At 35.9% G+C, this 72089-nt stretch overlaps 3 protein-coding genes across 3 annotated transcripts; 2 read left to right on the top strand and 1 right to left on the bottom strand.

Moving 5' to 3' along the window:
• Positions 1-18731: 18731 nt before the first annotated feature.
• On the top strand, positions 18732-25734 carry LOC121428228. Its single transcript, XM_041624844.1, has 3 exons — positions 18732-19280; positions 22660-22854; positions 25551-25734. The coding sequence occupies exons 1-3, from the start codon at positions 19184-19186 to the stop codon at positions 25613-25615; spliced, it is 357 nt and encodes a 118-aa protein (XP_041480778.1). The 5' UTR covers positions 18732-19183; the 3' UTR covers positions 25616-25734.
• Positions 25735-36114: 10380 nt separating this feature from the next.
• LOC121427161 (mucin-2-like) lies at positions 36115-56064 on the bottom strand. The gene is made up of 6 exons (XM_041623423.1): positions 55925-56064; positions 47578-47994; positions 43369-44019; positions 42761-43048; positions 40905-41135; positions 36115-36636 (listed from the first exon to the last, which is right to left on the bottom strand). Exons 2-6 carry the CDS (start codon positions 47983-47985, stop codon positions 36550-36552), a joined length of 1665 nt encoding a protein of 554 aa, XP_041479357.1. The 5' UTR covers positions 47986-47994; positions 55925-56064; the 3' UTR covers positions 36115-36549.
• Positions 56065-68090: 12026 nt separating this feature from the next.
• Positions 68091-71605, top strand: LOC121427197. The gene has a single exon (XM_041623472.1). The coding sequence runs from the start codon at positions 68241-68243 to the stop codon at positions 71589-71591; it is 3351 nt and encodes a 1116-aa protein (XP_041479406.1). The 5' UTR covers positions 68091-68240; the 3' UTR covers positions 71592-71605.
• The last annotated feature ends 484 nt before the right edge of the window (positions 71606-72089 follow it).

Genomic DNA, 72089 nt, shown 5'->3' with positions numbered 1-72089 from the left:
GCTCGCATTTGACGTCGCAAGTTAAAAACTAAAATAAAAAAGTAACCACTCTCTTTATTTGTGGTGAGGTGCGCCGCAGTTGATCATCAGTGAGGTTGCTAGAAAATATGCCAGCCATATATTTATAGATATAATATCAAAGAAGGTAGCCTTTGACTCTCACTAGTAAAAAAAAACATGTGATCTTACATGATTCACGAGGAGTTAAGTGTCAAGTTTATTTTCAATTCCACAAAACATCAAATAACATTGTCCATGTCATCAATGAATTAACAGTAAGGATTTATGTACTTTTTATAAACCATGATTTACATACTTATAATTTTGGATATATCTGAAATGTTATAAAATAGACAACTTAACAAATACTGAATCTCGATGTACAACGACGGATGCGGCAATCGCAATCGCAAAAATTCTGTTCGTCACGGTTTATTGCAATTATACCATAGCAAACTTAGTATGACTAATGAGCAAGCACTTGATTTACAATTGATCACAAGTTATCGTTCATTATTTTATTCCAAGCATTCATTCAATTATTTCCGTTATGAAAATATGCATAGTCTAGGTCCCTAATAAACCGATTAATCTTTTACAAAGACAATGCATACTCAGTCAAATTGAAAAAAGTGTGTTTACACTATTACGTTTATACAAAAATCTCTATTAAGCAAATGTCAATAATTAAGAGGATGGTTTGATATCAGAAAGGCTAGCCTCTCACGTCAATTAGTTTTAGAATACAAAGTCAGAAAGTGGAAAAAGGAAGACCAATGGAAATATGATGGGTTAAGAAAAAACAACTTCCCCGTGTCTTACACATATCCTTCACGAGCATGTTTACGCAAGCAATTCAGTCGCAAAGCAGTTACAGTTGGTTAAAGGACAATTCCACCCCAACAAAAACTTGATTTGAATAAAAAGAGAAAAATTCAACAAGCATAACACTGAAAAATTCATCAAAATCGGATGTAAAATATTAAACATTTTAAAATTTCGCTTCATTTCACGAAACAGTTATATGCACATCTCGGTCGGTATGCAAATGAGGGAACTGATGACATCACTCACTCACTATTTATTTTGTATTTTATTATCTGAAATATGAAATATTCTGTTACAAATAAGCGAAAATTTGAAATGTCATAACTTTCTTATTTTAAATCCGATTTTGATGAAATTTTCAGCATTGTGCTTGTCTGATTTTTCTCTAATTGATTCAAATCCACATTTTTCTGAATTGGACTTGACCTTTAAGATCAAAATTTCAAATGACTAGAACAATCACACAGCCACACACATATTCCCGGGGGATATCGCGCATGATCTGAGAACGTTGCGTTATTTGTGTGTAGGCCTATTTCACAAAGACATGTTGCCTGAATGACTCTTCATGACCAAATCTGAATAACGCCACCTCAGCCTTGACATGGACAGGAAGATAGGGAGAACCATCGATATCAAGACACTGGATCGCGTTTTTTTCGAGGCCACCGGGAACATAATTAGTAGTCCTAAATGTCATGCGCGCACAAAATTCCATGATTTATTGTTATGTGTGTGCGAGTGCGTGCTGTTTCTTATGTGCTGAAATTGTGTAATGGAGTTATTTTTATGTAGCTTCTTTTTCCTCTTCTTTGCCATCTTCATCTTCTTCCTCAGATGATGATTATGAGGATGACGATGACGATCACTATAATTATAACTTAATGATGATAATGAGTGGATACCATGCGTGACCATGAGATCTCAAAAAACACCCTAAACACGTATTTTCCATATTCTGAAAATGCACCCCTTAACAAGTAATTGGCATGTAATTAAGAAGGGGATTATGATGATGATGATGTAAGTGATGATGATGATGATGATGATGTAAGTGATGATGATTATGATGATGATGGTGATGATGATGTTGTAAGTGATGATGATGATGATGTAAGTGATGATGATTATGATGATGATGATGTAAGTGATGATGATGATGATGAAGACAAGTCTAATAAATTTGATGATTCTGATTATAACAACGATGACAATAATAAAAAGGTTGTTTTAAAGCTAAGCTTATTAAAACCACCGATCTCGAAAATCTCATCTCCTCTGTTATCAGTGGTAGATGTTAAGTTATAAGTCTGTGAAAATAAACATATAAAGTACAAATATTTCTTGATTGTTCATTCTAATATCCAATTGTAAATCTAATTAATATTATTTATGCTCATAGGTTTACTACGTTGTCTTAAATCTAACGTTTATTCATTGGTAGTTTGTTTCCGCCACACTTTTACTTCATTGTATCAACGGTAGATATGAAGTAATTATGTTTGGTTTGACAATAAACATGATAAATCACATGAAACCGAAATCATGCAGATAAAGATACCTCATATTGAATCTACATCCGATTGAAATATTGATGAGACTATGATTAGAATTGATATTGTCTTACTGAGCATTTTGCTGTCCTAAAGGCTTTTTCACCCTTTTCTTCTATCCAACCTCCTTTCGCTTTCGTGTACATCTATCTTCCTTGTTTCTTCTATGATTATTAATTTCAAAACTGTAAATTGTATAATGATTACACAACTAATTCTAGAAATAGGGCGGGGAGGGAGAGCAGCAACAGACACTTATAACAGTCATACTATAATCAATTATGAATTGTTAATTTCAAGGTGTTTAAAAGTTAATGCAGAAGATATTATAACATTATTATGTTAATGTATAGTTTACATATCTTTTTGATGCATTGTTCAATTCTATTCAATTAAATTCAATTTGTATGTATTATATTTCAGTCCAAATAAACCTAACTGATCAAAAGACGTGACAAACCACAGTTCGGGTATTATTTTATCACTTTCACTCTTCGAACAACCTGTAACTTTCCCTGGATGTTAAAGTCCTCATACGTTACCTGACAAACAGTTTATTAAAATAAAGCAGACCAAATGACAATATGTTAGTGAAGGTTTGCGGAAATCCATCAAAGATATAAAAAGTTATCAAAATTTTGAATTGTTGATTTGTGACTTTATAGGCGAGCAGCTTCTCATGTATCCGGAATTGAAAATATCAATTAAATGTAATTTTGTCAAAAAATTAGAATAGGTTTTATTGTATCAGTATATTATCAGACGAATTATTCCAAATTCGCTCATGAAAGAAGAAAAAATATCAGTCATGACAAACATTTTTCTATTACATAACATATGGGTCAGCTGCTCGTATATGACGGCATAAATCAACATTTTAAAATTCCAATAACCTTCCATGGATTTTCCTCAAGCCTTCACCAAAATTTATCTATTGTGTTTTCTGGTAATTTTACAACAAACTTTTTGTCAGGGTGAACTTCCCCTTTAATGGACAGCAAACCATGATACTTCCGATAACTTCCAAAGTTATAATAACACACTCATTATGAAAATATTTTTTTTTAACGCAAAGGCAGATCTAAAAATAGATACGTTATGGAACGATTTCGTCGGCCCTCTTACGAAATACTGGATCCCGGAAATGCTGAAATACAGATGACGCAATCCAGGGAGATGTCTTGATGTTGAAGAATGGACAAAATGAATTGAAGAGGGAAACTGGTTGAAGAAGAGATTCGTGTGAAGACGTACCATCCATCAGTCTTTACTGAAGTACTGGACAATTACGCTACTTCATTTTGGGAGTGGGTGAAACTCCGTGGACGTTATGGCCAAATGAACGCTGTTTACGTCAGTCTTCACTTCTAGCCGCTTATATTGACTTCTCTTCTTTTCATTGATGGGGGCTGTTCAAGTTTATTACACCAGAGAGAGTCAGGGCCTTTTCACACATAAAATCTTGAATCATCATTGTAATGATGATTGCTATGGTAATCGTGACTTTGATTAGCGTTCGTGATTCTAACCATGTTCTTGTTTGGTTTCACACGTGCTAAATATTCGTCATTAGCCTTCAGTGGAATCAGTGGAATCGTCATTCAAATTAAGATTTTTTTACCGTGTGAATGGGCGGTAAGAGAAAGGGAGAGAGAGAGAGAGGGGGGGGGGGATGGAAGAACACGAAAAATATATCACTCTTCTAGAAATAATGTAAAGAATGTCAAAAAGTCACGTATGTTAAAAATACACCTATGAGCCCTTCACCTATACTTCGTGAGTGCCATAAGTGTAGTTCATGATATAAATCAAGAGAAAATGGTATTTCCCGTAGGGATTAGGTGATGTTGGATCTTAAGAAGGTATGTATGCGTGCAACCTCTTTAGGAGGACTGAGGAGGGGGATGACAAGGGATTCCATCATCTATAATATAAGACTTTTTAAAGTATAAACAGTTCTCCTAACCCCCGAAATTATTAATAAAACAAACCTGGAAATAGGCCTATATGCGCGTTTGCCGCAGCTACTTTCAATCTATCTTTTATTCCATGCGGAGTAATGAATGAAATTCACTACATTCTAAGTATTGATCATTGAACTTGTTTCTGAGCGAAACTATAGAACGACTTACGTTTTTTGAAAATGAACCACTACACAATAGTGACTAAAACGGTTTAGGTTTCGCGTCTATACTTAACACAAACTTACACTGTAAAAACTGCGGTGTTAAAACTGACACCGATTGGTTTAATAGAAGACCACACCCTGAGGTGTTAAAATTACACCCTAGAGATTAAACATAACACCAAAGAGAGTAAATGTAACAACAAAAGGTGTTGTAAAAACACCTATAGGTGTAAAACTAACACCACCAATTTAACACCGGTGTAAAATAACTGGTGCGGTCCTCTATGTACACCGGTTAACACCACAGTTTTTGCTGTGTACCATTGGTTGAAACTCCCTTCATCGAGTTATAAGATATCTGTCTTAATATCATCTTTCATTGATCGATTGATTGATCGTTTTACTTCCAAATCTGATTAATACACAATGATATATAACGTGTCGGATAGGTAGAAGGATTATTCGGCAATATTATACCATTCTTCCTTTCCAACGTGAGTTTGGAGATAAAAAAACTACTTAGATGAAGATGTTGGTGTTTGTTTGAACACATCTTCAAGAGGTTCACCTCGGGATATCCAGGAAATGTGGTAATTTAGAATAGTCAATTAACACTCGATGTGAGTCTACAGGCATGATGTCATCTACTGACTCAATTGCCCTTGATGTTCTGTCTCATGGGAGGGTGATTATTTCAGTCTTCTTCAGGAACGATGCCAAGGTGTTTTCATAAGTGGAGACAAAATGACCTAAAACATTTTCTCAAACGAATTATATGGGTAAAATAGAATTATGCAATCGATATCTCGCTTTTAACGCTCTTCTCACCTCTCTTTTCCCGTTCTTCCTATTTTCCTTCACCCCTCTTTTTGTCATAACTTGCAAATTAATGGAGGTGAGGACCTCCTGCCCCCCTGTAGCACCGCTTTTGTTCTTCCCCGCAAAATTAGTGTCAGATTTATTCCCCCCAAAAAAACATGCTATTTATATTACACTAAAGAAATAGCTAGAACCAGTTTTTTTTCTTATTTCCAGGCCGAATCTGCATATCTTTTTTTTATTTTTAGGTTATCATGGTAAATAGAAATAAAAATTATCACTGTTCATCTCTATCATATCTTTTGAAAAAAAATACGAACGCACACAGGTCATGTCTCAAACAACAAGATACGATTAATGTCGTAAACGTAATGTTTTATTATATATATATATATATTTTTTTTTTACAAACATCAACATTATCATCATTATCTTTCTTAACCCCATGGTAATGATCATGATCATCACTGCAATATATATATAACGTTTACACTTAGAAAAAATCCTGTAAAATTATACATTTGTAATATCCTGAATATTTTTCCACATTTTAACATTGGTACAGATCAATTTGAGCAAATGACGACATAACTGTTGAAAAATATTTCTGCTTGAGCACCACTTACTTCGGAAAAGATAGTGAAAAATGATTTGCGCAGAACTTTAAAATAGTTAACGAATAAAATTAGACCTTAAGCATGAAGAAAACATGGAATTTAGCTAGTAAAATTGAGTTTAAAATATCTTTTACCTTTTTCAATTTGTTTCCTTGCCCAAAACACTTCGAAGAGTGCCACTGCGCCCCACCTCACTCCCCCACACACCGAGGCCATCGTGACGATATTTGCTCTACACTGAGTTGTGATTTACATGAAATGGCTTGGGCTTAATTTTCATTTTGTTAATGATTGTCAAGCTTGGGAAAAGTGTAGAGAAACAAGTATTAAATGAAAAATGAAATGTAAACCCATTTTGAATAATAAAAACTTAGTGAAAACATGCTGGAAATATCCGATATAAACTTTTGTTCAGATTCAGTTATGTCCTCAGATCCAGCTGGCACAAAAAGAGTAAAGGTTGTGCTTTCCAAGTGTTAAAATTTTAATTTTGGGTGGAAAAAATTGTTACAAAATGCTTTAATGTATCCGTTTGATTTCAATTAATGAAAAGTGAAATAGGGAAATGTATGAGAAATGTTCTGCAAGGTAAATTTGATTTAATTCCTAGGGCTTTTTCAAAGTTTTATTTTTTATACGCACTGTGCGGGCGCGTCGTGGTCTAGTGGTTCTGACTCTCGCCTTTCAAACAGAGGGTCGTGGGTTCGAATCCTAACCATGGCATGTTTTCCTTCAGCAAGAAATTTATCCGCACTGTGCTGCACTCGACCCAGGTGAGGTGAATGGGTACCCGGCAGGAGTAATTCCTTGCATGCACTGTGCGTCGGTAATGGTAGCTCGAGCTAAAGCCGGGGTAATGATTAGCAGCGCTTTGTATCCTCAGGCAAAAGGCGCTTTACAAATACAGCTATTATTATAGTAGCGTAGAGAGTCTCTCAAAACATCAATGACTACGAGCAGTTTGAGACAAGTACTTCTATCTGAGATAGAAATACGAGTGCATTGGAGATTGATATTGAATCGGTCTACTGAGCACTTTTCATTAATCTATCATCATAATCATGTCTTCCTTTTCAATTCTTGTTATTGGAAACTGTAATATTGTTTTATTTTTTCTTTTCTCGTTATCTTCGCGTTCGGGAATGTTTTTACTAAATGTCTCATGGCGCTATTCAAAACTAAATTACACAAATGAATACATTTTATAATGCTCTTTCAATACCGTTTTGATAAGTTTGTGGCAAACAAATTAACGAATCTAAATGAAAAGGGAATCAAATATCTCTAAGAATACCATCTATTAATATGTTATGAGTATTGCTAGCGTACTCATTATAAGCGATCGCCTGGGAAAGATAATTGCATAAGTTAACGAGCAGTTAGGATACTTGGGGGCCAATAGACTGGACTACGGATACATAATACATGTAATAGGACAAAATATGACAATAAATGATACTTAAAAAAGGGATTATGAGAGGCAATACTTTGGGAAAACCCTCTAATTTTATAAGACGGTTTAGAATAAGGTCGAAAACATCTTTTTAATTATTTTTTTAAATCTCGAAAATCTCTCAGATCTTTAGTCGAGGGCAAACCAACAGAAAATATAAGAATGATAAGGAAAAAAATGTTTACAATCATGCTTGCATAAACAGAATATGCCAACGAGCGCAGCGGCGATTGAATACGCCTTTAGCCTAATCAGTTGATTTTTTCCCAAATTGTGCAATTTGGTTTGCATTTTAGGAAGATATGCGTTACTAAAGTATGGAAGCTTAAAAGTGCCACCGAGGTGTTGAGATAATTATCTTGGGAAGTCGACATGATGATAGCAAAAGATCAGATGACGAGATCCCGGATCTCGTCATGTCGACATCTTTTAGAAGAGATGATCAGATGACAAGATCTTCTATCTCGACATGTCTACATCCAGTGGAAGAGATGATCAGATGACATGATCATGGATCGAATTAGATCTTGTCATCTGATCATCTCTTCTAAAGGATGTCGACATGAAGAGATCCAGGATCTTGTCATCTGATCATCTCTTCTACAAGATGTCAACATGACGAGATCCGGGATCTTGTCATCTGATTATCTCTTCTACAAGATGTCGACATGACGAGTTCCGGGATCTCGTCATCTGATCTTTTGCTATCATGATGTCGACTTCCCAAGATAATTATCTCAACATCTCGGTGGCACTTTTAAGCTTCCATACTGAAGGGGGCGATAAATACTGCATGTCCACGTAGTTGCCTTGATCATGCAGCTCTGTCTCCGGTTTCTGTGTGGGGGCAAACTCAGGGACTTGTTTGACATGGCGCCGACAATGCCGACAGGCCCGATAGTAGCGTATTTCAGCATCCACTTCGCATTCGCTTTCTGCAACGTTCATGTGCGGATCCAGGGGAAGGGGGCACGTGCCCCCCCTTTGAGAAGCAAAATTAAAATTTGTAAGGTAAAAATGCCTTAAAACAGAGGTGTGCCCCCACTTTTTTTTTTTTGGGGGGGGGGCTCGTCAAAATTTTCCTCCATAAAATTTGCTCCCCCCCCCTCTTTTGGAAAATCCTGGATCCGACCTTGGCAACGTTCAAAATCTATTGAAAATGCCCGTAAAATCACATGTAAAAATGGACAGAATTAGAGATCATTGTCGAAGTTCGTGGACCGGGGGAGCACATCACTTAATCAAGATTCGGACCGGACGGAAAATTCCAAATAAATTACGTCGTTTGTCCAGAGTCCTCTTCTGTCTGGCCGCACAGAAACGTTTTTTAAGGCTAACAGTGCGCCGGCCCCGTTACAACCTGTAATGTGGTAGTGAGGCCAAGTGTAACAATAATACATTACTTAAACATTGAAATAAATGTTTTGACTTCACAATCTGAAAGATGTGACTAGGCTTACTGTTAACGCTCTGTTAGCATGTTAGTAGAGATTATCAGCCTAGAAATCGCATGCAAGGTGATATCTAAAATACCCTATTATAGGCCTATAGACCTACCCAATATGCCCAGAAAGCAGAGACATCTTGCATTAAAAAAATAGTCCTAATAGACTTACATCGAATCTTGGTTTAAACGAAGTGGAAATAATTGAAAATAAAATTGAATGAATTTTGAATGTTTTCTTCCTTGACGTCAATAAATTAATGACGTTACTTTGACGTAAGGTGAAAAAAAACTTCTATGGTATCAGAAAGTCAAACAATATTTTCCAACTTGGTTTATTCTCTTACCATGCTTATACAGACAGCCACTATTTTCTCTGCTCAATGAAAACACAACTCGATCCCTTTCACTCATATGATTATAGGGCTCCATGACATTTGCTTTGGCGACAATTGATGGAAAATCTGAGTATTCAACCTATCATGAAACCTAACCTTAAAAACCAAATAAACTCTAATCCAAATCTTTATATTGTTCGGAACTACAAACTCTACTACAATCCCAACTCTAACCCTATGCCCTCTGAGTCTGAGATATTGAGACAGGAGCAATTATCACAGGAGCAAATGTCCTGTAACCCATGATAGTGATGACTAGAAATAAAATGCAAATAAATCGTAACTGAAGATAGTACAAGAATGCCAGATCTGGGGGTGTTTCACCAATATTTTCGTCCGACAAGTTGTCAGATCTGACAACTTTCCTGGATTCTGATTGGTTGAGAAGCATTGTAACTATAGTAACTGTCGGATAAAACGTCCGACAAGTCCTTTCATGAAACGCTCCCCAGATTTTCTGTCTTCTGTGAATGATTGAGATGGGCGGAAAATTTGGGGTACATACATGCTCCCTGAATTAACAACAACAACAACAACAACAACAAAAACGCCTCCATCCCGCGACATATCCGTAAGGAAAAGACGCTTGTTGTCGCCTACGGCCGTACACTAGTCTTTATCAAAAGATAGACAACGCTTTTTAAAAATGTTTTAACGAGCAACAGTCTCATTGACATCGAACCGTATTTGCAATTCGACGTCGACCATTCACGACAACGTGTTATAACACTTTCACAACACACCAAGAAAAACATCGATTGTTGATAGTCGCAAAAACCTCTCCGTAATCATGGTAATTAGTCTTTATGCGATTTGTTGGTCTACGGCAGGCTGCGGCAAGCGTGCAACTGTTCTTTTTCTAGCATTCTCCGGTTTTCCTTTTAAGGAGGATTATAAAGTAGCAATTGCTTCTGTAGCTTTAAGCATAAGCAATTGCCAGCCAATCAATGGATCATATGCCTTAGAAATTCCGTATGCATAACCCTTTGCTTGTGTTAAAACCCCTTCATTGCGTTAATTTGACATCCCATTTCAACCCACCCTTTCAAAAAAAGAAAAATCCCCGTCTTGTTGGCACGAACGGGTACATCCAACCCCACTCCGCTCCGCTGCGCGATCACAGACTGTCGTCACCAACCGGTCATCTTTACCATGCATGCCAGCCAGCATTTTTCATGATATGATCACTCCAACGTGTACTTAGTTTCCCCATTTCATATTAGATGTCCTAGGTGTCCAATTTGTAATCTCTAAACGCCCATTCCAGGTTTGAAGAGGCCCCAATATTGATTTATAACAGTGGCTAATTTCAGCAAGCCATTATCTGTTTAACATGTTAAAATTAATGCAAACTCCCACCCCAATGCGATCTTTATAAAAGCATAAAAGTAGTGTATTTGTTTATATGTTTGTTTGCATGTTTTAATTTCTTTTGTCGGAGGGGGGGGGGGGGTAAATCATTATCTATGTAGCCGATTTGTATTTTTAAACGTCAGATGTATTAAGAAATCACTCACTTTAGCAATAATTGTATTATCTCTCGCTTCACTGCCATTATATTTCCAAATCAGTGCATAAAACTAACGACTTCAAAATACCAACATTCTTGTTTTTGAGACCATTTTCTAGGTTGAATTCAAATCGTTGATGTTTGAATCGACGTAGATGCATAATTACAATAACAAAATAATACGTGATCTTAGAAAGGGTTCAAATAATATTTGTTTCAAACGAGGTAGATAAGGGAAGGGATGTTACGTAATGAAGAACATACAAAGTTTTTCATGTACATAGTTTTTCATGTACATTATATCTTGTTTGGAGCGCTATGGCCCGGTGGATTAGTCTCCAGACTTTAAAAGAGAGGGTCGTGGGTTCGAATCTTCGCCATGGCGTGAATTTCTTTCAGCAAGAAATTTATCCATAGTGTGCTGCACTCGACCCAGGTAAGGTGAGTGGGTATCCGGTAAGATTCATTTCTAGACCGTGTTAGGGCCTATTAATGTGGTGGCTCAGCTACAGCCGGGGTAATGATTGTTTGAAGGATTGTTTGAAGAATTGGTTGCAAACCAATAAACTTCACCTTAATCGTGAGAAAACGGACTTTTATCATTTTTCGTCACCAATGCATTATCGTACTCTTCAAAACGTCTCTTTGAGCATTGATGAACATTCCTTATCTCCATCAGACTCTATTCGTATTCTTGGTTGTGTTCTAGATAAACATATGACAATGTCAGATCAAGTTACTAGTGTGTCTAAGTCAGTTAACTACCACCTTCGAAATATTAATAGAATCAGAAAGTTTATTGATAATGATATATGACATACCGCTGTTAGGTCGCTCGTTACATCTAGATTGGATTATTGTAATTCTCTTTATAATGGTGTCACCTCTCAGAACCTAGATCGTCTACTGAAATTACAGAACAAAGCAGCTAGGACATTTACTGTCAACCATCATATACACAGACAACCCCCTGATAAGAGAATTACACTGGCTGAAAATAAAAAATCGAATTGAGCATAAGTCTCTGACTATCACATTCAAATGTCTTAATGATTAAGCTCCATCATACCTGTCAAACCTAACAGTTCGCCAATCAATGTACAACACTCGGTCATCATCACAATCCCTCTTCACATCATAGAAGGGCATTCTTACTTCGTAGAACAGAAAGAAAACAGTATAATATAGAGCATAAATGGAAATGAGGGGATCCACTAAAAAGCAAAGCTTGTAAAGTGTGGATCCCCCTTGGAAATGAAGAAATTATAGTTGACTTATTCTTACATGCGTACATGCATGTATTACAGGAAAGAAAAAGAGAACAAAATAAATCATATTGATGCAAACATAATTACTGAAATAATGCAAAGCTTTTCACACAAAGAGGTCTTCGTTGTAAAGGATATGTTGCGCAAGACAGAAGAAAAAAAACAGAGAGAGGGGATGACAAGACATAGAAGACAAGACAAAACAAGAGACAGGACAGGACAAGACAAGATAACTATTTAGCGAGAGTAATCGGAAAAAAGTGTAAAAATCTAGATTCAATAATGGTCCTGGATACCGTTTCATCAACATTTTTGTCTGACAAGTTGTCAGATCTGACATCTTTCCTTGATTCTGATTGGCTGAGAGGCACTGTTACTATAGTAACTGTCGGATAAAATGGGACTTGTCGGATAAAACGTCCGACAAGTCCTTTCATGAAATGCTCTCCTGGGGCCTATTTCATAAAGAGTTGCTATCATAGCAAGTTGCTATGATAGCAACTCTGGTAGAATAGCAGCTTTTACTTGCTATACTAGCAACTTGCTATGCTAGCAACTTTGCATTTCATAAAAAGCACATTCGCTGGAAAGTCAGCTTGACTTTCCAGCGAATTATTTGAAGTCATGTACGAGGCTGATTAGGGGGAAATCCCCTTTCCATTTTTTTTGTTTTCAATTCAAGTCACAAGTTAATGTAGAAAGCACTGGCGGATCGGGGGGGGGGGCACAGCCGGGCTGTGCCACCCCTCACCTTTGAGAAGCAAAATTAGAAGAAAACATTTAAAGAGAATATATATATATATTTTTTGCTTGTTAACTTTTTCGGGAGCGAAATTATTATTTAGCAACTGCAAACAGGGTCTGCAGCATAAGACTAGCCGTTGAAGCAGAATGATGGTTCTATGGTGATGGCTTGCAATTCTGGTAGAGAGTAGAAGAAAATGTTAATTTTTCATCGGATTACATAGCATTGTTTCTCCAGCGGGTATGTTTCATAAAAGAGAATCTATTTATTTTAGCCCTATGGCAGGGAAAAGATAATTTTGAAAAAGATGATGTCTCATTATTGCCCGTCGAAATTTCACCTTCAACAAATTTTCTACCGTACAATTTTAATCCCAGTCCCACACTTGACTATTTGTGTTGGTAATGCAAGGTTGTATCAACAAGGCCACTCACACAACATGCGAGGTTAGTAATACTTACCTCGCACAACGCATGTGATTTCATAGTGGACTTCGACGTTTTCATTCATCACACGAATGTGAGTGAATAAAACACGCCAAACCTCAATATTTCTCCACTATCTTAATCTTGTAATTGTACATTCGTATTTTGAGTTCATTTTAGAAAGGAATTATTTATAAAAGTGTTTTTATTGCTTACCTCCAAATATCAGTCAAATATCAACCGTTCAATCCGTCCTTAGTTATCCTTAATACTGCGGTGGAAATTACGCAAACAACAATCGGAATTCAATTTTTCGTATCGAACATTCTCTATTCAAGTCGTCGGCGCATAATAAAATTGTACCAAAAATCAACAGGTTGCATCTCATGTATATACTTATAGGTAAAGTACGCCATCTTTTGACAAGATGATGAAGAAAGTGGATTGAACGAGCAAGAAAATAATGCTGATCGCCTAGAATGCAGCTAGCAGTGCAAGCTGCAGAACCAAACCGGCTAGTGAATAGTATCACTTTAGGCATGTTAGGCAAAAATTAATATCCACGCTGATCCAGAGGCATCTACGTGAAGATCACGAAAAAATGCTTTTATTTTATTAAAAGAAACAGCAAAGAGAAGTCAACAAACGATCCATATGGTTTGGTAAGTGTCATAGCACAATTAGAATTCTTAGCTATGATGTAAAGTCATAGTTATTTGAGCTAAAAAGGTGTGAAAGATTCGCGTGTACCAGGTGCATATGAATCCTTCACACGCGAGATGATTTGAAACCATGGGTGCAACAAGGCAGGCGCAGGCCACTGCTGGTGCAGTGCTGTTAAAATCACCTGAAGCAAGTAAATTTGTATGCTCTAATTATGCATGAAACATCGAAAATGACCTTAAAAGATTATTCTTGTTCATAATGGAAATTATTTTTAAGCTATCAGTTTCAACGGCGAATAACCATTCAGTAAATGGATTCAACAATGCCAACGTTGGCCAACGGCCACGACTTTTTTTTGAGAAAGTCACAAACCGGGAAAAAAAGCAATTTATCATTTTTTTAGGGCCATAGGGCTTTTTTTCAGGCCTTAAATTAAACACTTCCACATCATAGATCTACCTTCCTCTATTTTCATGATTTTTTTCCCACAAAAAATCCTCTCCTTTTGTCTTTTTCTTTTAAAGTCTGTGTAGACTCTATAACCTCCCTTTTTTTTTACCTGCCCTGGGATAAACTGAAAAATTTGGTGTCTCGGAGGAATTTTTCAGCATTTTATTTTTTTCGGTAGGACAAAAACAAAGCATTTCTATTAGAAAGCATTACCTTAAATATATTCTTTATTAATATTAGCATTATTAATATCAGACATTGCTCTAAATATCCGTTCTCTTGTAAGAGCCCTGTGGGCATGCCTGAGCACAACATATAGTCCAGGATAGGCCCCATAGACAATTGACAAAACCTTGTTTTTTTATATATACAATATTTTTTTATGTTTTTTTGTCAATTCGAGAGTGCTGATTACGAATCTGGATGATGCCACTCGTGTAACCTTGAGCATTTTCCGCAAATTGGCAAAATCCAATATGGCCGCCAAAATATGCAAATTACCCATGAAAATCCTAAAATTGTCCATACATTAACTATGAAATGCATGAAATTGTATGTAGGAGTGAAATACTCCCTGAAAAATAATTTTTGACAAAATATATATTTTCCTGATATTCAAAATGGCCGCCATAGGCCCTTGTATACTCGATAATGTACAATATGAATACGGAAAACTAATTTTCACCAAAATTAGCACTTAACTGCAGAAACTCGCGATGTATGAATGAAGTAATACATGCAAGTTATAAATGCTAACGAGATATATCATTTATTATGTCATATATGGGAACATTTCTGTATTCTGATATCTAAAATAGCCGCCACTGGCCAAAACAGTATTGCGTGCAATGGCAATGGGGGTCAAAAATTCACAAGAGTGATCACTAAAATGCATATTATTAAGATTAAACGAGTGGAATACTGACTAAAGCATGATTGTTAACGAAATGTTATATTAATATGCCATGTATGTGAAGAATGTTTCATTTTGATATTCAAAATGGCTGCCAAAGGTCCTAAAAGTATAATGCACAATGAGAAAGAGGAGCAAAGAAATCACAAGAGAGAGCACTATAATGCATAATCATATGTGATAAATTAATTGGATACTGTCTAAAAACATATTTTCTAACGAAATATATCATTCAGGTTTCAAGTTTGTGTTAAATACTGTATTTTGACTTTCAAAATGGCCGCCATAGACATTAACAGTATTATATACACATGATACATGTACAATGCAAAGTGGGAAACCAATATTCACAAGAGTGAGCACCACAATGCACGTAATACTGTCCGCACATTGGCTATGAAATGCATGAAATCGTGTGGCAGGAATGAAATACTCTCTGAATTTTTTTTTTTGACAAAATATTTATTTTCCTGATATTCCAAATGGCCGCCATAGGCCATTGTATACTCTATTATGTACAATATGAATAGGGAAAACTAATTTTCACAAAAATTAGCACTAAACCGCACAAAATCGCGATGTATGAACAAAGTAATATATTCAAATCATCATTGATAACGAGATATATCATTTATTATGTCATATATGGGGACATTACTGTATTTTGATATCTAAAATAGCCGCCACTGGCCCGGAGTATATGTACAATGGCAATGGCCGGGGCCAAAAAATGACAAGAGTGAGCACTAAACTGCATATTATTAAGATAAACGAGTGGAATACTGACTAAAAACATCATTAATATGCCATTTATGTGATAAATGCTGTATTTTGACATTCAACATGTTCAAAATGGCCGCCATAGGCCCTATATTTATCATGCACAATGCGAATGGAGAAACAAATTTTCACAAGAGTGAGAATCATAAAATGCATATAACTGTGATATACGAGTAAAAATATTGTCTTAAACATGATTTCTAACTAAATACATCACATATTGGTCGTGGAGGTAATAAATGCTGTACTTTGAAATCCAAAATGGCTGCCATAGGTCCTAAAAGTATTGTGTACATTGTAACATGGGACATATAATTTTGACAGTATTTGGCTTTACTTGACTCTAAATATTGCATATAATTGTGAATTGTGATGTAAGGGTTAAATGTTGTCTAAAACCATGGTTTCTAACGAGATATATCATAATGTTGTGTAATCAAGGTGATAAATGCTGCATTTTAAAATTGAAAATGGCCACCATAGGCCCTTATCGTATAATATACAATTTGAGTGGAGAAAATAATGTTCACAAAAAGGGCATATGGCAGCCATTTTGAATGTTGAAATACAGTATTTATCACCTATATTACATAAGATATGATACAAATTTGTTATAAATCATGTTTTCAGACAATATTTCACTCATACATCACCATTTGGCCAAGCAAAGCCAAATTCTGTTGAAATAATTTGTTCCCATTCACATAATACCATAAGGGCCTGTAGCGGCCATTTTGACTTTCCAATAACAGTATTTATCGCCTAACTGGCAGAATAAAATTATGCTTTCAGACAATATTTTACTCATAGATCACTATTACGTGCATTTATGGTGCTCACTCCTGTGAATATTGGTTTCCCACTTTGCATTGTACATAATACTGTTAATGTCTATGGCGGCCATTTTGAAAATCAAAATACAGTATATAACACAAACTTGAAACCTGAATGATATATTTCTTTAGAAAATGTGTTTTTAGACAGTATCCCATTAATTTATCACATATATATGCATTATAGTGCTCTCTCTTGTGATTTCTTTGCTCCTCTTTCTCATTGTGCATAATACTTTTAGGGCCTTTGGCAGCCATTTTGAATATCAAAATGAAACATTCTTCACATACATGGCATATTAATAATATATTTCGTTAAGAATTATGTTTTAGTCAGTATTCCAATATGCATTTTAGTGATCACTCTTGTGAATTTTTTGGCCCCCATTGCCATTGTACGCAATACTGTTTGGGCCAGTGGCGGCTATTTTAGATATCAAAATACAGAAATGTTCCCATATATGACAAAATAAATGATATATCTCGTTAGCAATGGTGATTTGCATATATTACTTCATTCATACATCGCGAGTTTTTGCAGTTAAGTGCTCATTTTTGTGAAAACTAGTTTTCCCTATTCATATTGTACATAATAGAGTATACAAGAGCCTATGGCGGCCATTTTGAAAATCAGGAAAATAAATATTTTGTCAAAAATTTTTTTTTCAGAGAGTATTTCATTCCTGCCACACAATGTCATGCATTTCATAGCCAATGTGTGGACAATTTTAGGATTTTCATGGGTAATTTGCATATTTTGGCGGCCATATCATATTGGATTTTGCCAATTTGCGGAAAATGCTCGAGGTTACACGAGTGGTATCAGTCAGATTCGTAATCAGCACCCTCGAATTGACAAGAAACCATCAAAAAATATTGTATATATAAAAAAGAAGGTTATGCCTCTTCTATCCTGGACTAATACGCTATTCTTAGCAATGAAAAACCCTTTACAGTGTCAACTTGACGCTCCCCCATGACCAGCGTCAAATATTTAACCCTATTTGACGCTCCAGTAACCATACTTGACGCTCCAGTAAAAAGTTGACGCTCTTACTGGAGCGTCAACTTTTTATGAAATGCGCTGCAGCGTCTAATATTAAACTTGACGCTGCAAGTTAAAATTTGACGCTGTTTTCGGACTTGACGCTGACGCTCTACCTTTATGAAATGGGCCCCTGTTCCCAATATTTTAAGGATTTTGACCAATTGATATTTCGGCTAGATTTCTCGGCGAGATGGGCTTGGAATTTTTTTGTCAAGTGCTAAATAAATTTAACCCTGCAAGTTTGTATGGTTTCGAAATTGTAAGGTTTTTGAAAGTGTAAGACTAATTAATGGATGGAACAAAATGGGCGGAAGACGTAACGGACCAACGGAATATCTCATAGCATTGTGAAGTGTGAGCATAATGATATTCACGATTGAAGTCAGGATAAGCTATTTATGTCAGCATTTAGATCTATAGTAATAACTCTGAAGCAACACAAAATTGTAATGAAACGCCCCAAGCTCTACGTTGAGAATTTTATTTTCATGGGAGAAAAAAGTCAGACTTTTTTACCATGTTTGTAAGAACCAATCTTTAGACATCGTTTCCACTCATTCACTTATATCTTATTGTCTTCAGTGTTCATCTAACAATAATTCGAGACAAAAGGCGCAACTGGAGTACTCCAGTATCTGCTTGCCACTCACTAACTTCTACAACGAAAAAGAAAATAATTATATTTTTTCCTACTTTTCTTCGAAACCAAAGTATAAGGCACGATGGACTACACAGTATACTCGATTGTGAAATCAGACGTGTCGGTGACCGCTCAGAGACCAAACGTGTTTGCCAATTGCGCGCGCTTTTTGCCTCGAGAGTGCTTTTGCCCGCCACTTTTCTGCGCCTTAAGTAGAAATAATTGTCCCACTGCGCATGAGCTCAGCCGTGAAGAAGTGGATTGCACACCGTCCTTAAAACTGAAGGGGAAACCATTTTCGGACTTTGATGATGTCAAGAGAATCACTGTTTCATCAATCGCCAAAAGTCTGACAGGAAAGGGATTTATCCTTTGGCTGCATAAAACCTCGTGAAAAACTTTTCAAAGGCGCACTTTAGTGAGAGTCCACCGGCAGTTGCACTGAATGAAAATTGATAAGATGGTTCTCTACTAAAAAGGAATGAATATAAATTCTAGAAAGGGAACCCGTGTCTAAAACTTTTTGAAGCCAATAGTTCGATCGGTTGATGTGTGAGATATCTTTATTGAATCGCAATCGCCAGTTAATCAATCCTCCAGCCTTGCCCAACGTCTCAGCGAATCCGTAAAAGTAGACGGACCGAAATCCTGCAACAAGCACAAACATGAATCCGACAGTAAGCTCTCTACTTTCGTTAGCACTTCTTCTCTTTATAGCCGTCCAGATATCAACAGCATTAAGTATTTCAGACGAAACACAAGGTAAGATTTCAATATTTTACTCAATTTTTCTTTCTGTTGATTTTATCTTTGTTTCAATAATGTGACCATAAGATATGTCTCCGTTTTGTTTATCGTGTTCTCATTTGAGTAACTATTTTTATTTATACCATTCTCCAAATTTGTGAGTTTGGACGTGAACTTTTGTAAACTTTACCAACTTCATAACCTTGCTAGGCCATGAATTTTGCAACAAGTTCATTTTGATGAAGATAAGTGAGAATTCTATTAGTGTTTTATCATTTGGTTAATGAATTGACCAATGCTCTTCAAAAAAAAGGAAATATTTTCCACTTGCAATGTCAAAGCTGCTAAACAACCCGTTGCGCTCACGTAACCAGCTGTTGCGTTTGAAAAGCAAGGGTCACAAACTGTAGCCTTGAGGGAAGGCTTGGTATAGTGCTGATGGAATAAATAATAGCACCATCTGACATAAGACTTAACCCTGGTCCTAGCTTCCTAACTTAGAGCCAAAAACTTCGCGTAAGAAAGTTGAGTCTTTGATATGCTTCGTCGATGGGAAACCTGCTCACCAAAAAAATATAATTTAATTGTCTGTAAGCGCATCTGTTAATAAAAGTGCGAACCAAATATGTGATGTAATATATATTCGGATATAGAGGGATGTACACACATTGAACTTGATAGCCATGATAACGTTGTCAGGAACTTTGAGCCTCCCCGTGAAGTTCAGTTTGTTTTATCGATTATACATGAAATATGAGACTCGCCTTCGAAAATCAACCTGCAAATTCCTTAAAAGATCCGTTTAGAAGTTGTGTGATCTTTCTCAGACTGGAGGTTATTGGGCGTCTCGAACTAAACCATTTCGAAATTGTGATTGACTGTTTACGGGTTTTGAAGTCTTCGGTGTTATACGAATATGAATTTAGGTAAAGATTAAGATTCTTAGCCGATACATCTCAGGACCGCTATGTTACAAGACTGTTGGTTTTTTTTTCTTGGCGCTATCACCAAAATCCTCGAGAGTAAATAAAGAACTTCACTGACAAAGGAAAGCAAAGAAGGATCATCACTAGAAAGTTGATCCGTCAGTCAATAATTAACTGTCATCACCATCAATTTAATATTTCATAACCGTTATGTTTTCTTTTCAAACGTAAAATTACTGCCGTAGATCCTTGCGTCACATTTGTTGTCCAGGGGAGGAGGATATTGTCCCCCCCTCTTGAATAAAATGTTGTCACGGACTTAACGCCCGTGGGTAAAATGTAAACATGCATCTTACAACATGTGCAAATCAATAGTAGACTAGAATATATAATCGTCTGGTGTCTTTTACTTTATTCGTGGTAGATGATGAAAATTAATCACGCTAATTAGTATCATTGTCCTGGCTTTTATCCTCCGGCCGTTCCAGGGACATGCTACTTAATGGATGTAGATGGAAGCACATTATTGACGAGTATCTTCCTAATCACGGATAGTTACAGAAACCATCACAAATACAATCGCTCTTTCATTCCTTTTACAAATACCTTCGTATTAATAGGACTAATCCTGTCCTTCACGTTTTATGTTTAATAGCCTGTCCAACGCAGACTTATGCATTCGCGACCAGAAACAACATAACTACCTAAACAAACAAGAGAATGGGTCAATGCAACGGAATTAGCTAAGTTAGAATAAAGATGAATAAATAACGACGAAACGTGACGGAAAGGTTGTGTGAGTGATGGGAATAAATAAACGGGGAACGGGGACGCATACATGTAGACAGTAAATGTATTGAAAATACCCGTCAAAATGACAAAGAACGGATGGGAGGTCTTTGCCGAAAATTTGTAAGATGGAACAGCAGCTCTGACAAAACTGCTGTTTTGATCCACCAATGAACGACAAAAACCTCTTGGTGGCGTTGTGTCCTCAAGAGCATTTGGCAATTTATTTTCTATGTTCTTAAATCTGTCTTGCTTCGTGGAGGCGAAAACTGCCTGATGATTATGTTGCAAAAGCCCTAACATCTAACATCGTACCTAAAATCACCCTATGATCAGCTCGCTTAACGTATCTTCCCCCTAAAAAACGCCTCAGAATATAAGGAACCTAATTTGACGTTGCATATCATTGAACAATTCAAAACGTTTTTAGAGACTGGACCAAGATGACGATACTACATGCATGTAATTGGAACTCTCCAATTCCGAGAATTTACGTTCCTTATTTTCTTCAAGCTTTTACTGAAACTGCTTAAGTGTTCGTACATTTGCTCCCATTTACATTTCAATTGACTCAAATCTGATCATATTTCCCACAAAATAGAAACATGCATAATGCGGGGATATGAATTTACAACTATTCTGAATACCATAGACACAATATTTTCTCGGGAATCAAATGCATTCCTATAAGACTGGAGACGCCATTTTCACAAAGTGAACATGTTTAACAAAGGTGAGGTTTCGGACGCTCACCTACGGAAATGGGCATCTGAAGTAGAAACTCTTGTAACAACTGAAAAAAGAGACGAAATGAGGTCCTTCATATTGAAGTGTTCCCTCGAGGCATCATCATTAGCGGACATTACACCCCTCACAAGAATGTAAATATCTCATGAACATACCTGGTTGTAGATTAACACAAGGGCCATTGAAGGGGTTTTAAATGCATTAATTGCCTCGGAGCAATTTTTTCATTCCATGAAAAAAAGTAAGTTGCATAAATCATCTATTTTTTGAGAACCTTCATATCTCTTTCATCTTGGCGTCTTTACCATTTCCATCAGAAAATGGTGTTTAACTATACAGCTAACGAAATAATTTAATCATTTAATGAATTAAAGGGGATGACATTCGTGCAATCAGTTGGATTGTTTTTGCTACCTTATTGTAATTAATCCAACTCGGAGGCTGTTCAATGCACAATATAGACCGATATTATAATCTTAAATCGAGTAGCATTCATGGGTTAGTCACAAGGTGCACCACCATCTCATAGCGTACCGAGCATTCCGACGGGGGGGGGGGGGGGGTCTTAAAGCTGTTCGTAAGCTAAGAGTCGAAGAACGACTTGTTAAACTCAAATGGTGGTAAATGGTATACAACAACATATTCACTTGCTATAGCGTAACAAAGGTTCACCAGTCATTCTTAAAGTAGTTTTTAACTTACGAGTAGCTTTATGAAACACCCATACCGGTACTGTTGTTAATCGAGCCAATATTTCGTGTACGCATTTAACGCCTTGGTGGAGTGTGGTAAATGAAGATAACTGTCTTGTTATAAGTTTGTTAGCTATAGATGGGATTCGAACCCGACACTTCGTGTCATGTGATTGAATCGTTTCAGCACCGTTACTACCTTTGGTTCGTAACGTCGACATGTTTTATTTCTCATTCAAGGAGGTTCAGCATGGGCCTTGGATGATGAAGAGCAACCAGCCGATTACAGGAGCGTTTTGAAACTGGTCAAATACGAGATATTGATTAAAATGATGAACGATTTATGCGACGAGCTTGATATGTGCCAACCCAGCCAGGTGCCTGCCCGACAACCCTCCATCGTCCGAAGAGGGGAAAACAACGAAAGAAGGAGAGGTGAGTTTATCATTAACCCATAGCCAATACTGAAAATGCACGGACCTTGCACATTGCATAAAGTGCCTTATTAAATTATAGTTCAGTAAACTCCTTTTTATATTCTATTGATAAAAAACTCGCCTTCAAATAACCTGTATAATGTAGACCGGGGATTGATTTTACAAAACAGCTTTTGTGATATGTCAGCAAAATTCATTTAATTTGTTGAAAATTCTCTTAGCGAAAAGTTCACGTAGATATTTTATATAGGCTAAACATATTGACCTAGTCCGCAATCATTTGAGTAATCAATAGATTTCCAATCATTCTTCAATCGTTTATTGAATTTTTGTGTTCTGACACTCCGTATATGAATGAGAACAAACGAATGATTTCATTTATTCATTCCTATTGTCATAAAAATATCAAATCCGTGAAATCATCTTTCGTTTAGAACAATATAGCAAATTGAAAACATTGTTTCTTAAATCAAGACGATCGTAATCAGTTGGCCCTTTAGAAGCGGCGGATCTGGGGGGGGGGGGCACAGTCGGCCCGTGCCGCCCCCTGTTAGAAGCAAAATTAAAATTTGTAATGTAAAAATTCCATTAAAACAGAAGTGCCCCCCCCCCTTTTGAAAGTAAAGACCTTTTTGTTTTTGCTTGTCAAATTTCCTCGGGAAAATGTGCCCCCCTGGAAAATCCTGGATCCGCCCCTGCCCTTTGGAGAATCTGCTTAAAATGAACAAAATAATTCGTCTATTCCTAGGAATCAATGCTGACAAACAAGATATATGTAGATATTTCAATAATTCCATATTCTAATAGGATCGAGATATTAGTTTTTGGACATTTTTAGCTCAATATTACATCATCTTCCTTAACTTATGTTTCAAAATTTAATGGTAATATAACTCATCAATGAATAATAGGAAAAGGAATGTCATTTGCAATTTCTTCGTTAATAGAAATCGGTTATTATAGCGACGGTAATAATCGCCGTGAAATTTATGAAATGAGAGTTATTATCTTCGCCTCAGCAGTTTAGTGGCAAAGACCAAAGTTTTAAAGGGACAGACTATGTTCAAGTAAACTGTTTTTTTTCTTTCCATTTCTATACGGCGATCGATTTCCACCCAAGTAATTTCACCCACGTGCTATGTCTTTTTTTTAATTTCACCTGCCGATTTAAACACGCTAGACCTTTCCCCCTTTGTTCTTTCACTGCAAAAAACTTTGGTGTTAACCGGTGTACATAGAGGACCTCACCAGTTATTTTACACCGGTGTTAATTTGGTGGTGTTAGTTTTACACCTATAGGTGTTATTACAACACCTTTGGTTGTTACATTTACACTCTTTGGTGTTATGTTCAATCTTTAGGGTGTAATTTTAACACCTCAGGGTGTGGTCCTCTATTAACACCAATTGGTATCAGTTTTAACACCACAGTTTTTACAGTGTTATTGTTATAGAAAGGCAAGAACTTTGATATAATATTAACCCTTTGCTTGGGATTGTTTTCCCTTTGTATGTGTCGTCTTTGTATGTCTTATTTTGTATCCGTTCCATGTCCCTTGTTGACTGGACCGGAAATACTGATCTTTAGCACCACTCCGCACTCGATTTTTTTTCTGTTACAATGTTACCATGCTTTTTTTACTCTGCATCGCCGTCCTTGTTGCATGAATTATGTATTTTTCCATTACCTGTAGTTATTTCATTGAGTGAAATAAATGAATTGAATTGGATTAAATCACGTTGTTAATGTTGGACCATACACATTTGTAAATGAATGTCCTCTAGCGTGTCATTTGCAACCAACAATCCAAAACTATAAATTATTTGTATTTCAATCAGTTATTATGATTATAAAGAAAGCCTTGTATAGGATTAGCGCCTACCTTCCTCATGTCTCTCCTTTTAGATATGATTATTTCCTGTATATCTCTTAAATTAGTCTCATTAGCCGAGCTAACTAGATTTAATTAATGGCATAATAAGGGATGTTTAAAGTGACAGAAGTCTACAACTGTAAAGTTTCAAACAATGAGCTCATATTGCGATAATATAGTTTTCTTTATCCTTAAATATTTAGAAAGAACTCTACAGAAGATAAGAAACAAAAGTGAAAACAACATCGTGATTGGCCCGCATTCCTCATTAGGAGTTCCTCTTCAATTCAAAGCTAATCTAACTATCACTTTATACCCCATGCCATTTACTAAGAGGTAACTAATTCTTTCTTCCAAACCTTCCTGAAAACGAATATCCAAGCATCTGGCTAGAAAAGTTTGTAATTACATTTTATGGTTTCTTTTCAAATAATCTATTTTTAAATGGAAACCCTGCATTGCAACATTTTTAAACATTGACCTAGTTTTTTTTTTTTATTTTAAGATGATTTTATTTAGCTCTACATGGAACAAATTCGTCTTGACTGGCTCGATTTTTCTTTGATGTTTGATGCAAATGTAAAGATCAATCACAATTCATCATTAATTACAAAGTGTTTAGTATAGGGCCTGCGAGTTTGTTTCTTCAAATTTTTAGTTTTGCGTTTAGAATGATTTTCCCCCTGGGTAGCAATTCTTATATAAGGGGTATCATAGATTTACACTGCATAAAATATACCTTCAACAGAGTAAGAACAGTAAGAGTAAGAACAGAATGGAGAAACATTAACATTCATGCCATATTTTTATTCTATTTTCAGGTGGATCGCACTTATTCTGGAGAACTGCCTTATTGAAGAATCCGGCACTGAAGACCGCAAATTGATACCCAAAACACATCCTGAAAAAAGAAACTGTGTGCGATTTAAATCAAAAGTAAGGGGCGGGGTATAACGAGTATCTTAATCCATTTCAAATGTTGACCATAAAATAGGCTGCTGATAACTTTGGGTGAAAAAACCCAAACCAAAAAAAAAAACATTATTCAATTAAATGCAACTATCTACGGATTTCTTTGCGCAAAACTTTTTTTAAATGAGTTATTTCGATACGAAACGTTATCTGGACACTGCACAGTAAAGACGCTGTTTATCATTTGTTTAAGGCCTGGTCACACCGCCCCAGCGTTGTTGGAGCGGTCGTGGAGCGGAGAGAAAAAATCATCACCGCTCTCTACCGTTCACCATTTTGGATTTCGATTTTTTTTCTCGGTTTTTCTTATGAGCGAAATTCGACCCTCTTTCCCTACCGCTCCACGACCGCTCCAACAACGCTCGGGCGGCGTGACCGGGCCTTAACATAGCGCTGGTTACTATGTGAACCGTCGTCGTTTAAACAGTTTAAACATGTGTTTGAAATCACAAATATCAAAGTTTACTTTCATATACAATTCTGAATGAATTAGGCTAGGTTGTTAAAACTATTTAAAATACTGTAAGGTTCATCATCATAATAAATACCGTTTTATGAAATTTTAAGCGGGTTTTTGCTGTGCACTAGACACATGAAAAAGAATTTAATCTGTCAATATTTACAACACCATGCACTAAGTTTCGGTTTCTGTTTCTTATTCACAACTCATAGGGTGTATTTGGATTTATCTACATTGTATTTTGATATTTTTAGATTAATAGAAATTGGATTTAAATGCATAAAATCATTGCATTCATTGTTTATAAGTCAGCACCATCGATATTTTCATACATTAGTTTGTCGTTGTTTCCATCGTTTGTTTATAACTGGATCGTTGTGGCCCAGTGGATTAGTCTTCAGACTTTGAAACAGAGGGTCGTGGGTTCAAATCCCAGCCATGGCGTCATTTTCTTCAGCAAGAAATTTATCCACATTGTGCTGCCCTCAACCCAGGTAAGGAGAATGGGTACCCTGCAGGATTAATTCATTGAATGCATGAGCACTGAAAGGCAGCTCGAGCTAAAGCCGGGGGATAATAATCATAATAACAACCGCCTCGGAATGGAATATTTCTAGATAGATGGCGCTATATATAAATATCTATTATCATTTCCATTATTATTATAAGTTGTTACATTTGTCAATGAAGATATATACCGATTACACCCTATAAAAATAAAAAATCATCAAAGGAGATCTTGTCTGTATCTTGCCGCGAAAGCTTTCCCCGAGTTCGCGCTCATGGCCATCTGTTAACTGGTCTCCTTGAAGACGTGTTCCGAGGCCACTTAACTCTCGTTAATAGCCCCTTGGTATTACGTTGTGGGGATGTTTTTATAGTGTGTAGAATCTCAACGGAGCCCTCTACAGCATCGCTTTATCATCATGGCTACCAATATTAGAATAAATGAATACTAAAGAGCGAACGATTTGCTATTACTCCAGGGGATGGTGCGATTCGTTCACTCACCTTTCCTTTTATAACAGGTTTTATCGCTTGTATTTGGAGGCAAAAATTATTCTACAAGTTAAACGGGTTCTGCCGTCATGTTTATTCGGTTTATCAAGTAGTTGAAAAGGTGATGATTATGTGTGTAATCATAATATATCATGTACTACATGCGGATAATTTAATTTATTTTTTTTTAAATATTATCTATCTCTATAACCAATCATCTATGTGTTACATGTACGTCATTGATATCTTATAAATTCACCATGCAAAATAAATTAAGATTTTGTGTTAAAAAATAATTCTACACCACACACACCCTTACGACAAATAATCGACAGTGTTAAAATACTAGTTAGTTAGACATGGACGTTTCAAAGCAAGACACCTGAAGTTGTTTCTGTTCTTTACACTTTATATTCTTGAATGTTATTTTGTCGCCAATGGAAATCAGTAGACATAGCCCTTCGCAACGATGCAATTTTTATTTTAAAATTCAAGGCTTTATGTGGTGTAACGCTAAGAGATATGCTTAACATTTAAGTTGAGTATAAACTTTAATAGATGGTTTTCTTCATAATTTGTTAGTTAGGTTTATCACTCTGTACAAAACTAAAACAAGTTTGTAAAATCTTAAGCCAACAGTTTGATATTAATACTCAATTCTAAATAAAATAGGCATAACTGCAGCTTTAAGGGGGTACTCCAAGATGTAATGATATGATATGATTTAAACAGATAAAGATAAATCAGACAAACGCAACAATGAAAATTCCATCAAAATTTGAAGAGAAAAAGAAATAAAGTTATAACATTTTAAAGATTTGCATTATTTCAGTGAAACTGTTATATGCATGTCTTCATGAATAAGCAAAAGAAAAATGATGTAATATCCCCACTTGTTCTTATGCATCTTATTCTATGAAATTATATTTATTAGAATTTGTCATACAAGAACTGAAAGAAATTGGATTGACAACTGATTTAATGGATAAGTTTTCAATTGCTCTAACTTATTTCATTATAAGGGGAAAATATACACACGCACATTAAATGAAAATATGAAAAGAAAAAGGAAAGACGGGATGTTACACCATTAGCACATGTAAATAATATTCATCACGATGTGCGTATAACTGTTTTTACCAAATAAAGGTAAATTTTAAGATTCCATCCCTTTTTTACTTGCCGGATTTTGTTAATGTCGTTAATGGAAAAAGTGCAGCGTGTGTAAAAAATTTGTAATCGATTTCATTTCCTGAAAAGAATATATCACATCATTCATGTTTAATTGTGATAAAATTATATCTTATACATCCGTTATTCTTGTAAGAAGGAGGGTAAAATTGGTATATATGACTGTGTATTTATGTGACATGAACTTGGGTTCATATGGCAGTCACTGAGTCATGTCGCTCATCACATTTATTCCACTTATCTTGAGAATCACCATCGATAATGTAACGTCATTTACGAGTATCATTCGATTATTGGAACTACCAGACAATTGCAACGCCCCAAACAAGCAATGCCAATTTTATGTATTATATTTCATTCATTTACATAATCAATAATCTCCTGACTGATTAGATCACTTGTTCATCTTTATTTGTCAAATAATGAATATTAATGATGAGTTTTGTTTTGAATGTTATAAATTTTCATGTTAAGTTCTGTTTTGAATGTTTATAGAAGATATGATTAGTCTCGGAATATATAGCATTTGGGCATTAATAGGTATCAGGTACTCCCGCTGAAATTATGCTTGAGCATGTTGGATTGTAAAATGCACAAATTTTAAATTGAAATTAATAAAGTAACATATGAATCCTAGAAATTCGTGTCTTCTGAACGGTGTGCGTACACCACAATCTTCTGCACTAATTTGTTCATTTTTTATTATTCTATCTTCTTTTTTTTAGAAAAAAAAATCCTTCAAGAAAACATTTACCTAAAGGCAATTCATATCATTTGTCCAATGAAAGATTTGAAAAAAAAATAACCGGATTTTTAAGGTCATAATATGTACTAAATAGACAAGCTAGGCAAATGGAAAGAAAAGACAAGGGAAAGGAAGATACATCACATCGATTACGCAATAATGAAAAGAATAATCATAAAGAGAGAGAGAGAGAAGAGGATAGTGTGGTCTTGAAAGTTAAATGGGAAGTTCACCCTGAAGAAAGGTGTGTTGTACATGAATGAAGAGCAAAAAAAAATGAAAATATTGGTGAGGGTTTGAGGAAAATTTGTTAAAGAAAGTTATTAGAAAAAATGGATATGTGACGTCCAAACGAGCAGCTGCCCCATAAGTTATGTAATTCAAACTACATCAATTTCATTTTCTTAAAAGTTCCTGATTACTTACTTTTGTTTTTTATTCATGATAGAATGTGAGATAAGTTTCTATTGATATAAAATGTACATTAAAAACCACTTTCATTTTTTTGGAGAAAATGAAATTTCATTGATTTTTCACCATTCGCTATGTCAGGTTATGTGGGAATGCTGCTCGCGTATGACGTCACAAATCAAATAATTAAAATTCTACTAACTTTTGATTCTTTGATGAATTTTTCTCAAACCTTCGGCAATATTTTATATTATTTTTTGAAAAATATTTTTGCAATAAACATTTTTTCACGGTGAACTTAATGAATTTAACTCTTCATAGAAAATATGAATTAAATATAGTTTGGAATTGGGAGAAATGAGAGGACGATCCGAGAAAAGATAGAGAGAGAGAGCTTCAAAAAAGGAAAATATGTTAGAATGAATTTCTTTGTGGTTATGTATGTGGGGGTAGGGTATGTATTATGGTATATGGGTACGAGTGAAAAAAAAATGTGTATATAAGAGTCAACGAGCGAAATAGGCGACAGATAATAACAATTTGCATGTTCATGTACATACGTGATGTATGTTGGTTTACACTGCCAATGCGTATGTGAGGATGTGAATGTGCGGAGAGAGAGAAAGAAAGAGAGAGAGAGAGAGAGCGGGAGAGAGAGAGGGAGATGGGGGGTGGACTTCATTGTTTTCACCTTCACGAAAACGTGTAGAAGAAAACCCCCAATTATTTGAAAGTTCCTGTTTCTTTTAGGACCCGAAACCATTAGAACGATGGATTTATCGAAATGAATTATAAATTTCATATAGTTTCACCGCTATGGTAATGTTGGTAACATATCTCAAATATTGCCTGAAAAGATGCATTGATCCCCTAAATCGTGAATACCAGAAAAAGATAGCAATATGAAAAATAAATACTCGAGAAGCTGTATGGGTCAATTGAATAAAAGTGATAATGTTGTGCATGTTTTTGGACAACAGTAATATAGTTCGTTTTTGGAAACTGAAGCCACGAAAATCAACGAGGCTTTTATTTGATACAATGTATGGTGCTAACACCTCACAAAAAAGAAAAGTATATTGATATATTAAAAATAACGTTTCGCGGGAGGTTTTTGAATATCATACTATCTGATACCGTAACTATAAAATTCATATTCAAGGAATAAATCATTTGTTCTCACTTTAAATCAAGGCTTCCATCAATATCATAGAAAAGGAATTTGTTTCCATCACCTCCTTGCAGTTGCATGAAATGTCATGGTAGTTGAAAATAATCATTGTTTCAGGTCGGATCTTCAAAGACTTGATTAGCTACAAAAAATGACGTCTATCACTCCTTTCGGATATCAGTAAGAGCGTTTTGTTTGGTATCATTATGGAAATCGAATCATGACAATAAAAAAATATTATCATGCGTAGTGTTTCGTGTCATGATAAAAATCAGTTAAATTATATCAATGCAAATGACATTTTCACTCTTAAATTCTTTTACCATGTATACCGCCGCAAGATTACTCTTTGTTACCCTCCCTTCAAATCATTTCTTCTTCCTACTGCGTTTTTTTTCAATGGTGATTTTGAAGTAAAAGACTTTCTATGGAAATTAAAATGATTAATATTGAATCCACCTAGTTGACGTAAATCCATCAACTCATCAATTTCATACGAAGCTACACAATGCTGCATTGCCGCTATTTCGAATGGCAACGATAGATTACAATATGATTAGCTCCGTACTAGATCCAACACATACACAGAAATGGCACGCACAAACGCACCCACACCCCCACCCACACACGCACACACCGTCCCAACCATCCTCATACACGGGAACGTACCCTCACGTAACACACACGTAAATACACACTCACACCCACACGCACTTTTCGAATTTTCAATAAACAAAACCCCAAACAAGTTGAAAAACAGATCTCTCTAGGTGCCACGAAACTAATTACAAAAGGAAGACAAAATATATTCATTCGACCTAACCCATTCTAAATTATTTCATTTTGATATTGATGATAGAAAAAAAGTGTATAAATATGATTTACCATCTAACACTGATTATAGAAAGGGCAACTACTGAACTTCCTGTGCCCAAATTAGGACGAAATCTTGATGACTTTGGAACTTTTTTGGGCTGGTGGAAGAATAGGGCTACGTTAGTGTTTCAGGTGATGAATTCTATCCCGTTTGGAATTGTATTCATGAATAAAAAGCGCTGACTAAGGTGCCCTATTCTGGTCAGATATGGAATGTCTAATATATCCTATCCACTAGTATTAAACATTCAACCCTCTAATTTCAACTTTATCTTTTATCAATTTTTAATAATGCCGTTTTTAGACATTTTTGTCTCACCTGCATAGCAGAATGAGACTATAGGAGCACGGCGCCGGCGGCGGCAGCGTCAACATCAAATCGCGTGGTGCAGGTGAGATGGCCAGAGGCATTCCACTTGTTATTTTACGCGCGTGATCCCACTATCACATTTCAACAATGGTCCATGAAACAATTTTTTTTTCAGTCACGTACACCTCTTCCTCTTTTAAAAAATCTGAGCTAGAAGGTCACACTTGTCACCTGTGTCTGTGATATGTTACAAAAATGAAGCCCAGAAAAAAATTGCGTTCGAAAATAATTATTTAGTGCTTCAAAAATTGAAATATACAGTGACCGGAAACACCATCTTAATTTCATTTCATACACTTATGTGTACTATTTAGGCGTCTCTAAGACACCTATTTACAAAATCGGGGTTTGCCTTGTAGTTTTAGCTTTTCATTCTCAATAATGGTTGTTTTCAGGGTTTATTAGTTCTAATACATATACTTGTACACATGTTTCATCTTGGTTTGATAATTTTTTTTTTTTAAATCGGTTGCTCACAAAGTTAATCAATACCTTTAAATATGAGAGAAATTATACATGTACAACAGCTTTGACAACTCTTGTATTTCAATAAGTGAAAGAAATGAATGAAGAAAACAATGGTAGGCGTTGCTAAAATCGAGGTTCCCCACAGCTATCTGCACTTTGGGAAAAATAGTAATGCCGAAAATGTCTCTGCCGGGAATCGAACCCGGGCCCCAGCTTGGAACGCCGCGCCGGTGCCTTAACCACTAGACCACAGAGACGGGTTAGTGGTTAAGGCGACCCCGATCCGACAGACCGTCAGATAAACAGATTTTCAAAACTATACCAATTTTAATTTCCTTTGTCGGGTGTAGGTGGGTTTTGAAAAAGGACAAGCCGCCATTCCGAAGTTGGATCAAAGCTATTGCTTTGATACAGTACGTATGGGAGAAATTATACAAACGTGATACATGAAGGTTCCCCAGAGCGATCTTTTATTTCATTTCAGGGCAGGTAGCTCTGGGGAACCTTGATTTAAGCTATGTTTACCATTGTTCTCTTCATTCATTTCTTTCATGAATAAAGGAAGAGGGCCCTTTGCATAACGTGTGTTGCAGCGCGTCATGTTCTACGTGGACGTAGAGGACGATATAGCGTATGTCACTCGTATTTGTGTCCGCTTAAAGAGAAATGCCAGTAATAATATAATAATATTCCGCATTTATATAGCGCTTAATACATCGGAACGACGTCTCTAAGCGCTTTACAGACAGTAGTTGCAGTAAACACTGATTTCATGAGAAAGTCTGTAAAACCAGGCTTAATTGTCAGAATATCATCGAGGATCTAGATCTGGTGAAGTTACATAAACTGAACTTTGTGTAATCTTGAAATCTACGCTGAAAAATGTCCACACTGAAGATCACCAACACAGATAGGCACACATGGGACAGTGTATACTATATTGCTGGAATAAAGACCCGACGGAAGTGACCGAATCCGCGCTTATTTTGCTTATTTCTCAGCAATTACACAATTTCATCCAGAATCCTTTGGCACATATATTTTATTCATACAAACAGACACTTGGGTGGTCATTATATTAGATTCTGTCAAAAGTCATTTTGAGATCGTTACCAAAACTGGAATTTATCTTTAACTTCGATATAATGCACATAGACATCGTTTGCGAGAGAGGTTAGTGGTTATTTCATTTCAGTCATGGATCCCACTCTGTCACGTGTATGGTGAAATGCAATCTATTTTTTATCATTTTGATGGAAAAATGTAAAATAAGCTCCTACGTTTCCATTTTTTTATTTTTCCACTTTTTTTCTGCACCACCTTCATCCTCCTCTATCCTTACTCATCCTTTATTTTGATCTTCATCCTGTCCTTCCAACCTTCCTTTGTGTCCTGTTTTCTTTTCCATTCCTTATTATTTAATCCATTTTATTGTTCCTTTTTCTTATTTAATCTTTTCTCGTTTCCTTGTTTCCCTTTTTCTTGGCTTTAAAAAGCAATGCGAGAACAAAGAAAACAGGTTCATCGAGGTTATGATCTTGATTATATACCTGTTATTATCGTTACCGAACTTTATACAGACGATGAAAATGTCAAGTCATCCGGATGATGCGAGAGGCGGGGGGGGGGGCATTCTCCGGCCTCCCTTACAATTTTTCAATTTATCACCCATTGGGAAAATGAACGAGGAAAACAACAAAGCTACAAAGAATAAATGAATAAACCAACTGAAACGCGCCTTGGTTCTGCATATGTGCACCTTAAGATTACTGTTACCGCCCTGAATCGTCGCTGAAGACACTTTAAGCGGTATTAAAAACCCTATTGTCCCACTTTCAACTTCCGTTGCAAATTTTTGTGAGTGCACATTTTAATAATTGCCCAGCGTTTACATCTCCACTTAATATACATGATGAAGAAGGACATTATGATTAACCGCTAACGTAAAAGGAGGGGGGGGGGGGGGGTAGTGATTCATGATACAGGTCTGCAACATAACATGCAATAAACAGACTCTTCTTTCCTTCGAAGAATAAATGGTACCCCCTTATTAACACGAGCTTTTTATTCGTTACGATTGTGGTGGGGTCTTTTTAAAACTTGTTTACGCTGTTCAAAAAATAAATCTTAGAAATCATGCAGCAAATAACATTAAAAAAAGAGTAAAGCAATCTGACCTCTTCGTTAATGACTAAGTAAATCACTATTTTTCCATATCCGATTTGCCATTTTATTTGATAACAACCTATTTTCAAAAGTTTAGTTTTGCTTGAAGATCATTGTAATATTCTCTCGACGTGCAATAATTAGATAATCATTGTTTTATCTGAAATCATGGTCAAATAGCATTGAAAATTTTTATCAGATATTTCCCAAGGTCGATAAACACCATGCAAACTGAGATAAAAACAATAATATCAGACCAATTTGGTGGCTCAATGTTATTTGTGCACGTATCCCACACTTCGCACTGCTCTTATATAACAATCATCTGTCATTCATGAAAAACAATGCATGCAATATCTCTGGTGGAAATATTTTTAGAAACATTGTACAATAAAAATTACTTCAAAAAAGTTTTGCACCATTGAAACGGCAATTCAAATACTTTTAATCTCGTCTTTGTAAGAGAGTAAATTGTCTAGATTTATAAGCGAATCTGTACCCTCTTTGAAGTTTTAGTTATGAAGTAAGTTATATCATTTTTTGTTGTACTGTGTGAATTGCCTTTCCCACTTTGAAACTTTTAGTTCAAAGTTAAACCCACCCTGCATTTTGCTAACAAGAATATCTTTACCATATAAGTATACCTCATATTTTTTAAATAATGTTTGTATAACAGAGTTATTAATATCAAATCTCCTTGAAGATTTAGGAAATACAATATAGATAACATGAATTTGTTAAATTTAGTGTTATAGCGTTATTTGTTTTCGTCAAATTGTCGCAGCTTGAATGCACTGTCTATTGTGAAACCTTGAAAACAAATTAAATATCTAATTACATTTTCGACAACATTCTGCATATAGTTCCCAAAAAATAAAAACTGAAAATAAAGATATAATTCATTTTTTCTATCTATTGAAATTTCATTCACTGATAAGGCAAAGCGTTTGAAGAGGAGCCAAGTGTTACACAATCAATTATCGGCAATAGCAATTTAAACACAAACGTCGCTATTAAAGGAGACCAAAACCCAAGCAGCGAAGCAATCTTATTTGAAAGAGTAAAATGAGAGGAACAATTCGAAAATAGTTTCATCAAAATCGGTTATGAAATAAGCAAGTTATGGGCGTTTAAAAAGTCTTGTTGTACTTTCCATGGAGATCCTCAAATTGGCAAACGTGCTTCAAAATGGCTGATTTTGTGGACAACTCTTCATTTTTTTTGTACACAAATTTTCAGATTTCCCCCTTTATTTTACATATTTCACATTATCTTTTCCTGATCTTGACATATGTGGTGTGAATTAAATTTTCCCATGACATATTTTGTGCTCAGAAGGAGGCAATATGCATTTTGATAGATAATGAGGAAAATCTGAAAATTTGTGTACAAAACAAATTGAGAGTTGTCCACAAAATCAGCCCTTTTGAAGCACGTTTGCCAATTTGAGGATCTCCATAACTTGCTTATTTCATAACCGATTTGGATGAAACTTTTTCTAAATTCTTCTTTTCATTTTACTCTTTCCAACAAGATTGCTTCTCTTCTTGGGTTTTGGTTTCCTTTAAAGATCAATCCTGACTAATTTCCCCAAAATAATGACCCTTTCGAATTTTGAAAAGAAGGGCAAATGATGTGCTCAGTTAAAAATACAGTAGATCGATCTTGGTAATCATATTTTCGCACATTTTTTAATGATTGCAGCAACACCCAAGTCATATATATAATTGGTTTTCATTTCTTACACTTATTAAGGGAGTGGGGTTTGTTTGGACAAACACATTTACTAAGCCGACATCAAAATTTCCCATATAGAACCGTTGATGGATATTTACTGACCATGTCTTTGGACAAGTCGTTTATCTTCATTCCATATCTCAAAATATAAGCTCTACCCCAATTCTAGGCGAAGTAATACAGTTCATAGCAAGCAATACCCGTTTTCTTTTCACTCATGATAGAGTTGTAATCACTTTGTAACCGTTCCGTATCTATGTCTGTGTGTAACGAAAGACAAGCGTGTATCCAGGTAGAATGAAGAGATTCGAAGACGGCAGGCATCGATCTTGGAAGATCACCTAATCAGGAGAGAGAAAGAGAAATGGTGAGGTTTGAAGAAAGTTTAAGATAACGTGTGGAAGAAACCATACATAGGTAAAACGTGATGATTTTTCTCTTTATTTAGAAATATATAATTAAGAAAGGGAACAGGAAATATACACCGCCAACATGATGAAATAAAAGAAGCCGTACCGTATTTCAATATTAAATGAAATGACCCTTCATTAAAATTATTTTGATTCTGGAAGGCTTTTATCTCATCCGTCCTGTTTCTCTTTTAGTCACGACTTGAACAGCAAGGTAAATTAGACAAACAAAACACTGACAATTTCACCAAAATTGGTCAAGGAATAAGAAAGCTTTTTAAAGCTTACCATTAATCATTATATTGAAATAGTTCTATGCATGCCTGAATGTGCAATGGAAAAGGTCGATGGTATCTTATTCCCACTTTTTTTTGCATTTTACATCTTGGGTACAAGGAATTATATTTATTCAAGCTCTGTCCAACCAAGATTGAAAACAGATTAAACGCGTTTTGTTTTAGCTATGACGAAGATATACCATAGACATATATTTGGAAATATGAAACAGTTAAGAATCCATATCAGAAAAATGAAAGTGGGGACATAATATAATAATCCCAAAATAAAGAATATTCATGATGACGTACATATAACTATTTCATTTTTTTATAATTCGGGTTATAATGAAATTTTCATGATGATTTGTTCTTTTCTCTTTATTTATTGAATATAAGTATGTGAAGCTCGGAATACCAGTTGAAAATATAGTCATTATGGACACTACTATCAGTAGGTTGAGAGCGCCCCCTACTGTCACGATGTGAACGGTATTATTCGAAGGAACATAGTGAGGTCTCATAGCAATTGATTTACACGCATTACCCACCACAATGCCATAGGTCGTTTTTCCCCACACAACGACATCCATGGCCCAATATTGATATTTCCTACAAAAACGGGAAAGTTCTATATTATATGAATTGTGTTACTTTAATTGTAAATTTATCTTTATTTATTGAAATATCTATGAATTGTATGTGTTTGTTGAAATGAGAAAAAAATAAAAACTGAATTTAAAATATAAAAAACATTGTTAACAATCCACAAACCCAGAAGAAACCTAGGTTCATGGTATTCCTAATTTCCTGTTAGCGTGTACCGTCAATCCTTGGTAAGTAAATTGGTAATTTTATTGTATAAATGACAGGAACCTAAGATTATTGATATTGTAAGACATCCTACATCTATAACAGGCGACATTCCACTACCTACCGCATGATAATAATAATAATAATACTTGTATTTAAGAAACGCTTTTCACGTTTGTACCATAGCGCTTTACAAAAAATTGCCTCGAATACAATAATAATACAACATAAATTCATAAACCATACAAAACAAAAATAAATCATGCATTAAAGAAATATGACTTCAGGTGTTTCTTAAACGTAGGGGTATTGGCAATTTCACGAGTGCTTTTCGGTATGTTATTCCAAATATTGGGTGCTGCTATTCCAAAGCGTTTGCCGACGAGTGTGAAGAGGAATCTTGGTTTTAATAATTGGGTCTTGTCATCTGATGATCGGAGTGTGCGTCTGGGTGTGTAGACTGATAGATCAGTAATTCTTGAATATTGTCTTCATATAATCGTTCCAATTGAATTGAATTTATTGTCCACAGGAATGGAAATTCGGTGCTAACTGGTTATCAACAAATTTACAAATACAAATACAACGTATAAATTGAAATACTATTTATGATAATAATAATAACAATAATAATAATAATAATAATAATAATGATAATAATAAAATAATAATAATAATAATAAATAATATTAATAATAATAATAATAATTAATAATAATTATAAAAGCATAATGCTGTACCAGGCTGACTAATCCCGACCCCGCCCAGATACATGAGCATACAATGCAGTCTGTCCGCGTCTTACTGTTGATATGTAAATTGAGTCTGGTACAAATGAGTATCTACATGTATATCGAATCCATCGAATTCGCTTAGTGCGGGGGAAGTACAAACGAATTCCCAATCAATCATAATAGGTGTATTAAATAAGAAAAGGGATATGTGGGGGTCTTTTAAAATGCAGATAATGTTGAAGAGGACTCGATCAACCTATATATCCTTAATACTTGCTAAGTCTGTCCCGATGATACGTTGAACGGTTTTCCTTATTCGTTCTAGTCTTTTCCTGCTAGCAGATGTCAGATTACCAAAGCAACAAATGAAATTTAATATCAAGATTGACTGAATTACGGTTGACTTGTAAAACAGGAAAAGGAGATTCCTTAGTTGACTGTTAATAATAATAATATTAATAATAATAATGACGATTATTTATATGCGCTATAGACAAAAAGTATCACAGCGCCTACAGTGTCAGAAATAGAATATAAATCTTAAGTAACAACAAAGTATAGAATTGTATACATTAAATCGCATCAACTATTGGTGTTCTCAACTACGCCCGATGAGGCCTGTTACAACCATGTTGTGTTAAACTTACATAAAGATATCTATTGGAACTTCAAAATTAGGTTTCTTAAAATCCACAGCTAATCGCATGCTCTCCGGTCATTTATAAGACAACGTTATCATTAATAAACATTGACATACTATTGGGTATATTCCAATACTTCTTGAATTCCTTCGATACCACATATCATCACAATACTACTCTGCAATAGCTGTCTTATTGCGGTATCAGGGGATAGGTATGGGCCAGAACGGGTCGTGTGGTCCAGTGGTTAGAGCATTGGACTCATAATCGCAAGGTTGTGAGTTCGAATCCCAACTCTGCCATTGTCTCCACTTTGATAACAAGGCCCAAGAGTGATATCTGTCGTCTATTACGTCAGCCACTATGACTGATTAACCTAGACGTAAAATGTTTCCAAGGTAATTGGTTATATACCAGCTTGGCGTTTACCAGCAGAAAATGCTGTCCTGTCGAGTTCCTACGGGAGTTACCACAAACAGAAACAGAAACACAACATACACTGTAAAAACTGTGCTGTTAAAACTGACACCATTTGGCGTTAATAGAGGACCACACCCTGAGGTGTTAAAATAACACCCTAGAGATTGAGCATACCACCAAAGAGTGTAAATGTAACAACCATAGGTGTTGAAATAACACGTTTAGGTGTAAAAATAACACCACCAATTTAACACCGGTGTCAAGTAACTGGTGTGGTCCTCTATGTACATCGGTTAACATCACAGTTTTTGCTTGTGTACATATACCTCACTTATCATGGACTCAATTCTGTTTCAGTAAAATCTGCAATTCTTGTATTCTTGATATTACTCCTAGGGAACCAAAATGCTGCTTGATCTACCCTCTTCTGACATCTGCGACCACATGTCTTAAGTTATTTTATATAAAGAAAACTTTCCTTCCTTTGGTAGCAAAGGATTCGACAAATCGGCTATTGTTTGACAAGCAATGCTTACTGCTTTTATTAAAAAAAAATCTTAAAACGAATAATTTGCCAACATTTGACGGATTGTTGCTATTCGTTAGATAACATCACAAAAATTACTACTGTTGCTAATGACAAGGAGTTCGGCGTTAAATGCACAAATAACCTTGTGAAAAATCTCTTACATTATGGCTTATCTCGAAGTGTTGCGTTCCATTGTGATGCGTTGCGCTAATTAACCCAACCTTTCGAGAAAAGCTCCCCGCTTGTCTCGAAGGGTTTTGTACTTGAGTGGTGCGTTGACGCAACCTTTCGAGACAAGCGATCGTGGAGGGGGGGGGGGGGTTCTTGAAAATAATGCGTTTATTGGTTTTATGTATCAATCATATATAATCACTTAAATTTACGAATCAGTATTTGAGAGTCAAAGATTCAAAATTAAAGGTACAAAATTATGAATTTGAAACAAAAGTCTTTACATGGCCTTTCAGATCAGCTGTTCATGATGAATCAAAGTAGTAAAAGGAAAAGAAAAACAGATGGTAATTTTTAAATTGTTTTTTGTACACAGGCCATGCAGCTGAATTCTAAATTCAATATTTCGTTACGTTATTATCATCATAGACGACTTGTTAACGGAACCTTTCTAGATAGCACCCCTCCCCCTTATTTAAAAAGGTTGAGTTAATGCACCAGTCCATTTTTCAACACAACCCCAGACAAGTAGGAGCTTATCTTGAAAGGTTTGGGGCAGCGCATCGCAATGCACCTCAACGCAGCACTTCGAGATAGGTCTATTATACATGATTACCTCTTGCTGTAATGTTATCACGGTCACGGTCCAGATGTGTGATTCGTCGATCCGTAAACCCAACATACGTGTCAACACGAAGCAGTGTGGATCCAGGGTGGATAGGTTGATGGGTTCCGCTTGTTCACGGGCCAGGTACCTCAGGAGGTCGATGATACCAAACATTGGAGGAACTGCTATACGCCACTGCCTTAGAACACCATTGGCTTCCACTAACACCTTCACATCGGACTAAGAGATTTTAAATGATACAACGGTAAATGGCTTGCTTATCATTATGATAGTTAAAAGGCCTTGAACTCCGGGGGACAGTTGGTCAATGTAATTCATGCTGGCATGCAACTTCGCAGTTCAATAGCGTGACAGAGTGATTCACTTATCTCATAATCATGTAAGAGGGCTGTTCTAGATAAAGTAAATTAAAGGAAACCGATTCGAAAAAGTGCACAGGATTTGGAATTGGGCACCTAGATGAAGATAAGATCCAATCACTTCTTTTCAGCGAAGACAGAACGATTGGAAATACGGGAAAGCAGTTCTGAAAGACGCGCAGAGCATTTACATCTTTCTTTGGAACTTGGAAACGATGTTCATCGTTCACTACGTCTTTTCTTCATCTCACCATCAATTTGTCTAATATGAAATTGAAATTGAAGCTTAATCGCAGCCAAAGACTGAATTGCGATTTTTTTTACAACGTAAAACACACAATAAATACAAAATGACGTGTGAAAGTAAAAGATCAATTTTACGTATATCATTGTACATGGTGAAATAAAAAAAAAGAGTAGAATGATTGTATATAATTGTTGGATGACTTGAATCTTGGATATTTGTAATCACAATATTCTATTGGGATCAAGTGAGTAGACAATGTATGTGCTTGCATGAGCAAAATTATAAACAGAAATTATATTCAAAGGGGGTTTCTTTAAAGAATTGGAGATAATGTATAACCGTGCCAGAACGAGTAAAAAGAAAAATGAAAGGATGTCGATAAGTTTGGTTGAGCTCCATAAAGAGATTTTTTATGGGATAAGCGTATAAATGTAAATTAATCAGGTAAACCTGGCTTAAACGGAATTACAAGAGACATAAAACTAATGATTGATTAAATAGTTTCCAGCCATACATGTATATTATAGAATTAACATAAATATTAAACAACTACACGAAGATGGAATAAAACAACCTACTGTGCCCATTGGGAATAACCTTCATTAAAAAAAAAAACAATCCATTTCAGTACGAGTTAACCCATGTTTTCCCCTCTCAATTTATTTCTCTTTTGTAAGTGCTTATTCTACCTATACTTCTTAATAGTTAATTGTAATACATATTTGAAATTTGTTACAGGCCACCTATTGTGTAAACATTGTTACTTCAATTCAGAATTTCTGCTATTGTAATAATGTTTTGTATTTTAATCATTTTATCCAGTACTTTGTAAATCATTTTGTATCTGTTTGCTCGAAATAAATACCATTATTATTATTATTATTGGGAATAACCAATGATAAAATTGGTAAAAGTAAAGTTGAAATATGAGGATTAGAAATAAAGACGTTTGAATGATCATTCCGTGAAAGACACGGTTCTAGCTTTATATTGGATGCCAAATTTCATATGTAACTATGGTGTCCGACAATAAAGTATTCAAACATCCTGTACCGGCCTTACAGAAACGTTGTGACGCTAATGATGCCCCAACAGAATCCCCGTTACCAATGGTTACAACCGGTAATATCAGAGCGATACATACAATGTCCCAACGATGCACTAGTTAGATCTTGGATCAAAGTTTGACTACACAATCCCAGATATATGTCTGGGCCCACTGATAGTGCTCTACTAACCCCTGGAGGTCCGAAATACAATGTACCCTGAGACTGCCCAGGTTGACTGTTAGCTGAAAGCCGAGATGACGATGTCATTGTTGAAGAGGTGAATGGTGGCGGATGTGAGGTGTGGGATGGGTGGCTCGTAAGACTTAAAGTAGTAACAGGACTGGAGGGTGGTGGCGACGACCCAGTCGGATCGGCGGTTGTTGGAAGCAGTGATACCTCGCTCATTCGGTGCGGCTGTAAACCGGGTGAAGTGAAAGTAATTGAAGGGTTTACGGGTGTGAAGCGAGAAGAGGAATCCTGACAACCAAAGAAAGGGAAAGGATTGTGTGTTTGTAAAACATTTTGCAGCGTTTAAAGGGTGTAAGATTACAGCTGGATAATTTAATCGTTACTTTAAGGTTCAAATTGTACATCTATCCTCAGGCATGTTGGTTTCAAAAAGCTCTTCTATCATGTATATTTACTCAATTTCTGATCATTTACCCAGGTGTAATGCGATATTTCCTATACAGGACACAATATTAAGGAATGCAAATGTTCGTTTTTTTTCCTAAAGATCAAGAAGATCTTTGTCAAATCAAATACTTAAAATACTGATTAATCGGAGATGTACTTACTGAAATCGTCTGAACAATATCCGGGAGAGATGACGCACTGGAATCACTACTTGCAAATACAGGGGGTGGTAGACCACTCATATCGACTGGTGGCGGGGAGAAAGGCAGTTCTTCAAATGGCTGTGGTACAGAACTATCCGACCTTGATGACTGTGAATTGATGTTCACCTCTTCGGTGTTCACGATATCTTCAATCCTTGGTGGTTCCAATGGTTTATCAATGTGCGGTGATCTCTGTATCGGTCTGGATGGTGATACTGATGACTTTGGAAAGGAAGCCGTAGAGGGCGCTTTGTGATGTCCAACTTGCCTTGTACTGGGGAAGATGGGCGTTCGAGGCTCTTGTGATTCTGTCTTCCCTTTAGTGTATGGTCTTTGTTTAAAGGGTGGCAGGATAGGGATGTTTGGTACCTGAGGTGCAGATCTTTCAGATATAAGAGATGAATGAGACTGTGGCTGCTCGTTTAATGAGGATGATGATGATGAAATTGATTGTATTGGGTCTACAGACGGAGCGGATAAACGAGAGCTTCTTGGTTGGGCGACGTAAGTTCTATGTTCTGCCTGACATCCCAGGACCCTGCGGAGGTATTCACCAAAATGCGAACTAATCGTTTGAAGAAATGGGAGTAGAAAATGATTTTCATTCACCTGCAAGAGGAAACAGTGATAACGAGAAAAAGTCGCACTTAGAACAAGAAAATATGTCGACGCCCACTTAATATAAGTATTTCACAGTTCTAAAGGAATATGATTATAGCATAGCTCCAGCATTTCGCATTTATTCATTGCGAAAACTATTTTACACTTCTTAGATTTCATGTTAATTACCGAGCAATTTAGCTCGCACGTGTTATGAATTTGCGTCATGCTTTCGTCTAATATTTTGATTTGATTTGATTTTATTGTTTACTTCTGCAATTACATCATTCGTATATAATACATTTTCCATAACATAACAAACATAGTATATTGAGAACTTTTTTTGGCATGAATCATAACTAAATGTACTAAAATTATCATTACAAACAAAACTGATCTCATACCAAATTAGTTAACATTTACAATTTGCAGGAGAAGGATTGTCATCATAAGCAGATTGCTTGAAAAAATGACAACCCCAGGTTAGAACTCATTGATTAATATAATACATTAATACAGCAGAATCGATAAACAGTTCATTTCATGAAAAACAGCAGTAATGTAATTTGAGCAATGAAGATGGAGATGATAAGGATGAAGATGATGGTGAAATGGTGAAGATGAAGGCGATGGAGAGGATAATGGTGATGATGCTTTAATGATGACACATCGACACAGAAATTTTACTTCAAATAATCTGATATCAACATAGATTTAACGTTTGCCTTAAATGAGTAAAGAGACGTGGATCTTTTTATAGATTCAGGTAGAGAGTTCCACAAATCAGGACCATGGTGTCTTATGGATCTCTGCGCAATAAGCAATTTGGGGTTGATTAAATGGAAATTAGAAGAGTTCCGCGTAGGGTATGAATGGATAGATGTGTTCATAGTATAAAAATTGTGAAATGAAGGTGGGAGCATGTTATTTACGTATTTGAACATAAGCAGTAAGCTTTGAAATGAGTTTATGTCAAAAATAGTTAGAGTCTTTAGTTTATGGAATAATGGATTTGTGTGTGATAAATATTGCGAATTAGTACAAATTCGAATTGCTTTTTTCTGTAATAAGTATATTATATTAATTTTAGTTTTTGCACACGTTGCCCAAACTATATTGCAGTACGATATATACGGCAATATTAATGAATTGTATAGTAGAACGAGTGTAGTATGAGGAATTATGTTTTTCATTTTGTAAAGTACACCTACGTTTCTGGAGATGTTAGTAGTTATACAACGTATATGTTCATTCCAATTTAAATGTTCATCTATTGTGACACCTAAAAACTTTGTTTCTTTTTTCCTTTTGAGTGGAATATTATCTATGCTTATGTCGTATGGAAACTCAGTAATATGTGAACTTGTGTGCGTAAAATACATAAAGTTTGTTTTGTCTATATTAAGTGAGAGCCTATTACATTTAAACCATAAAGATAGTTTAGGTAATTCACGATTAAATGTATCTACTAAAGTTTCTAAACTAGTGTTTGAACAAAAAATATTTGTGTCATCGGCAAATAATACAAATGATAATAAAGGCGTTACAGTAGTCAAATCATTAATATATATAAGGAAAAGTAAGGGGCCAAGGATCGATCCTTGTGGAACTCCGCATTTTATTGACTGAAAGTTAGAAGAAATATTGTTGTGAGTGACATATTGTTTTCTATCAGACAAATAACTCTCAAACCATGATAGTGCGATTCCCCGAATTCCATAATTTTCAAGTTTTTTAAGTAAAATCTGGTGGTCAAGAGTGTCGAATGCTTTGCTTAGGTCCATGAATACTCCTATTATGTGTTCTTTATTTGTCATTGCATTTGTAATTTTATCGTATATTTGTATTAAAGCCTGATCAGTTGAATGCCCTTTCCTGAATCAATATTGGTTTGAATTTAGAAACTGAAAAGTATCTAGGAACTTATAAAGTCTTTTGTAAATAATCTTCTCTAATATTTTGGATATGCTGGGGAGAATAGAAATAGGCCTATAATTTGTTATTTCATGTGGATTGTCTTTTTTTTAAACAGGATTTACCTTTGCAATTTTTAGGGAATCTGGACATTTACCGGTGCTGATCGACAGATTAAAAATATGACACAATGGAGAGACAATATAATGTATGATCTGCTTAAGAAGGAAAGTACTAATTCTATCATATCCCTGTGATTTGCTGGATTTGAGATTTTTTGTTATTTCAATTATTTCCTGAACATTTGTGGGGTTAAAGAATAGGGAAGAATTGATGGGTGTGGGAAGAAATTTTGCAAAACTTTGGTTTGGTCTGGCAAGGTTGTTAGCCAAAGAGGGTCCTATGTTAACGAAAAAGGAATTAAAGGTATCAGCTACATCATCTGAATTTATTGCAGCAGCATGAACTGTGAAATTGTCTTTAGGTAATACTTTGGGTTTCTTGCCAATGAAATCATTGATTATCTCCCATGTGGCTTTCATGTTTGATTTAACTTTGTTAAGTTTCTGGGAATAAAACAATTTGCGAGAAGCCCGAATTATATTGGTTAGTCTATTTCTATAAGTTTTATATTTATTTTTGTTTTGAATAGAAGGGTTCTTTAAAAATGTCTTGTATAGTTTATTTCGGGTGTGTATGGATCGTAGAATAGCTTTAGTGATCCATGGCATTTTTGCTTTTCTTTTTTTGATAGGTGATAGAGGAAAATTTTTTATCGTAATATTTCTGCAATTTTTTGTTAAAATTTGTGTAAGCAATATCTGAATTTGACTCATTAAATACATCTAACCATTCCTCAATCGCAAGATCACTTTTAAACGATTCAATATTGATTGGTGTTTCTTTACTATACATTGTAGATTTAGGTGAATTTTTTTTGAAATATCATTATCACATAATAAAAAAACCGGTAAATGATCAGCTATATCAGATATTATTAATCCGCTGGAAGTATCTCTGTTTAGTATGTTTGAAAATATGTTGTCGATAAGTGTTGATGAATGGCTATCAATTCTGGTCGGTTGATCTATGTGGGGATAATAACCAAATGAATGCATAGTGTGTAGGAATAAATCGTTTTCATTATTTTGAGATAACAGGTCAATGTTAAAATCACCCATTAGTATCAAATTAATTGGAAACGATTGAGACAATTCACCAATTTTACTTTTTACATTATTTTGAAACTGTACAATGTACTGTTAAAAATAATCAGAATACTGTTTTTATATGAAATAACATTGGAAGATTTTTCTTCGTTATGATTCTGAACAAATCGTTTCCAGGATGGTTTCGTGATGGTCCTCTATAATGAATCACCCAAACAAATCTCTTTCAACCCCGTTACTTTGGACTCTACAACGCTTTGGAAACATTATTGGGGAAATCAACTGCATAAAAATAAGGTCCTACATTGTTAATTTTCATCTAATATTGTTTGTCTGAATTTGTCACTCTTCACGCAGGTGTAGCAAATTGCTACCGGTAGGAAGGAATTTCTTGAATACTCGAGCGAGGTTGGCCATTACAACACCCTTCATCTATTCTATAGCAAACACAGTTAAAATCACTAAAATTATATTGAAGAATTACCTGCGATCTTGTCGAACGTCTAAGGCCACTCTGGTGATAACGGTTAGACGCTGATAAAGATGGATGTTTGACCAAGCCCCCTGCACCTAGACTAACGATTAGGTCCCGGAATCTTGATGCTGAAGTGTGGTCATTCGCTTTCTTCACACAACGTTGATGTGGATTCAACTGTTCGAACTGGAATGGAGTTTTGTCAAGTTTCTGACGTGAATGACCCTGAATACTGAAGGGATTGCTGGTGATTCTCGTCCCTGAGGGCGTCTTCCGGTACTGGGTGGGTGAGTAGAATTCGCTGCTTGAGAGGAAACCGTGCCGGCTCTGCCAAGGAAACGGTTTGCCGTGTACAGCGGAGATCTCGTGAACTACTGTCGAAAAGATGAGCAGTAGAGACAGTCCCCAGTCTCCCATTTTGTGCACCTACAAAGAAAGAAAATTTGAAAACTATGAATTGTGAATCTATCTTTGTAAGGATTTAAGGGTGTAGAGTGCTGAAGATATGTCATCAGTATTATCCACTGAAATTCACAGTCTTTGACATTTGTGTAAAATGTGCGTATAACGTTGAATGACTCTCTGAAATCATGGAACTGAATTCATGTCATTACACGTTTGTTATAACACTTTTTTTTAATATCCAGGGACGCTGAACATTACCGAATTGAGAAGAAAAGGAATACAGATAATAAACCCTCATTACCTTAACCATCGAGTTTGCCATACAATTTCTCCTATCAAATAATAATTTGCTATCAAAAATGAAAAAAAATAATAATGAGACGACTAATTATTTCTTCATAAAAATATTTCATAACGTTCAATATCCGCATTCTGTTCTAATTCGGCCCCATCCATGTTAGATCCCACCCCCCCCCAAAAAAAACTGCCTCAAATCTCACCACACGCGCAAACTCACTGACACATTATTCATTTATCTCTTCTTTCACAACGTTTGTACATAACATCGGTTAACAACATCATATAATAAAAAAAACACCCCCATGGAAATCCAAACACACGAAGACACGTAACACACACTCACCCTCTCTCACACACACATACACACACACTCACACAAAAATCCAACTCTTCCCTTTCATTCTCACCCGTGCATACATATAAGGAATCAAGAGTGAACATCGTTCACTTTTATTTAAAATAACCAAAGAGATAATTGCCAACAATCGACATAAACAAACATAATTTTAACCGTGATAGCCATTTATTGTTTTAACCAATTGAATGCCTCTGGCTAACGTTGGCTAACGTCTGGCTAGCCTACGTTGCGCAATTTAATATTGCAGCAGTGCGAACTTTGAAACATATCTCCATGTAGAAATTGATAATATCTCAAAGATCCAGAGAAAAAATCCCAACCCAAGTGATACCAAAGTACTAACATTCATTGATATCTAACGGCCTTTGATATTGATTGAAGAAAACACTTTTAGAAGAATGAACAATATATCAATTTTATTGTTGATCTGAGATTACCATTGGCCTTGACCTTGTAACCTGAATTCATACTGTCTGATTCCTGTTGGTAATTCACGTATATCCATTTTAACATGATACTGAAAATTTGAAATTCATCTCAAAATTTCAACTGTCCCATTTGAGTTGTGCATATCACTGTTTTGTGGAAAATAAGCTAAAGTTTAAAATGTCGTAACTTTCTTATTTTACATCCGATTTTGATGAAATTTTCAGCATTTTGCTAGTTTGATATTTCTCTATTTATTCAAATCAAAATTTTTGTGTGGTGGACTTGACCTTTAAGAGCTTCCTCCGGTGAAATTAGATTAATCGATTTGCCGATACTTATATGACAGTTTTTTACAATTAAAGTTTATCGGTCCTAAATTACCTGTAACCGTGGTAGTATTCCTTGTCATAGTAAATGATATATTTCAATGTAAAAGTTATGGAAAACAATTATGCCCCTAAACACATGAAGCATAAATTGAGTGACATATACTCAATCATATTATACTTTCAATTAACATCGTTTCCTTTCGACAAGTGCAATATAGAAATACCCCCTGGCGTTTTAGAAGAAACTCACGCTTTGTATCAAATTTCTCGTATAGTGATGAAAATCTATGAACACACTGTCCATGTTTGTCATTTCATTTTAATGAGTCTTCTTCCGTAATGCATTTATTGAACCTTTGTCTCACGGTGGCCCATGCGGTAAAATAGATATGCAAGTATCTTTAAGTGTGCAATGTAGTAAGGAACTAATCAGGTTTTGTAAAGTTTATTCTTAATCAGGTAGTTAATTGTGCACTAGGCTGTTAAAGATGGCCATATCGAAACTTAGCCTATTGTTTGCAGTATACAGTATATATATATATAGATTCTGTTTACATTGTAATTACAATAATCCAATTTCTTTAATTTCTTTGCTCTTTTCTTTTCGTGGTTATGAAACAGTATTTGACAGTAGTTCTGTCAAAATCTATGTATTGTGCCTCAATTTTGATATTTATGGAAAGGTTTTGGAACACGTATGTCATTCATGCCACTTTGTCTTAATCTCTTTATTGTCTCGTCCTACTCACTAGCTCTGTATGGTATTGACGTCTGACATGAATTTAAATTGTGTAGAATTATGATATTTTTTCATTCTTTTTTATGTTTTCACTTGTTCCTTATCCAAATTCTTCAATTTCAATACAAGGCCTATCTACGTTTTCACCTCCACGTACACTTTTTCTCTTTTTTTTTACTGTCTTTACATAAGGGACCTGTTGCATAAAACTTTTTTTACCCGAGAAAACTCTGGTAAAAACTGAAAACTAAGGTTAGTCTGACTTTTGCAATTGACTTTAACACAGGGCAAAAACTCCGGTAAAACTAAAACATGAGTTTTCTCAGGTAAAAAGTTTCATGAACCGGCCCAAGGTATTATGGAATAAACAAAGATGAATGGAATAATTGAATCACTTTTAAGAGTTGTACCTATTTTCCTTAGAATCTTGAAACCTTACTCAATGTCGACTTTTCTTTTTAAATTAACATGTAATGCATGACAGAGAAAACCCTTTACCACGAACCAAGTAAACTAGACACCGAGATTGAATGATAATCATACTAGCTTCTACGAGGACTGGTCTCCTGTATTATGTGCACTTTATTCCAACTGTGTAGTGAGCCAAATATTTTTAGGGGGCTCGATATGGCACATCACTTAATATTGATTTTAAAATACTTTTTCAAATACTTAAGTATGTGATAGATTGTGACATAATATTCAGAAAATAATGCAACATTTCAATAAAAATATCACATTTCACCCTATCCCTTTCCTTTTCTCCCACTGGTCATGAAGGGGGGGGGGGCAAGAAACCCCAAACCCCCATCTCTACGCCAGTACTTTATTCGTGAGAAACGATTATTTCTTGACATTCCTCGGAAATCTTTTTAATGATGGGCAGTATGCTCCTATAGGATTACTTCATTCATGTACCTCAAGCTTCTTCGATCCATTTTACACCACTTAGGCTTATATCTCTTGTTCTTTCCTTCCTTTTGTCCATTGTCATCTTAGGTGACGTCATTGTTTCTGCATCGAACAATTGCGATATTTTCCTTATTTACAGAATTATTTCCTCAAGACAAAAAAACTATTCCTTATAACCTTTCCATCAAGAATGAACTGGGGGGGGGGGGGGAGGGAGTGCGCGATTCCATTGAGATTTACTTGGGTGGTGTTGCGTGTATTATTCACTATAGACAGCACCCCTGATAATGTGGTAGGCTTAATAGCAGTACTTTAATGAAAATTCCCTTCATTTTGAAGCGAAATTTTTTCTTTTTCAAAAAATTCATCTTTATAAATTTGACTTTCATTTTGTAGTGAAAACCCTTTCTTGGCTTGCCGTATTCAAACCAGCAGCCCTTCTTCAAAAGTCGTTCCCAGGGCCCTGTTTCAAATATCAGATATCATCATGCTTTTTTTTTTAGAAACAGTTATCACTCCGTCTAATATGATGGAAACTTTGTTAAAACCGGTAATCCGGTAATACCTGATACCGGCTAGAAAACTAACTATTGATGAGATTTTATTCAAATTAGAGTTAAAATCAGACGATTTGAAATTAGACCCTAAGCTTTCAAATGTCGCGCTCTGAAGGTTAACTTCAACTCAATAAGATATGTACATCTACATCACGAATCAGAGATTAACATGACATGTTGAAAATAATTTGCACATAGGTAGGTTGTTGGATTCCAGCGTCAGACATTTCTTGACATTTTGCTTATGTGTCATTACCGTATCTAAATACATCTTTTCTTCAATAATTACACAAGAAAAAGTCTTTCTTAAGATCATGCATGCACCCCAACATCAGCAAGAAATCGCCAGGGAAGGCAATCCGTAAATAACTTAAATAATAAACTGCTATTCAATTAAGACATTACCATACGGTTGATTTAGAGGTAGAAGCTGGTGCAGTTACTGTATAGGTTGTAGTGGTAAAGGAAGTAGTAGAAGTAAGAGTAGTATATCGTAGTAGTAGTAGCGGCAGAAGTGGTAGTAGTATCAGCAGCAGCAGCATCAGTAGTAGTAGTAGTAGCTGTAGCTGTTGTTTTAGTAGAAGAAATAGCATAGTATAACAGTAGAAAAGCGGTGATGTGGTCATATTTCTTCGTACCAGTAAGCAGACTTATGTACACTCTGGAGTCTGTTCAGGATGGAGGAACGAAGACCGGCCCGCAGAATGTTACAGAAGTCAATCCTAGAGGTGATTAAGGAATAAATTAGGCTTTGTGCTGCAGAACGAATGAGTAGCGATCTTGTAGCCGATATATTTCGTAGTTGGTAGTAGGTCGCTTGGCATGCATTGGAAATATGCTTGCCCATCTTCATAAACTGGTCGAAGAAGACACCCAGATTGCGAGCATTTATCTGAAGTAAAGGAGGGACAGACACACTGCCAACTTGAATATTTTGTGGGACAATCTTGTTTCGCATATTTGGTGAAGAAAAGACTAAATATTCAGTCTTGTCATTCCGCTTCACAAAATTCATTACCATCCATTCTTGGATTTCTGCTAGTCAGGTAGTAAGACCTGAACTAGCATCAGCATCTCACTCTTGGGTCGAAGGTCACATATAATTTTGTATCATCCGCATAGAAATGAAGTTGCAATCCATGATGACGAGCAATTTCTCTAAGAGGTGCAGTGTACAGAGTGAAGAGTAGCGGCCAAAGGACGGAACCTTGTGGAACACCGTAGGCCTACTTAAAGAGAACCAGACAACGATGTACATACAGTGATGTTAAGTAGGTATCATACATTTCAACATTAAAAAAAGTTTGCGATGGATTTTGACACAATATTTGGAAAATAATATCACATTTCATCCTGATCCCTTTCCTTTTCTCTTTTTTTTCTTGGTCGTGTTTGTTTTTTATATAAAAAAATTGGGAATGAGGCTGGGGATTAGTCAATCATCTTCCACAAATCGCTCAGATGAAAAATCGCCCCCTTTCATACCTCATACAGATGAGCTCCCTAATTTGTTCAACCTTGTGATCAACTAACCTGAATTGCATTGTCTCATACCTTATTCCATTCCCTAATTACATGTCTCGGGTCTAACATATACATGTAAAGGTTTACTATTCAGACCTCCAACATTAAATTGCATTATCTACATAACATTAAATATCTAACATTACAAAATGCGAAAAAAGACGTTTAAAAATGGTTATAACATTGGTTATCAATGAATTCTGTAGAGCAGTGAGAGAGAGAGAGTGAGAGAGAGAGAGAGAGAGAGTGAGTGAGAGAGACAAAATTATAAGTTAGAAAGAAAATAAGCTGAAACAAAATTAACAAGAATATTGAAATCACAGCTGCTTGAATTACATGTATATGACGCTATATCACGGAAATCCAAATAAACGATCTATATTTAATGTGCTATTAAAATGTTTCTTTTCCAACTGAAAATAAAATTGTACACATGATCATAATATATTATGTTTGAATTAATACAAACATGCAACACACACACAAGCACACACACACCCCCTCTCTCACATCCACATCCACGCACTCACTCGTTCGTTTTCCTTCACACCCGCACCCCATACCACACAATGCACACAAATACGTGAAACGTATAGAAAGAGAATAGTGACATCCTTACTTTTTTAGTCAGATAGTGGGAGTATGCACACCAGACATATTACTAGTCAAATTCGAGTAGTATTATTTTATGAAGCATCAGACAATGTATATTATGGCCTTTCTATTGAGCTATAGATTTATCACTTGTACGAAACCTCATTGCTTATTCATATAAATAGTATGAAGTGATTGAGATATTAGAACACCAACCACGTGAAGAGGAAAAGTTTACCACTTAAACTGTAAAGCATAAATCTTTGGTTATTCTCGTTTCAATTACCCCTAATTTATTAATGAATCTAATCTGTGTTATTTTTCTTCTTGCAGCTATAATCGGGACATTATTTTATTTCAAAAATTATATAATTGTTCTTTTTCTAGCATGTCAGGGCTGTGTCATATTTGTCTATCTATGAAAAGGTTTTAGAAAATGAACGTAACAAATATTATTTGATAACATATTCCTTGACACCACTTGATAAAATAACACTTATCCTACGTCAATATGGGTGATAACAGTTTATTCTGTCTAAAATTTAGAATATCTGTTTACTCCTAATGTATGTTCTCAGCATTAATCGTATACATTTGACATCAATATTATATTTCTATGTTACATGAGCGGAATGCATTCAGACATTATTAATGTACATCATGTTTGTAGTGTAATGGTTTAGAAAATTCCTTTACTATTCATGCATATCAAAGCAGTACAAGAAATATATGAATACAAGCTTAATCAAATTAAAATATCCGAAGACATATCATGTATCTAGTTGATATGATACTTACCTATCATCACTATATGTACATCGTTATCTGGTTTGAAGATTTAATTTGTCAGACGCCGCAAACATTATGGGTTATTTCTTTTCACGAGATCTTGACACATTTGTATTACATACAGATGATGACATGTACAGTGGTGCTAAAAAAATTGTGAACTCCACCAGAAAATGAACATAATTAAAAGTGTTTGGATTCAAATCCTGCTTTAGTCGATGTATCATTCTTGATATCATCGTCAACATAATTCTTTTCTGTGTCATATCTGCATCATCGTCATTATCATCATGATCATCATCATGATCATCATCGTCATCATCACAATTAATATCCTCATCAAAATATTACATTCAATAAACGTTGTTGCTCCGGCGGGACTTGCCCGAAATTATAGTGTTGGTGTCTGCATTTAACACTTCGCATGAAGGAGTGCATTTTGTGGTGGGGTTCATTTACTTTCTAGCACAACTGTATACGATATTGGTATTTGATCTAACTAGTAAGTTGCCATTGTCCTGCGCAACCAAAGTTAAACAAAATATCCTGAAAGCTTCCCGGTGTAATCATTGAATATGAAAAAGAGAGAACAATGAGAATTCCACAATATACTGCTCTACACGCGAACTTCCGCAAAGTTAATGTACAAGACTTTAGTCAAGGTATCCCCAAAAGATCACTTATTCTTTCTTATCATATAGTTTGAATAATATAGGTCTTAGAAGCATATATTGTGGAACACCCAATATTCATATCTTGTTGACATTCCGATCATCAACCTCACGTACGCATATCACTTCCAAATATGTTCCTCAATCGTCACCTAAGCCATATTGGACATTTTTATGATTAGTTAGCAATTTGGCCATTCCTCTGCAGGGTGGAATCGAGGATATGCTTGTACATTTTCCTTAGGAATTATTAAATGGCAAAAGTGTAGGCGGTAATTGGGGGCACCTCAAGGAAGCACCAATATCTAACCCTGCAAATTTGGCCTTCATACCCTTAACCAGCGGAGGTTCATCTCTTGTTATCCTCTTCATTAATTGAAATAAATTCTTTTATAAAGTATTTCAAATAATAATAGAAAATATCTTACCTGATTATCAGCATATCCCATCCGAAAAGTCATTGGTGGGTTAAAAACAATACTAAAGTAGATATTCACGGTTACAACAATATTTATATTTAAATAATTTGTGGAAAAAACAACAAATGTACTCGGAGATTGAGTATTCGAGCTTCTGCTCTCTTAAGACCAATTAAGTTATAAAGTGATAGAGTCTGGGCTGCAGACTATATCGGCTGGGGAGATACATGGGTTTAATTTGTATCACTGTTCAACACCGAGAGAATGTACAAATAATTCAAAATCATTCATATCGAAAATAAGAACAATGTGAATAGCTTCGTAACTTACGTGTAACAGCGTTAAAGCTCTATCAGCATGTCTCCATTGAGCCGAGGCGAATGAGCAAAGTTGACGAGAATGAAATGACAGCTAGAGATTTCAGCGAACATCTGATAAACACCTACTTCAAGCGGCGTCTTCTTATACAAAGTGACATGGTAAAACGCAATTCATGGTCATTAAATAAGCGCACCTCTCGCCTAAATCTCCTCACACGCCGAGATAGATGGGGAAACATTGTTACCGATTCTTGCTTTCAATTGGTCAGCGAGTGACGAAGATTACCATGAAATTTTAAATATGAGAGAGTGCACCTACAGGGCTGGCCTGCGCAAGCGTGCATTCAGATGTCATTACGGTTAAAGGACAATTCTTTCAAAGTTAAAGTACTTCTCTGTTCATCACAATAAAATCAGATTTTCGCAAAAAAAAGTTTTGCTTCCACCAGTGATTCATTACTCACTACCCATAACATAAAACCAGTTGTGGGGAAAAATTCCTCGTTACCCATCTCATATGAGGATTATTAGATTTGATAAATGTTGTTATGAATCTGTCGCGATCACGAAGATTCATATTTAATACATGGACTTCCGTATCGCCCCTTTTGTATTTCTATGATCATGGTGGTTGGAAAAAACCCATTAATTTAATGGTACGCCTCCACACCGTGTGCAATTCAGTCTTTATCCTTTTTGGCATGATGGCTTGTCGACGACTTGCGATTGAAGATGAAAATGATCTTTTTAAACCTACTGTAATACTTCAGTTCTTTTTTCACTGCGTAGATCGATATGAATTTACAAACGCAGCAGTTATCGGCGGTCAAAATGGATATATATATATATATATATATATATATATATATATATATATATATATATATATATATATATATATATATATATATTAAATTCATTAATTAGTGTAACACACAATAGCGTAATGAACCAAAAACTCTGACGGGGGCCAGACAAGGCGTATGCAATATTTCTAAGCAGAAAGAAAGCAAAGCGAGCGAAAATAATTTTTCACTTTTTCAATACAAAAATCTATTTTTGGTATAATGTATTTCTACAAAATAATCAGAAAAATATGATAATTCACCCCTATTCCTTCCATTTTCTTCTTTCTTTTTTTCTCGATCAGAACAATTTTCTTACAGTGAAGTTAATTTTTGCTATAGTTATACAGCCACAGGCGTGATGGACAAAAAAAAATAAAGGGGCAGAAAAGCGAGCGAGTGAATATTCTTGCCTATGTAAATGAAAAAAAAGTAATGAGATAGAAATGTGCATGATATCAAACCTAAGCGTCTCCCTGTGTTCCTCTTTCTCTTGGTTCCTCCTTGGTCATTAAACTTTTAGGAGGTCCATTTGCCCCCAAACCCTCATCAATACGCTAGTGATTACAACTAAATACTAGATTAAAGACCTAACTAGTAAAAAAAAATGTCATCAAAACAACACACCCACACCAATTTAATTCTTAGCCTTTATACTTTACGTTTTGACGCACAAAAGTTCGATTTCAAGAACCCGCGTCTATACGTCAAACTGATGAAATATTTACCCACTTAGAAATCTTACAGCTTTCCCCCCCCCAATGCAATCTATAGACACAAAAGACCTCTCCAGAGTGTTCTCTCCAGCTCTTTTACAATCTCTTCTTATCGGTCTTTTACTTCACTTGCGTTTGATCGTTAAGCCCGGCCGTTGGCATGCTGTTTGCTTAAATTCATTGATTGTCGAGAAGGAAGTTGATGACAGAACCCGTTGATAGACAAATGCATTTTCCGGTCATCATAAATATATATAAAAAAAAAACATCCCATGGGGGTCGCCTTTAGCATGCATTAAATCTTGGTAAATCTAAAGATCATTCTCTTTAAAAACTTCGAATACAAGTCCTTCTTGTGTAGTTGTGTACATGTATATCTAACTAATCTACTTTAGATCTGAACCTAGTTAAAAAAACAGCAACATTAGCTGAGCAAAACACATCACATATATATCTTCAAAACATATTTCATGATATCGATTTTTCAATTACGTAATGGATAAATGTAAGCCTCAATCTTTGGTCCAATATTATTCATTACGTAATGAAAATATTATCAAGATAAATTATTATCAAATACACTGTAAGTTCGGCTCAAATGATGAAATCATATAAGTAGTGATTTTTTTTTATACGATCCCGGGTCCGTTTTCGGCGGTTAGCACGTATTTTCTTGGTATATTTTGCTTGCATGTAGTACAAGAGTTCTGCTCAAACTCTTCCTTAGTTTTATGCGGTTACGTTCAATACAGGCAAGTTCATGTCTAATTCAGACTGAATCTAATTACAGGCGCACATACATCTAACGTAGCGGTTATCCGTTCGGTTCGTCTGCACGCCGCCTTATCCTATCGGTTCGAATTGCTCCAAATAAATCTGACTGCTTAATTTAGACCAGAGGGTGTTTTACAAAGTATTAAGTGGGAATCTGAATCACACTAAATCTTGGCAAAACACCCCAGGTTTGAAAAAAAAAATTCATGAATGCTGTGAATGAGGACGGTATTCGGCGAAGAGAAAATAAAAATACATTTTCCTTAAAAAGAAGGGTTTATAAATTAGGTATAATTTTTTTTCCATACTTCTCGCACGAATGTACCACGGCGCGGCGTAGCGTGTGGTACGTTTGTGGCGGCTCGACGATTTTATTTTTTTTTTTATATGTGTCTAATTGGTGAGCATGCTATATGTATTCTGTGCTTTATAATGTCATCTGTACTAACACTAGGCAAGAGTAAAAAAAATGAATCATGGTAGTGTGGTATATGATGGTAATTGTTATACCTCATTGCTACATGTAAGAACTCATGAATACTTGTAAGCAAGGACTTTCATAGTGAGAGCCGAAGTGGAGTTAGTCCGGAGTCCAGGAGGAGTTACACCACTTTGGAGGGCAATATGAAAATTCTGAGATTAGTTCGATCCGGATTGCGCTTATCGCTGTGATCTTGCCTACACGTATGGCGCGAACTTGCTTGGAAACCATGGCAATTAACGACTGCGGATACACCGCTGCGGTGCTTGCCAATATGAAAGGGGGTTTAAAGTCGGTCCGCAGTACAAACGTATAAACTCAATCCGGAGTTATTCCAGAGTAACTCCACTTCGCCTTCAGTATAAAAACGGTATTATTAGAGAACTCTCCGAGGGACCTGGTAATGAGGATTTTAAACACCTTATCAAAGGGCACAGCGCATCAAGTTGAGATCGAAGCCTAGTCACCAGAAATCCGACACCCCGCACTACCGACTGAGCTATCGCGCGTCCTCATTATCACACTGTTTTGAGTCATATAAGTACACGATCAGATAACTTTTTACGAATCAAAATAAAATAAACAAATAAGAAATACTGACATGGATTCACATTAAAAACATTGTCTCGGCAGAAGCATAGGTCTTGTTCAATTTGAAATGAAATTAATAAATTGACTCTATTCTTGGTAATCTTGGTAATCTCAAGAGAGCAATTATGATGACTTACCGATAAACACTTTGCAAAACTTCAAACATAATGAAAAACAACGAAATACAACGAAATATTGAAAAACAGAAGTGTCTTCAAATATGTTGAGAACTGCAGCTCTGTTTATTGTTTTTTTTTTACATTATATTACCAATCAGTTCGGTAGGCATAAAAAAAAATCAGCTGAAAAACATTTTTTTTCAATTCCCAGGGTATAGTGCTGGCTTTCAATATACGCCTATACATTTTGGTTATTTTTTGTTGGTATAAGTATACTTCTATTTGATCTAATAACATCTCATTGTGAACAGTTATGTAATGTTTTTTATGTATTCTAAAAGATTGCATTTTAATTGTCAAGGACATTATTGTGAATCCGATTGTATACTGAAGGGACTACTAGATAAAGCAAAGTTGATAACAACATAACACAAATAGGTAAGTAGATGAATAAGTCTTTACTGACAAGCTCTTTAAGCTATTAAAATTTATTATGTTGATTGTCATTTAAGGGTGCACTCTGTACATGGATTAAAAATGTTAATCGCCGTCGTCGATGCTGCTAATTAGCATTTGAACTCAATGTTTGGATTCAAATCCTGCTTTAGTAGATGTATTATTCTTGATATCATCGTCAACATAATTCTTTTCTGTGTCATATCTGCATCATCGTCATTATTATCATAATCACCATCATCATCATCACCACCATCATCCTCGTCATCTTTATCCTTCTCCTCATCATCATCACCATCATTATCATCACCACCACAACAACCACCATCAACATCATCATTATCATCATCATCACCATCATCACCATCATCACCATCATCACCATCAACATCATCATCATCATCACCATCATCATCATCATCACCATCATCACCATCATCATCATCACCATCATCATCATCATCACCATCATCATCATCATCATCACCATCATCACCATCATCACCATCAACATCATCATCATCACCATCATCATCACCATCATCATCATCATCATCACCATCATCATCATCATCATCATCATCATCACCACCATCACCATCATCATCATTATCGTCATCACCATCATCCTTATCATCTTCATCCTCCTCCTTCACCTCCTCCTCATCATCACCATCATTATCATCACCGCCACAACCATCATCATCACCATCATCATCATCATCATCATCATCATCATCATCACCATCATCATCATCATCATCATCATCATCCCCACCATCATCCCTATTATCACTGTTTTCACATTTTTTGTATCTTCACCTAACTATGCAAACAGAAAGTTGGTGTAACATGCCATCTTGTTATTTACACCTTGCTGTATTTTATTTTTACCTATAGGGTACAAAAAACACCCTCGGTTGATTAATTGTGACCCTTTCTCTACCCACGCCTTGAATTGCCCCTTAGCATATGAAACTAATGATCGTGTTCGTTCTACCATTTCTCTGGTGATTTAATTGTCTTATTTTTCAAACAGGGTGTAAATGATTTGTCGAATATGGAAATAGGATATTTCCTTTTTGACTACGCTTTTCTTCATTTTTACTTTGAGAGAAGTCATGAGTTAGTTTATCGCGAATATGGGTCACTTATTCCTCGTCGTTCCACTTGTGCAAACACTCTTTAATCATGGCGACGTCAGCTTGAGCATGTATTGGTGTACAAGTTTGACAAGAAAAAAAACGTGATTATCGGTTGATAAGAATAGACGTGTGCCTGTAAGGATGAAGCAGGGAACGATTGAAAGCCGTCACCTATTTACTGTTTCTATTGTTTATTATTTATTTATTTTTTTACACAAGATGGAACAAACAACGATATTATTGGTCTTCACTCGATTGTTCGGCATTCATCTTGTATTTCATAATTATTTCATTGATATGTTTTTAATACATCTAAACATGTAATTCCAAAATAAATTCACAATTGTTCATATTTCCTACCATCGTTGTTTTTTTTTACATGATAATTCTTTTATAGATTGGTTTGCGTTGCAAAGTTAATGCAAATGTGGAAGGTTAAGTAGGCGATGAGATCTTTGTAACCTCTCGCGTTAAGCAGTGTGCAGAGACAGCCTAAAATTTATTCTTTTTAAAGTGGCGAGTAAAATGCAATAATAAAAAAAGGATATCGAATAATATACGTACAAGGCGACGGAAGAGAAGTCACCTAAATAAACATTGCCATTGCGGTATTTAAATAAAGATAGCCTCTTAAGAATCACCCTAGATTAATAATTGGAGCGCTGGAATTCACTCAAATGCACTGAAATTCAATTAGATTGCCATTCGAATAATGTAATGAATAAAATAGTTAGCAATTGCAAAGGAAATATCAAGTGTTTCAGATTATCCATGCATACGCAGATGATCACCCACTTCCATCGGTCCCCATTCATATTGGCCTTCCCCCTTTTACTCACCTAAACACCCCCCCTCACGAACAAACAAACGCCCCCACGTGATTGAGGTATTCGACTGATGAAACCATGGAGCTATGATGAAACTGTTTCCTCGCATATTACAGTCAGAATTAACATGGTTAGGATGTTAAATATAAGATAAATCGATGCAAACATGAAAATATTAGTCTTTTTTTAAACTGTACAGTTTTGAGTTGAATACTTGTTTTGAAAACTTGTAACGAAAAAACTTTTTTTTTATTATTGTTATATTAGTTTGTTCGTTTGTTTGTTTGACTTGATATTCAAGGTCAAAAAACATAATTAGTAGACGGACAAAGCAATGGTTCATTATAAAGATTAAACAGCAAGGCTGTGATTGAATATCTTGTACAATAATACCTAAAACAATGAAAACAACCAATGTGATATAAAGACAGAGGGGGGGGGGGGGTGAAACGGGGGGGGGGGGGGTGGAGAGGGGGTACACCCCCCATATTTCGGACAGGGGAATGTCATGTACAATCATTCTTTCTAATTTTAAATGTAATCATAGTGCTCTCTTTTATATATTCTTCTTCGTATCCTTCTAAAGTTTACGTTATTGATGATATACCCTTATCACCCTCTGTATTTCATGCATATTATTTTAAACGACTGATTTTTTTATAAGGCTCTCTAACTATACGCTCATCGCTGCATTTTCTCCCATAATACTTCCTTAAGAGACGATTTGGTAATCATTCTGTCTTCCAACTATGAACTATTTGTTCGCAAGCTTCACTCGCTCGCATTTGGATACTTACTGTAATCCAGTAGTTAATGTCGGAAGGAATTCATTACATTATAGCCATGGAAAATACAGCAACATTGTGATACTCCTTCAAGAGAAAGATGGCAGTATTATGGAAGCAGTTATTATACCCCTGTATAGATGGTGATGATGATGATGATGATGATAATGATGATAATTATATACCACTTGTAAGATGTTTGGGGGCAACATGATGATGATGATGAGGATGATGACGATGGTGGTGGTTGTGGTGGTGATGATAATGATGACGATGGTAATGGCGAAGATGATGAGGATAATTGTGAAGATGATGATGAGGATGATGGTAATGATGATGATGATGGTGATGATGATGATGATGATGAAAATGATGAGGACGATGATGATGATGAGGATATGCTCGCTCGCCATGCTCACTCGCCGCTTTATCCAATAATCACACCTTATGAAAGACGATTTCGATCATCATGTCTCCCAACTATTGAAAATTTTCTCTCTCGCATTTATCGGTCGCATTTGGATATTTTATAACACAACAATTCAATGCAATTGTAAAGCCATTGAGAAAAAAATCTTAAGAGGCCTTTAACTGAAAGATGAAAGTATTATACAAACGGTTATATTCCACAAAATCCCCAATCTGAATGTTTAGTTTTTAAAGAAATAAAAACTTCAAAAACTAGCATTTCGGTCTGGAAAAAAGTGCGGTTTTCATAGTATTGTACTAATTGATCTCTTAACGTTATATGGACGAATGCGCAGGGAATTCGATTTGGTATCAATGTTGTCCCGAATAAAGTTTCATTCGTTCACCCCGCCCCGCCCCCCCCCCCCCCGAGAAAAAGGGAAGAAGACGGTTCTTCCTCTTTATTACATAAATGACGCACACAAAATGATGGATATGCCATTTTCATGATTGTAATAAAAAACATCTTTTCGTCATTTTGTTTTGCACATCTTCAGCCAGGTGTTTCTATCTCATATTGTGATGTATTAAAATAGAGATAAGAAAATAGCACTATAATTCATCATTATTCACTGACAACGTTCGGTTATCATTTTAATCGTAGGAAACATATCTGGGATTGATTGGAAATCACCAAAGGGCTTTTAGGAAGTGGAAGTGGGTAATTAATTGGCATGATTTTTGTTTAGTTTCCCTTGAAATAAGGCTGGTATCTGACAGGTGTGCATCTTGCAGTACATCTGTAATATAATATTTTGGAAAACACTCAGGAGAATATGGTGTATGCCTCGGAATTCCCCATTTCATATCCGCCTGTCTAGAAACATTTAATATCACGAAATATGATATTTTTCGTAATTATGTTTTATATCAAGATAAAATATCGACGTTAGCCTTATGGTACATGTAGTACTAAGTTTCAGGAAGTTCCTCTGTGAGCATGTATTATAAACTTTGTGTCGGAAAACTGTGCCATTTTATGTTGACCTGATTTATTCCCTTTTATGTTACTTTTGTTTGCTAATGTTTCAATATTTGCCTGTATGTTGATGATTTCGAAATCATTTTATGTTTTTGTCAAATATTTTGTTTGGTTATATCTAAATATTGTGCTTTTTAACAATAACTTGTGCATTCCTGTATTTTCTTTTAATCACGGCCTCGCTGGAAATACAGCTACATGCTGATTGCTGGCAACTTTCCTTTTTTTCCTTCTGACCGATAAGTTCATGAAAATCAAACAAACAAAATCTAAATCGAAAAGCGAGCGACCGCGATGAATTGATTCAACATATATATGACAGCACATGGCGACGGACATTTTTTTCGTTGGGATTTGTCATGATACACTATTATTCTGTTATACGTATTCGTATCCATGCTTTTATTGTGTTGATATGCTTGAGAAACTACAATTGTTGGCGTTTTGCACTGTAGATAGATAGGAAAATGTAATTTGTTAGTGCATATCTCCCTGAGGATACTAATCACTGGTTAAGTTCTTGCAGTTTCATGCTGAGAGTACGCAAAAAATGTTGAAGAGAAAAAAGTCGTAGGTGCCCCTACAGAAATTTAAGCGTGCCGCTTGCTAGTAACTAGCATGCGACTAGCAGGGCGCTCGCTTAATAAGCGAGTGCATGCTAGAAACTGGGCGTTGTGGCGTGCGCCTGTAATCCAAGCTGTGGGGAAGTTACAAATTGATGCAGAGGTCCGAAGTTCGAGCCCTGGTCACGTCTTTCGGATGGTGACGTTAAAGGTAGGTCCCAGACGTAAATAATCATATCTGATTGATACACGTCTGACAAAACTCAAATACACACACGAACAGTCCCTGCTCGTTAAAAAATCGCTTAACTATTACTCTGCACGCATATTACACGCTTATTAAGCTAGCCGCATGCTAGTTACTAGCATGCTGAAAGCTTCCGCAAGCTAGTCGCACGCTTGCCGCACTTAAACATTTCTGTGGGGGTGGGGACACAATGCAGACGTACAGAGGGATTCTAAAAAAAATCCCCCTTAAGTGCAGTAAAGGGGGAATATACATGTAGCAGTCATCTTTTAATCAAGTTTGGTATGTATTGTATCTGATGATTGTTGAGTAAATAAATTGAAACTGAAATTGAATCTTCAGTTCCTTCTCCAACTCCCATTAAAAGTCGGGCTTTTTGGTTAGACGAAGACTTAACAGTCAGGATTAATTCTGCTATAAGCACAGAAAGCACGCAAAGCGAGGAAAGACTGCGTGCACGAAGGTTTGAAGTTTACCTTTTAAGCGGGGGAAAAATGCTTTAATGTCGTTTTATGCTTCATTTTTTTTAATCTTTCGAGTTTCCTTTAACTTTTGTCTCTGTGTGTGCGAGGGTGGGGGTGCTGGATCGCACGCAGAGCGGAGGAAAAGTGCGTGCACTTACGACACTGTGTTTCTCTATTCTGCGGAAAAAAGGGAGACTGATTTATTGGCATTTATTGTTTTATTTCTCGAGTCTTTCGAGTTTCCCAATGGGGGGGGGGGTGAACATTCACAAATTAACTATATGATGCTCATTTAATATTAATGAACACGATACGAAAAGGTGTGTGTGCGGGGGGGGGGGGGGAGGGGTAGGAGCCGGATAGGAGCCTAGGATCGAGATTATAAGTGATCGTTGACCAGGGTAACTATTATATTACAATACTATCTGGAATGCTTTAAAAGGAATATAGTTAAATATTGTACGATATATAGTTTAAATACGTTACCCTAATGTCAGCTTCATGGGAAGGATTTTTTTTAACTGGAAGTGCTGGTTCAAATTTGACAAGCAAAAAACAAATAAATGACTAAATAAAATTTTCACTGCAGAAAGAATTAAGGTGATTTTGCTTAAATTCATGCAACCCCGCTTTTTAAGGGCCCTGCCTGATTGGTGAAAATTTGGAAAACAAAAGATCATTATGTTTTCACGGGCGCAGAGGCACGCGCCTAGATTAAGCAGCACGAGGTCTGATTAATGATTAACCAATTATATCTATTAAAACCGCATTAAGCAAGATAGTATTGTGAATACTTCTGTCAATAACGTGTTTTGTTTGTCATCATCGTTTGCCCCACGCGTTTTGTATACCTCATGTCTGCATTTGCCATCATGGAATTGTCTTCGCCAAGAGCAGATAACATATATATATATATACAGCATACGTACACGGAAACATTATGTATAGGTGAAAATGTATGAGGATATGATAAATGCAACACCTTTGACAAATCTCATGGAAATAACCTCATTTGAAAAATAAAATCAATTAAAAGAATCATCATTGCGTTTTTTTGGAAGGACAGCTTTGGGTAGTTCAGTTACCTAATTACACACACACACACACACTCCCTCATATATATATATATATATATATATATATATATATATATATATATATATATATATATATATATATATATATATATAATATATATAATCATATAATGTATAGGGGTTAGCTTCAAACATGGAGCATGAGATCATTCCAAGGGTATCTTCAGTTTCAGAATTCTCATTGAAACAACATCACACATTTCCTATATATTATATAGGAAATGTGTGATGTTGTTTCAATGAGACGTCTGAAACTGTAGATACCCTTGGAATGATCTCATGCTCCATGTTTGAAGCTAACCCCTATACATTATATGATTATGTGCTATTGTACTTTCATATCTGCTTTTATGGTTTTGTTACAATTCTGAAATTTTCCCGGTTGACTACTATTTCACAGACATGTTGTTATAAGGGCTTATTTATGAATATTGTATGGAAAGATGAGTGGTCGTCTCATTCAAAATTGAGAGCATGCTGCAAAGAGAACTTTGATATGTCGATTACGTCGCAATATCGCAAAGATGTGCATTGATGAACAATAAAGTGCGTGGTAGTCATTTCATATATTATCTACCAAACTGTATGTCATAACGTTAGTGGCATGTTGCCAAGGAATAGCGTTTTCATACCAGGTACTGTTATATCAAGCCAAAATAGCGAAAGTTCTTTATTCCTTGAACTGATACCGAGCACAATATACACTATCGTGCGAATATCATTATTTTAATTAGTTCAATTGTTATATTTACATGTTTAAACTTGATGTTGGGAAAGCTGTATGAAAAAAAAACTTATGTTTAATTTATTTAATAATTATATTAATAATGATAATTTTACTTATATCGCGCCAAATCAACTCTGTAGAGTGCTCAAGGCGCTTTTTAGGAAATTATAAAAGAAATTAAGAAGAATTGAAGAGAAATGTTTTAAGGTAAAGTTTGAAAGTTTCAGATGTCAAGCACTGTTTGATGTTTTGGGGAAGGCTATTCCATAACTTAGGAGGATGAGTAAACAAATGATATTTTCCCCAGGTTTTGGAAACTTTGGGGGTAATAAGAGAATTGGAATTGAGTAATTCCAATTCTTCTTCGAGGTTCGTTGTCATATTCAGGTACTATAATTACTAAACGATTACATTGCGATAAATGATTTTAAGACTCTTGTTACTTTTTTTCATATTTATGAAAATCATTATAATTACTATCATTATTGTTGTAATTGTTAGCAGTATATTAATGGGAGAAGCACTCTGTAGAGCAAGTTAATATCATTATGATCATGTGCGTGCCGCGTGTCTTTTTATGATTTTGGAAGTTGTTTACTTACCTTATATTTCATTGGCTTAATCATTACAATTTATTCAGTGTGGATCCCCCTATATTTGTTATTATATGACATCTGTTCCAGAGGTCAGATATTTGGAGGTTGACCATGTTATTGGAAAACATTCTTGGTTATCCTAAAGGATTTTGTCGTTGATGTTTTCATATCATTAAATCAGCTTCAAGAACGAAAATCCTTCAAAAATTTACAAGAGGTAGAGCAAATGAAGAGATAAGATAACAAACAGGTGTGTTGATTCACAGGCCTTCGTACTTATCATAATCAAATAACTGTTTTGGTTAGATATTATGGGATGCCCTAAAATAATTTGATCATTATATCTCATATGGTCTGTGGAGACAGCTTCAATTTAGATACAGCCGCTCTTTTTAAGAATGCAGTGATTCGTTACAGGTACATGAATTGAACATCCTACCAAGATGGCTTTACTCAAACGAACCTTTACTCTCTTCATCATACTATGGGTACAAAGCACTTGTCACGGTGAAGACACTTCAACAGCACCTTTTGGGGTTTTTAATACGACCCCTATCACCGAATATGAAACGAAGACAAAACAAGAGCAATTAGAGGACCATGGGACTCACTCGGCTTTGCAACTAACTACCCCATTTCCAGGGAACGATGACATCGATTCTGACGTAGGTTTTCAGAAAGAGAATCCTGGTCAGGTTTCTAAGAGACATAAGTGTGGATTCATAGATTCGTGTTTTGGAAGATGTGGATCAGGACCTTCCGACTTTGATTCTATATACACTTACTTGGTGAGCACCAAGAAGAGATCACCGATCCGCACCGGTTACCTATGCTTCTGCGATTCTCGTTGTCCTCTATTTGGTGATTGCTGCAGTGACTACGATGTCCACTGCCTATGTGACGATAACAAACTAAATGGAAAACTGACAGATAGTACGAAAGATACGGATGTACCCAGTGGAACTGTAGGGGTAGTTGGTGCTTCCCCTCACTTGTCCATGGATTATAGTTTAAAGGACCTCATAGATCAAGATGATGACCAATCTGATGATACGTACTTAACAAAACACATGCCAGAATGTACCCACTTGGATGAAGTCGAGTTTGGATCTGTCCTGGTGAAAACGAAGTGTCATGCAGACTGGGAAGACAAGAACATCGAAACTCATTGTACAAACATCGATCATCGAGATGATGTTGCGAAGCTTTTCGTTCAAGGGACTGACGGCATAACATATCGAAATATTTTCTGTGCAAAATGCAACTTCGTGAGCATTTTTCATTTCTGGATCCAGGATGCGTACTGCCACGGTGAATTACCAATTTCTGTTTATGATAAGCCAGAGATATTGTCAAGCTACCTAAGGAAGTACTGTATAACGAGATTCCGTGTGCCATTCGGACAAGAATTTCGACCATGCTTGAGAATGATTGACCATTGCCCCACAGATTTATCACAAAAGTCAAGGTGGTTAGAACAGAATTGTGTGTCTGGGCACCTTTCCTTGGTTACTACTGATATCTCCTCCTCCAAGGTGTGGGGTTCTACATTATATCGCAATGCTTTTTGCGCGGAATGCAACGGAGTTGAAGAAAGTTTGATCAAATGCCCGACGAAAGACACGCTGCAGGACCATTTTCTTCGTAATTCCACTGGCCGCGATGGACCGAAACAATCAAACGGCGACAGAGAGATTACTAATAGAATTGTCACAAATTACAACATGGCAACTATAGATCAGAGTAGTACTGTGGTGTATGAAGAAAATGGACTGGTTGTTCGAATAATAGATACATGTGAGGAAGGACAGGTTTTTGATCCTTACTTAGGGAAATGCCGACAACTCTACTGCGCTGACGGGTATACCCTTGTCAAGCAGGATTGCGTACCAATCACGGCGACTGATGAGCTGAACGATGATGACATTGTGATCATTGTAGAAGCGATCACTGCTGCGATCAACGAATCGATTGGTCTCAATGAGGAGCTAGTGATTACTGTGAAACTTTCCTTACAACTGGATAATAATCATAAGAAAAACAAAGACAGGGCGGTAGATGTGCAGGTGCCTTCAATCGATAAAGGGAAGTTACCGTTTGACCAAGTGATATCCAATAACAGTTCATGGGATATTTACATAAGCCCCGTATATCCCAACGGTTCCGTTACCGATCAGCAGCCTGATGATGTCGCCTACGAAGTAATTGTTACAATGGTCGTCGCGAACCCAGAGGATGTGACCAAAAATAACGCGAGGTTATTGGCAGAGATTCTCGGTAAACTATCAGAGCTAAATAATGCGAATGAAATTATTGTTTATGTAAATGATGTATGCGTAAAGACCCCTCCAGATGGAAGCTTCGCGTTCATTGAAATTCTCCATGGAAATCTGACTGATCTAAACTATCTGATTAACCATTGTAAACATGGGAACCTCACTATTGTAAAATCTTCGGAGTTTACCATCCATGGTCACGAGACCTACTGCCCGATTGTCTTCGTGAATAGCACGTCGCGTCTTTACGATTGTTACGAGAACTACATTTTTGGATATGACAGTACTATCTCTATTGACGAACAGACATTCGGCGCTTTAGTATGTGATACGCAGTCAACGATTAATCCAAAATGTGAGCGAATCCTATTAAATGAGACAGAGTATGAAATATTGCCAAATGGTAGCATGGTATCTGGAAGTGGAATTGTATATCATCCCCCAGATTTCTATCACACGCCACAAGGAGTGCTGATCTGCACCGAGTACACCAACGTCATTTCAGAAACCGTGGTTGTATTTTTCGATTTTTCTCGTGCTCAAACTATCTTGGCCTATACCGGACTAGCAATATCTTCGTTGTGCCTTTCGATTACCCTGTTGACCTATGTCATATTTTCGGAGCTGCGAACACTACCTGGGCTAAACATCATGGCGCTCATCGTTTCCTCCATAGGCGGGAATATTACATTCATCATAAGTCTTAACCTGATCCCAGGATCGTTGGAATGCCAAGTAACTGCGGTGATAATGCACTACTTCTTCTTGACGCGTATATTCTGGACCAACGCCATTGTTTTCCATGCTTTCCAGACATTCGGACCGAAGATGTGTGGGTGTGCCAATCGGTCGCTTGATGTTCTTCACAAGAGTAGGGATAAATCACGCCTTCGCCAACACATGCCCTACGCACTCTACGCCTGGTGTGTACCTTCTGCGTTCACGACAGTCGGAAGTGCATGCCATTTCGGCGCAAGTGGACCACTGCCTGTTTATTACGGAACTTATTTTTCCTGTTGGATTGCCGATCCTTCCTCCTTCTTATATCTTTTTGTCTTGCCATTAGCCATACTTTTAACAATTAATGCTATTATGTTTTCCCCAATCGTGTATAATTTGCACAAAGCGAGGTCAAGGAATCGACATTCGTTGAAAAAGGAAAGCGTAGTTCAGGAACCCACTAAAAAGCCAACCGAAATAGCCATTTACGCCAAACTTTCCACCACAACTGGCTTTTCCTGGATGTTTGGAATCCTAGCTTCGTTCACCGACCAAGACTTCTTTTGGCACCTCTTTATCATATTTATGAGCCTCGAAGGACTTTTCATCTTTTTATCATTCTTTTGTACAAAGAGAATTAAGAATTTATATGTGAAGCGATTCGGTAAGAAGTGCAATGAAATAGATCTAGCGAGAAAGCGCTGTGGGCCGACGAGGAGTGCCTATGCTATTTCACAACAGGTTGAAAGGCGAAATTCAAATGAACCTAAAGAAACATTTACGACACTAAATGTTTGAAAATCACTTAATCTATTTTTTATGTAAATGATTTTGTAGCGAAAGACATTGCAATAGGCGAAAGTTAGGACGGATGCTAAGTATTCATACATGACACAATAAGTACAATCAATTTTAGGATCCATGCCAACCAAACATCCATTGATTTTACTATAGAAAATGAAGTAAATGAGAGTAAAATAACTGTAAATGCATAGGTATAATTATGTGTGAAGGCACGAAGCAGTGTCGCCAACCCTCCCCAATCTTTGTCTCTCTTTTTTTTAAGGGAGGGGGTGGGTTATCATCTTCATCTGTACAGCACAGCTGTCATTTAAGATGTATGTATAATAAACATATATCGGTGTATCACAATGTTGATTCTGTTCAGTGTTTCTACAGCTCCAAAATAAAGTTCCCGAAATTGGATTCCAAATTTCCTGAAATTCATAAATATTTCCTGGAATTTTCAAGTTTGATTTTTACGAAAATCGGGCAATAATACAACGACTGTAAATT

Source organism: Lytechinus variegatus, chromosome 14 (genome assembly GCF_018143015.1).
Source record: "Lytechinus variegatus isolate NC3 chromosome 14, Lvar_3.0, whole genome shotgun sequence".
Lineage (NCBI taxonomy): Eukaryota > Metazoa > Echinodermata > Echinoidea > Temnopleuroida > Toxopneustidae > Lytechinus > Lytechinus variegatus.
Note: the sequence above shows the minus strand (reverse complement) of the source record. Positions and strands in the feature narration are given on the sequence as shown.

Excerpts from the sequence above, each read along its gene's own strand:
- LOC121428228 (XM_041624844.1), top strand. The coding sequence starts at position 19,184 with ATGAATCCGACAGTAAGCTCTCTACTTTCGTTAGCACTTCTTCTCTTT. Across the intron at positions 19,281-22,659 it reads TATTTCAGACGAAACACAAG|GAGGTTCAGCATGGGCCTTG; the intron begins GTAAGATTTCAA and ends TTCTCATTCAAG. Across the intron at positions 22,855-25,550 it reads AAACAACGAAAGAAGGAGAG|GTGGATCGCACTTATTCTGG; the intron begins GTGAGTTTATCA and ends TTCTATTTTCAG.
- LOC121427161 (XM_041623423.1), bottom strand. The coding sequence starts at position 47,985 with ATGGGAGACTGGGGACTGTCTCTACTGCTCATCTTTTCGACAGTAGTT. Across the intron at positions 44,020-47,577 it reads GACGTTCGACAAGATCGCAG|GTGAATGAAAATCATTTTCT; the intron begins GTAATTCTTCAA and ends TTCCTCTTGCAG. Across the intron at positions 36,637-40,904 it reads TGATAACATTACAGCAAGAG|GTGATCTTCCAAGATCGATG; the intron begins GTAATCATGTAT and ends TCTCCTGATTAG.
- LOC121427197 (XM_041623472.1), top strand. The coding sequence starts at position 68,241 with ATGGCTTTACTCAAACGAACCTTTACTCTCTTCATCATACTATGGGTA.